Genomic DNA, 72,089 nt, shown 5'->3' with positions numbered 1-72,089 from the left:
TCTGATGGAGGGGGGTCGGGAGCCTGAGAGGGAGAGCCTGGCGCTGCTGCTCCAGCCTCGGTTTCCCCATCTGTAAAATAGAACAGCACGTGTCCAGGAGGGTCCAAGGGAGTCCTTCCCCATCGCTGGGGGACGAACCTGCCAAAACAGCAGTGATATTAAAATCCCCCAGTCCCTTTCTCCCTCCTGTTCTTTGTCAACCCATTCCCCAGGCCCGAGGCCCATCCCCATACTTAGCTACAATCATTGTCGGAGCTTGGAGAAGTGATGGAGGGGGGGATCGGGCCACTGTGCTGCCATGGAAACAGGCACGGGACTTACACCTGAATCCTGGCAGCCAGGACAAGCTATTTAGCTACCCTGTGACTCAGTTTCCTCATCTATAAAAGGAGAACATTGAATCAGATTTCCCCCAAGTTCTCGCTGCTCTAAATTTATAGGTTAAATAATACTTAACAAGAATCCTTCCTACAATTTTATCAAAAAGCAGTCATCCAGACTTCACTTAAATACCTCCAATCACAGGGAGCTCACTACCTTATAAATGGACTAGGAGAGCTCTAATTTATTTAGCATTATTAATTTAGCATTACATTTCTCTCTGCAATTTCTACCCATTGCTCTTAGTTCCATCCCCTGAGACCAAAGAGAACAAATTGAATCTTTCCGTTACGTGGAAATCTTGGCAGGTCCTGCCAGGCTGGAAGAATTGCTGTTCCGCAGTAGATAAATGGCCAAAGGAGATGAGCAAGTTTCACAAGAACTCCAAACTAATAACAACATGAAAGAAAGCAATGCAAATCACAACAAATCTGAGGTTTTGCAAACTGGCAAAGATGATAAAAGACAGTCAATGCTGGAGGGGCGGTGGGAAGATAAGATAGGGGCACTGGTGCATTGTTGGTGGACCTGGGAATTAGTACGGCCATTTTGGAAAACAATTTGGAAAGAAGCAAGTAAAGTGACTTAAATGTCCTTATTCTTTGACCCAGAGATCCCGCTCCTGAGCATACTATATTTTAACAAGGCTTTTGATAAAGACGAAAGTCCCCATATATATAAAAATATCTGTAGCAATACTTTTATGGGATAGCAAAAAACTGGAAACAAATAGATGCTTATCAGCCGGGGAATAGCTAAACAAATTGTGGCACTGGAATATTGCGTTATTGTGTCATAAAAAAACGACAAATGTGATGAATTCAGAGAAGCCTGAAAATATCTACATAAAATGGTGCAGAAAAACAAATTATACACAATAATGACAACAAGGTAAAGGCAAAGAACAGCAGTGAAGGCTGCAAAATCCCAAAGACCAAGTATAATCTCAAAGAAAAGAAACAAAAAGACTTGCTGCATTCTACTCCTTTGCAGAACCTTTTGTCTATTTTCAGACTTTTTGATTTGTTGATCAATTTTGCTATTTTTTTTTCTTTAAAAAGATATATTTTTGGGGTGCAGCTAGCTAGTGCAGTGGATAGAGCATTGGCTCTGAAGACAGGAGGACCCGAGTTCAAATCTGGTCTCAGACACTTAACACTTCCTAGCTGTGTGACCCTGGGCAAGTCACTTAACCCCAATTATCTGGGAAAAAAATTTTTTTTTGTGATATGGGATGGGAGAAGGCGAAGGATACTAGGAAAAATTCTGCTTCTGTTAAAAACAAAAGACATCAACAAAAATTAAAACTCTTTTAAAAAAAATTAAGCTGACTTAAATATAAGCTTGGGAATAGACTATCCATCTATGATCCAAGGACTAGCCTACCTAGGTTTAGAAAGATTCATGTCCAAGTTGGCCATAGGGCATACAATTTTAAGGGGCCCACAGTAGCCATTAAAGACCTTTTACAAAGTCCTAGAGAAGTTCCAGTCTGCCTCTCTGAGGGGGCAACTATCATCCATGAAGCACAGAAATGTTAAGCATTTAAGACAAAAGAATGAATGTCTAACAGTGAAATCTCAGACCCTGTGAAGGTGGCAGGGGAATAACTGAAAAAATCCTTCCCAAATTTCTACATCTCATGAGGGTGGTTGGTCACTTACTGAGCACCGACCCAGCCACCTGACACCCAGCCCTAGACATGGACATTTCCTTTCTTATGTCTTCAATCAATCAAAAAAAAAAAAAGCATTTATTAAGTGCCTTCTGCATGCCAGTGGTTCTCAAACTTTTGTTCTTAGTTATCTTTATATTATTAAAATGACTAAGAATCTGTCCAGAGTTTTGGTTTATGTGGGTCATATTTATAGATATTTACCATATTCAAAATAAAAACTAATTTTGAATTTGGAGACCTTCTGAAAGGGTCTGGGGTGGACCTCCCAGGATTCTCTGGACCACACTGCTATATAGCAAGCACTACAATAATGCTGGAGATATAGAGAAAAGCGCCCACCTCTAAAAGTTTGCATTGATACACAAGAGATACACATGTTTTCTGAGTTCAAATCTGGCCTCAGTCACTTAAAAGGTGTGTGACTCTGGGCAAATCACTTCATGCTGTCTGCCTCAGTTTCCCCATCTGTAAAATGAACCGGAGAATGAAATGGCAAATTATTTCAGTATCTTTGCCAAGAGAAACCCAAATAGGAGAGAGAGAGAGAGAGAGAGAGAGAGAGAGAGAGAGAGAGAGAGAGAGAGAGAGAGAGAGAGAGAGAGAGAGAGAGAGAGAGAGATTGAAATAGCTGAACAGCATTAATGGCTGGGGGTTGAAAGGAACTAGGAGTTTTAAGGAGGCAGGGAGAAGGTAAGTAAGCATTTCAGAACTGGGGGAGAGCCTGTAAGTGCATGAAGAGGACAGCAAATCCTTTAGGCTGGGGCAAGATGGGCCCAAGGAACCTCTCTCAAGTCCGCTCCTGGGCTCTGTGACGGTGGGGGACCCAGGCAGGATGCAGCAATTGTCTGACTCCTCCTAGTCCCCAGCAACCACTTTCCAGGGAGGTGGCGAAGGTGTGATGATCACAGCTCACCCACGTCCGGGCCATGGTATCTAGGGTGGGAGAACTGCTCCTCCAGGAGCAGCTTCTGCCAACCTCAGCAGCACCTTTCCCACAGCCCCGAGGAAATGTGGACTCCATCAGTCATTTGGGGAATCCTAGGTCTGGAGATGGTACCCCCTGCCCCACCCATCATCCCCAAGCTCATCCTGTCTTTTCCCTCCCCCAAGATTCCAAGAAGTGGGGCTTTACCATTACCTTAGGGTGTGACACCCCAAATCACTTCCCCTTAGGCCCTCAGTTTCCAACTCAGTAAAATGAGGGAGTTGTTCTAGATAACCTCAAATGTTATTTCTTTCATTGGTATCTCTGTGTTCTAAGGGCCCTCCCAGCTCTGACCTCCTGGGTTCTAAGGATCCTCCCAGCTCTGACCTCCCGGGTTCTAAGGGCCCTCCCAGCTCTGACCTCCCGGGTTCTAAGGGCCCTCCCAGCTCTGACCTCCTGGGTTCTAAGGGCCCTCCCGGCTCTGACCTCCTGGGTTCTAAGGGCCCTCCCGGCTCTGACCTCCTGGGTTCTAAGGGCCCTCCCGGCTCTGACCTCCTGGGTTCTAAGGGCCCTCCCGGCTCTGACCTCCTGGGTTCTAAGGGCCTTCCCAGCTCTGACCTCCTGTTCTTAGAAGCCTCCCAACTCTATTATTCTGTGTTCTGAGGACTTTTCTATCTCTGATATTCTAGATTCTGAGATCCTTCTCATTTCTGACACTTCACATTCGAAGTTGCCCTCCAGTTCTGACATTTCCTGGTCTAAGGAACCTTCCATCCCTGAAATTCAGTGTTCTAAATCTCCTTTTCATTCTATTATTCTAAGGCTCTTTCTAACTCTCACATTTTATAGTTCTATTATTTGATGACTACATTCAACCCAATTCAACAAGTACTTAATAAGTGTCTACTATGGGCCAAGCTTTGGAGGTAAAAAAAAAAAAGAAAATAAGTTCTTACCCTCAAGTTGATGTTCAGCCGGGAAGAGAATAATATATCGATGTTTTGTATAGATATTAGATAAATTATATGTAAAAGTAATGTAAATACATGCAGTTATTTTACATAAATGACAAGAAAAATAAATATATGTAGGGATGAGAGAGGGAGCATAGGCTTTTTGTGAAGGACAGTTTGTTAATAATAGTATAAGAGTTCCAGAGGGCGCAATCGAAGAATAGGGAACAGTCGAACAGGGACATGGGGCATGGATAGGACTGACATCAGTGGGATTGAAGTGAATTAAACGGACATGATTGTATTATTTCTTGCATCCTTCAACCAGTCAACAATCATTTATCAAGCACCGACTATTTGCCAGTCATCAAGGATACAATGACAAAATGAATTTGGCCCCTTCTTCCAAGAGCATGAATTCTCTGAGAGGGAGGTTGTTTATTGTATTATTGCATATAAAGAAGTTTATATAAAATAAATGCATTCTTGGGGGGTCACAGATGAGGGATCTAGACAGATGTGAGAAGTTGGGCCCAGAAAACTCAGGTGTCTGGTCTGAGGTCACACAGTATGTAGCTGACTCTTTGATGGTACACCCCTGGCAGTGCCCAGGATCAAAGAACTGCTAAATCAGCAGCAGAAGTTGGCATGAATCCTGAGTGAAGCTCAGCTCATGGTCGCAGTAAGGAGGAATTAGGAAAGAAAGGAGCTGGTGGATGTAGGGGGGCTAACGTATCAAAATTCATGCATTCCCTTGAGACAAGGAACCCTCGACTCTGGGGCTGTCACCCCAAGACTCAGCGACCCCATTTTGTTTTCTTGGCAGATGTGCTGAAGTGGTTTGCCATTTCCTTCTCAGCTCACTTTACAGATGAGGAAACTGAGGTAAACAGGGTGAAGTCACTTCCTGAGATCACAACTAGGAAGTTTGCCATTTCCTTCTCAACTCTTAGATGAGGAAACAGGTAAACAGGGGGAAGTGACTTACCCAGAGTCACACAGCTGGGGAGCATCTGAGACTGAATTTTAACTCAGAAAGGTGAATTTTCCTGATTCCAAGTCCAGAGCTCTATCCACAGTGCCAACTAGTTGCCCTTGACGTGAGTTCTTTTGGTCAGAACATTACAGAAGACAGACTGTAAGAACCAGAAAGGACTTTGACATTGACTGTCAGAGTCGGATGGGATTATTAGAGGAGAATGACAGAACTGGAAAGAATCATCGTCGTCATCAAAGAAATAATCATAACTAACAATTATATCACATTTTAGGGTGCACAAAGTACTTTATAAAATGTTATCTCCCAACAATCCTGGAAGGCAGGTGCTATGATTGTGATGATTTTTATTTTGCAGATGTAGAAATCTGAGATAAACAGAGCCTGATTTGCTCGGCTAGGAAGCTCCTGAGGCCGGATTTGAATTAAGGGCTTTCCTATGGCAGGCCACTGAGACACCCGGCTGCCTCCAGGACACAGAAGGCCAGGACTGAACGGGAACCTTAGTGGTCACCTGTCCAAACCCTTTAGTTTTTTAGATGAAAAAGGGGCCCAGGAAGCAGCAAAGTGGCTGTTGCAAGATCACCCGGCTGGTTCGTGCTATTGTTAGCATGGAATCCCAGGCTCCAGACTTCCACGGGAGGAGAGGGCTCTTCCACACTAGGTTAAATTGGGAAATAGCCACGGTCTGGCCTCAGTGGACAGCAGCTGTGTGGACATGGCCACGTCGCCCCCTAGTGTCCGTTCCTTCCAGAGCCCAGCTCCAAAGGGCCCCTGTTCTTGCCAGGTGACGGTCAGCTGGTGGGTAACCAAGGTCCCGCTCCATCCCCTGTGCCCCGTCTCTGGGCTAGGGGCGATTGAGCTCACTTTAGCCCTGGAATTCACACACTGGGAAGTAGAGGAAGTATACAGGGTGGGTAGTGCCCTGTAGTTTTTCCCTTTGATTGGATGGTTCCTCCAAGACCCTCCATTGAAGGGGAGTCCCTGAGTCACCTTTGTCTTCACCCCCTCCCCAGGATGGACTCCTGCCCCTGCCCACTGTGCCCCCAGCAGGGGAGCCCACGTTCCAGCTGCTTCACATACACTGTCTTCCCCTATTAAAATGTAAGCTCACTGAGGGCAGGAACTGGCTTTCTACTGTATTCAGAGTCGTATGATCTAGCCCAGAGCTCGGCACATAGTAGGTGCTCGATAAATGCTTGTTGCCCGACTGTGAAGGAGACAAAAAAAGAAGGCTCCATCCCTGTCCTAATGGATCTTACAGTGTCACTGGGGAGAGAGCAGTGGAAGGACGCAGAGCCCATTAGAGAGAGAGCCGGAACGAGAACCAAAAACCTGGGCGAATCCTGGCTCTGCCACATAATCAGTGTATGACGTTGGATAAACCACTTCCTTTCTGAATCGTATTTGTCTCTTCTCTGCAATGAGAAAGGAAAGACAAATCTCTAAGAACTCCAAGTTTCTCCCCAGCTCTGACATTCTGTGTTCCAGGGACCCTTTGGGTGGACCAAGGGCTCCAAAGGGCAAGGGTTTGTCTGGAAATGCTAGTGCAGAAGGCCAATGGAGATGGGGAGTCTCAGGGAGAAGTCCTAGGAGTTTGGGGGTTCCGACAGAGGCATAGTGAGTTGTTATATGCTCATAGGAAGGAAAGATAGAAAGGCTCTTAGAACCCGGGATGTCAGAGCTGGGAAGGCCCTTAGAACCCAGGAGGTCAGAGCTGGGAGGGCCCTTAGAACCCAGGAGGTCAGAGCTGGGAGGCCCTTAGAACCAGGAGGTCAGAGCTGGGAGGGCCCTTAGATCATGGGATGTCAGAGCTGGGAGGGCCCTTAGAACCCAGGAGGTCAGAGTTGGGAGGGCCCTTAGAACCCAGGAGGTCAGAGCTGGGAGGGCCCTTAGAACCCAGGAGGTCAGAGCTGGGAGGGCCCTTAGAACCCAGGAGGTCAGAGCTGGGAGGGCCCTTAGAACTCAGGAGGTCAGAGCTGGGAGGGCCCTTAGAACACAAAACATCAGTTCTTGGGCCCTTTGAACAAGGAATTTTAGAATATCTCAGACTTCATAATAAGACATCAAATGTATTACAAATTATATTTTGATATCCCTAGTATCCTTTGTAATTTCCTATTTCCTTTTATTTTTTTCTTTCCTACTTCCTTTATTCTATATATTTAAAAATATCATTCTGAGAAGAGGGCCATAGGTTTAGTCAAACTGTCAAAGAGGTCTACAACATAAAAAAGGGTGAAAAACTCTGATTTAATCTATTCCTTATTTTATTATAATTATGAATCAGTATGAATAATGATCAGATTAATAATAATGGTTGTATTTAATGTTTTCAAAATGCTTTCCATATTTTAACTCATTTGATTTTACAGATGGGGAAACTGAGACCTAGAGCCAGGAAGCAGCTCGCTCAAGGTCATACAGTCAATCACCGGCCAGCTAGATCCGCTTGCTGTGCATTTGACACTGTGATTTCCCCACCTTGTCAAGCTGTCCAGCCCAGACCACATAGCTTTGTCCATATTGACCATCTGGAAAGCCCAGCATTTCATCTGCCTCTTGATATGACATGATATTGGGGAGCAAGAAAGAGAGAAGAACGATGGTTTTGGTTGGACTGCAAAGAGGGGCTCCATGCATATGGGGTTGGGGAAGGGAAGATTGATTGGGGGCAGGACTTGCTCTGAGTCCCTCTCTCCAAGGCCTCCTGTGCCCCCAGTCCCTGCTGTGGTGTTGGTGGCTGTGGGGAAGTCTGGGAGGTCACTCCCTCGGTGGCTCCCATGAATGGCCTTTCTTTCACTCGGTGGGAACAACCACAGAGGCCCACCATGGAGCCCGCCTTTGCCACCACTAATTGCTCGAGTGTGCTTATGGTCAGCACCACAATTCCCCCTCGTTCTGCAGGCCGGGCGCCCCACGGATCACAGAACCAGATCCCAGAGCCGGCAGAGGTACCAGAGACGGACCAAACCTCCCACCCCCCGCGGGCCCAGAGGATCTCTCCATTTCCATGTGCAGGCGCTGTGCCGGGGACTGGAGCTCCAAACAAGGGACCCTTCCTTTCCTCAGAGAGCTTGCATTCCCGATAAATCCGAGAACTGGAAGTGGAAGGAAACTGGACAGTTGCTGAGCTAAATTCTACAGATGAGGAAAAGGGGCTAAGAATGGTCCTCCAACCTGCTGATGCTGTGTGAGCTTTCCAGGGAGGCAGCAACAATACCCAGAGACAATCAATGTCTTTCCTGAAGCCCTAAATGTCATTAGACTCAGGATTTGAACTCAAGTCTTCTGAGATCAGAATTTAATTCTCTCTGCTGCACTGCCTCTCTGGCAGGTGCTTAATTAATGCTGGTTGGAGTTATTGTCTGGGATCAGCCCTTACTCTAGGCCAGAAGCTAGTGCGTTTCCAGATGTGTGACAGGGGTCGAACCAGTGATTTCACTGATAGGAGGACACCCCAGGCTGACATCAGGGCTTCTCTGTACTCTACAATCAGAGAACTGAATGAAAGCATGGAGAGCTATATTGATTTCCTCAGAGCTACACAGCCAGTATCCGTGTCAGGGATGGGATTTGAACCCAGGCCCACCGTATCACTCTGCCCCATAAAAAATGCATGCGCTAGGGTTTGGATGTTGGCTGCGGCCCTGCCCCGACTGCCATGGAGCCTTGTACAAGGAGCTTCTCTGAGACTCAGTTTCCCTCTTTGAAAAGTGAAGGACCCTTGAGGACTATGAGAGGCAGAGCAGCCCAAGGCTCGGAAGGGAGAGAGACCCGAGTTCGAATCTTTCCTCTGATGCTTACTGGTCATTGCTCAGAATGAGTGTAAATGGCAATTGTTTCTTTTTTGGCCAGAAATGTAGGGTCTTCTCCTGAATTGATATTATTTTTTTTTATTAAGTAAAAGAAGCCATAGTTGCTTCATATTTTACCTCGTCTCGACCAACTGAATGGTTTTTGCCTCAGATAACCTGAGACCTGAGGAAAACCTTAGCTTAAAAAAGCCGAGTTCTCCCACTGCATCCAGGACCCTCTCTGATCCTCCTGATCTGTGTCTGGCCACTGGCCGCGGGTGGCTCTGAGGGGAAAGTGAGGCAGGTGACCTTGCCCATCCCTCCCTCCCTTAAATCCAGTGCATTTGCAAGCCACAACATCCCCTCCCTGACGTGATGGTCATCTTCCTTTCAAGAGCAAAGGGCAAATCACAACCCTAAAACTTAACAATTTCAGGACCTCGGGCAAGGAGTCCCCAAATCTCTGAGCCTCAGTTTCCCCATCTGTAAAATGGGAATGACAGATACTTCTAACAACTACCTCCCATGGTTGTCGTAATAGATGTAAAATTTAAATTAATTAAGTGCTTATTGCTATCCTTTCCGAGGCTCTATGGTCTTGCCCTGAGTTTATAGGAAGATGTAAATCACTTATAAGCTGTGTGACCTTGGGAGAGTGTCCTTCCCCGCTCTGGGTCTTAGCTTGGCCATCTTGCTTCTGTCCATCATAGGGAGACTGAGCTTTGTGGGGAACAGTCCTTAGTAAGATCCTTCTCATCACAGCCCCCCATTCCATCTGACGACCCCACCACCCCCAACTACCCCCCGGAGCCCCGGGCCGCACTGTGGAAAGATGCTGTAATCTGCCAGTCTGTGTGGTTCGTGGGCGTGCTCGGCGTAACGGCCTGTAAAGTGCTGCCAACAGGAGCTGCGGGTGCATTAGTGGCCCGGGTCCCCGGGGGGCCACCCCTGCCCTCGGCCCATCCATCTTGCTGACACCCATTACTGTGAGCTCATGGTGCTGCTTTACAGCCAGAGTAAATGGGAGATGTGCAGCTCCGTGGCTTGGGCTGGGGCTGGGGCTGGGCCCATCCCGCTGCTAATGATCTGCCTATTGATCTCTAATGATTCCCTTGCATTAGGCCCCGCAGTTTTAGCCTCCCAACAATTCAGGCTCCCAGTTATAGGTCCTAGGCTGGCCTGAGGTGCTCACTGGGCCAGGGAGGGAGAGACGCACTCCTGCAGGGAAAGAGCTCACAAGTGATGGCAGGATATTAGATCTGGGAGGGTCCTTAGAACCCAGGATGTCAGAGCTGGGAGGGCCCTTAGAACCCGGGATGTCAGAGCTGGGAGGGCCCTTAGAACCCAGGAGGTCAGAGCTGGGAGGGCCCTTAGAACCCGGGATGTCAGAGCTGGGAGAGCCCTTAGAATCCAGGAGGTCAGAGCTAAGGGAGGGCCCTTAGAACCCAGGAGGTCAGAGCTGGGAGGGCCCTTAGAACCCAGGAGGTCAGAGCTGGGAGGGCCCTTAGAACCCAGGAGGTCAGAGCTGGGAGGGCCCTTAGAACCCGGGAGGTCAGAGTTGGGAGAGATCTGAGAACACGGGAGGACAGAGCTGGGAGGGCCTTTATTTAGAACATGGGATGTTGAAAGGGGTCTCATCCACCAACAAGAAACCCCTCTACAACACAGCTATGCCATGGTTGTCTTGCTTCTGAAGCCTGCTGGGGATGAGTTGGTTAATTCTCACGATTCTGCTCTAGGTTAAAGAGAAGAGGTTCAGCTAAACGTCTGTGGGGTCCCCTCCAGCACACAAGAACCACATGGTGTGACACCCCCAGCTTCAGGGATTCCTCAGAGACCCCGAGTCCACCTCTGCCTTTTACAGATAAGCAAGCCACTCACCCTCAGACCCCATGAGGACTGGCGAAGCTGTATCTGAACACGAGACTCCAGAGTCCAAATACAACATTTTTTCCCTGCTTGACCTGCTTCTCTGTCCATTCTTCTTCTCAGTCTTTTATGTCACACACACAGATGGGTGTAGACGTGGACAAGCTCTAGTACAGAAATCTAACTAATGCAGTGTTTTGCCAACCTCCCCCCCCCACCATTTCTTCCTTGTCCAAGGGGGTGGGATGGGAGGGGCCCGGGCTGACTTGGGAAGTCTCTGGCTGTGGAGGCAAGAGAACTGGGCCTCCTCTGATTCTGGAGGTCTGTGGGACTCGGCGGCAGTCACTTTATCCTCTAAGTCTGTTTCCTCATCAGACAAATGGGAATAATAACATTCATACCAGCCACCTCAGGGCTGACTTGAGAGAAACCATTTGTGAACATTAAAGCACTAAAGGGAGACATTCGCTGCTGTCGTTATTGTCTTATTTTCTCTTTTTTCTTGTTTGGGGATAAGCTCTCTTTATCTGGTCCAGACTAGAAGAGTGTTGGTCACCCACAGATCCAGTCCAAGCACTGATAATCATTTTTCTTTTTTTATGATAGTGTTTTATTTTTCTAAATAAACACACAAAGATAGTTTTCAACATTCACATTTGCAAAACCTTCCGTTCCAAATTTTTCTCCCCTCTCTCCTTTTACCCTTCCCTGTCACACCAAACAACACAGGTTAAACACGTGTAATTATTCTCAACCTATTTCTACATTTGCCATTCTGTGCAAAAAAGTCAAATTAAACGTAAAACAATCCCGAGAAAGGAAAAAAAAATCTAAGAACAATTTTGAAAAGGTGAAAACAATGCTTTGATCCACATTCAGTCTCCATCGTTTTCTCTCTGGATGCAGATGGCTCTCTCCATCACAAGGCGACTGTAATTGCCTTCGATCACCTCATTCTTGAAAAGAGCCAGGTTTATCACAGTTAATCATCCCATAGTCTTGTTGCCATGTACCATGTTCTCTTGGTTCTACTCTCTTTCCTCAGCATCAGTTCCTGTAAGTCTCTCTGGGCCTCTCTGAAATCAGCCGGCTCATCCTTTCTTATAGACATGCTCCGTTTTTCTAACCTGGTTTGGATTACTTTTCCTTAGGCAGCTTCCTGGATCCCCACTGCTGGGGGGCTCACCTTACTGGTGCCAGACTGAATGCAACATCTGAAGGACTTTGGCCGACCTGCAGCTCGGAACTCTGGAGCTCAAGGGATCCACCAGCCTCCGTTAAGGGGACAGGGATGCACCAACATTTCTGTCTCCTCCTCCTCTTCTTCCTCCTCCTCCTCCTTCTCCTCCTCTTCTTTCTCCTCTTCCTCCTCCTCCTCCTCCTTCTCCTTCTCCTCCTTCTTTTCTTCCTCCTCCTCCTCCTCCTCCTTTTCTTCTTCCTCCTCCTTCTCTTCTTCCTCCTCCTCCTCCTCCTCCTCCTCTTCCTCCTCCTCCTTCTCCTCCTTCTTTTCTTCCTCCTCCTCTTCCTCCTCCTCCTCCTTCTTTTCTTCTTCCTCCTCCTTCTCTTCTTCCTCCTCCTCCTCCTCCTCCTCCTCCTCTTCCTCCTCCTCCCCCTCCTCCTCATTGTTTTTAATAATACTAATAATATTAGTGCCTACTATGTGCCAGGCATGTTAAGCATTTTACTATTATTTCCTCATTGGCTCCTCATAATGACCCAGGGAGACAGAGGCTGTCATTATACCCATTTTACCGTGGAGGAAGCCAAAGTAGACTAAGGTAAGGTGACTTGCCCAAAATAGCACAACTAGCAAACATTTGAGGCTAAATTTGAACTCTGGTTTTCCTGCTTCTGCTACTATATTACCTAACTGCCAAGAAAAGAACCCAAATGTTTAAAAATAACAGATCGTAAGAAGTCCCAAATAAGAAGCTATAGTATTGTTCAAAGCTTGGAGGAGAGTCAGGGCTGCCGGGGGAGGTGGCCCAGAGTGGCCTGCAGGGTAGGTAGCTTTGATGAGCAGACGTGTGGACAAGAGGGGGTATTCCGAGAAGAAGGTGCCGGTGCTTTAAGGGGTGACAGACGGGGCCCGGTGGCCGTAGCCAAGGGTTCAAGGGCAGAGTAGTGGGATGGGAGAAATCGCGATAAAGCAGACTAGACCGTGGGGCCTCGAATGCCGTGCTGAGTGCGGGGTTCACCTTTTAGGTGATGGGCGGCTACTGAAGATTTTTAAACAACGGAAGGGCGGGATCGCACATGCATGGGGGGCGGTGATGGAAGGGGGTTCTCTGAGAACCTCCCAGCTCCGCCGTTCTCTATTCTGATACTGTGCTCTGACAGCCCGTGTCCTAATGTTCCTCGCCCTATGGAAAGCTTCCTCCGGCTCTCACGATCTCTATCCCAGGGTCACATGCTCTGTGGCAAGGCTCCTTCTGGCTCTGAGTGTGTATTCTAGGGCCCCGCTAGCTTTGACAGGCCGTGCTTTCCTCCGGCTCCCAGCCCCCCCTCCCGGCTGGGCCGGGTCTCCCCCGTGGGGCACTCGCCGGACGCCTTCAGAATCTTGGCCGCAAGGAGAGTCCAAAGTCAGTCCTGGCCTGCCCCTCCTCCTGCCCCCCCTGAACTTGAAGCCACTCCCGACCTTGGCCTCCTGGCAGCCCCACTGATCAGAAACCGATTGATTAATTAAGCGGAGGGTTGGGGCCCCCCCCTCCTTGGAACCCTGGGCAGCACGACCCACAACCCGGCCCTCAATCAATAGGCATTAGAGGCCGGGCTCTGGGCGGCCGGGCTGTTGGGGCTTTTGTGTCTCAACCGCCAGTCAGCGGAGAGCAGCTGGTCCAGACCGCTGAGTTGGGCCTGGACAGGGAGGCCACAGAGAGGAGGGAGGCCGCGGGCCATTAAGGACCCCTCCCCCCCGTTAGAGGCCCGCGCTGTGGGCAGGACCAGCAGCTCCTGACGGGCACAGGGAAGTTCCTGCAATCGAGACAGCCCCAGGAGCCTCGACCACCTGCCCATCAACAGCTGTGGGCCGACACCTTCTTAGTCTGCAGAGACAGAGGGCCCTTGGCCGGGCACAGTGGGAATGCCTGGCACCCACGGGGGCACACGTGCAGACCGGCCCCAGAGCTACCAAGAAGTCACTTTCCCAGCCCGGGAGCCAGGAGCAAAGCCGGAGCATCTCCAGTGAATGAGCTTCCTTAGCGTCTGGTAGGAGGAATGGGCATCCGGGGGCTTCGGAGCCCAGGGGCTGGCCCCTGGTGGGATCCCATCCTCCAGTCATGGGCAGAAGGGAGATCCCTCCTCTAGTAATGAGGGAGGGGCAGGATGGTGAAAAGGAAATGGTGTGAGAGAATCAGTCACCTGGGTTCTAACAGGAGTTCTCTTCCTCTCCTAGATGCGTGATTTGGGGTGACCTAGAGCCCCTCTCTGGGCCTATCCAGGAGGAGAGAGAACTGCTTCCCATCTGAGAGTCTGTTTTTATAAGGACCCTCTCAGCTCGGACATTTTTGTGTTCTAAAGATCCTCCTACTGCCTCCGATATTCTTTTCAGTTTTAACATGATGTGTTCTAAGGGCCCTCCCGGCTCTGACCTCCCGGGTTCTAAGTGCCCTCCCAGCTCTGATCTCCTGTGTTCTAAGGCCTTCCCAGCTCTGACATCCTGGGTTCTAAGGGTCCTCCCAGCTCTGACACCCTGGGTTCTAAGGGCCCTCCCAGCTCTGACCTCCTGGGTTCTAAGGGCCCTCCCAGCTCTGACATCCTGGGTTCTAAGGGTCCTCCCAGCTCTGACACCCTGGGTTCTAAGGGCCCTCCCAGCTCTGACCTCCTGGGTTCTAAGGGCCTTCCCAGCTCTGACCTCCTGGGTTCTAAGGGCCCTCCCAGCTCTGACCTCCTGGGTTCTAAGGGCCCTCCCAGCTCTGACCTCCCGGGTTCTAAGGGCCCTCCCAGCTCTGACCTCCTGGGTTCTAAGGGCCCTCCCAGCTCTGACCTCCTGGGTTCTAAGGGCCCTCCCAGCTCTGACCTCCTGGGTTCTAAGGGCCCTCCCAGCTCTGACCTCCCGGGTTCTAAGGGCCCTCCCAGCTCTGACCTCCTGGGTTCTAAGGGCCCTCCCAGCTCTGACCTCCTGGGTTCTAAGGGCCCTCCCAGCTCTGACCTCCCGGGTTCTAAGGGCCCTCCCAGATCTGACCTCCTGGGTTCTCAGGCCTTTTCTATCTTGTTCTATGTTCTAACATTATACTTGGGATGAAAAGCAGACACTTAGAGGCAGGATTTCATAGGCTTCTAATCCCTGAGCTTTAAGGAACCCCAGAGGTCCAGACTCCTCCAGAAGAGGAAAGTGAGCTGGGGGAGCAGTTTCTCCGGGACACAGTGGTAACAAGCAATAGCTGGACCCAAGCTTTCTCATTTCACACACATCCCTCTTCCCCACAATGACCCAAAGGCATGTGCCCCACACCCCCTAGAAGCAGATTTGGATCCCAGATCTCCACCCAGGTGGGCCCTGAGCGTCACATACTCTAAAGCACAGTCTTGCAGATAAGTACAAGGGGTGCGCTAGGGAGCCAGTTGTTAAATTTTCAGCATGAGCATTTATGTCTCTGAAATCGGTTTACAAAAAGTCAAAAATATCCCAAGACAAATCAGAACTCATTTATGGTTTTGTTGATTATTTAGACTTAAGAAAGTGATGGGAAAATATTAAGAATGCATATTAAACTTAAAAGTATACCATTTGTACATTTATTTTTTTTTCTGGAGAACCAGCTGTTAAAAACACTTAGTGTGGCTAACTTACTGCCTAGCAATGATGAGGAACCTCTCCAATTACCCTTTGACAGGCAAGGGAGGAGAAGCAGAAACACGGGGAGCCTGGAAGAGGCAAATGAAGAGGCACTTAGAGGAACAACAACAATAAAACATCTGAAATAAAGTTCAGAGCTACAAACCCCTTATTTTTAGTCCAGTTCTGTCTGATTTCCGGAGAGAGGAAGTATCTTACAGGATCATAGGATGGATGGAGATTAAGGGAGAGACCTCCATGCCCATTCCACCCCAAGCCCATTTTACAGCCGGGGAGGGCAGTGCCCTCATTCTTGGATACAACACTTCCATCCTTATCATGGTGACTTACTTGCCCAAGGTCATACAGGGGAGGGGACCAGCAGCTCCCTGTCCAAACACCCAGGACCAGAGTGAGTTCTTCCCTTCTATAGGAGAAGAAACACCTATGAGTTGGCAAAGTCCCAGAGGGTCAGTGTCAAGGAGCCCGGGGAGGGCGATCCCACCCACACATGGTGGGGGTGGGTAGAGGTGGGGGTGTTTCTCTTTCCATGAGGATGGCCCCCACCAGCCTAGCACCCATGGGAAGACTGCAGACATTCCAGGGCTGGCTCAGAAGACCCTTGTGATGCAGCCCTTTGGGTCTCTGGCTTAGGGAGAAGGGACAGGATGCGGAGCTGGGAGGGCCTTGGAACCAGGATTTGGCAGGTCAGCCGAGTCATCCAAGGGTGGAAAATCAATCACGGGCCCACTTTTTGGTTTCGGATTTAGAGCTTTTTTTAGATCACATCCCATGAATCAATGGGGCTCTGAATGGGGCTCAGGTCCAGGCCCGTGAGCCGAGCCTCCTCCCAGGCCTGGTTGGGCCTTGTCCCTCTCGGTCCCTCCTCACCCACCCCTCAAGTGGCTTAGCTCTGGGCAGACTGGAGGACAGATTCTTCACCCAGAAATTAGGAGCAAACGGACTCGGAGGCCGATGGAAACCAGCCGCATGGCCGCTCTGAGTCCCCCTCCCATCTGTGGTCACTAACAGGCCTCCTTTCCCCCCATCCAGACAGGCCATCTCACCTCCCCAGGAGCTTCAGCCCGTTATTTTTAGCCTCTCTCTGTGGCTGAGCCACAGACCTTACTGCTTCATTTCCTGCCGGACTGGATGCAGAGCCCACCTGGGTCCCAGGCCTCCCAAGCCAGTCTTGGAGGCTTAGGAGAAGCAGGGGAAGGGCTTGCCAGAGGCTGGGGGAGGGGGTGCGAAGGTCTTCTCCCTGGAACACTTCTACCCCCTCTTTCCCCATCCTTTGGAGGGAGGGCAGCCAAGACCCCTGTTTAAAAACAACAGCAACAATAAAACACCAAGGACACCCTCTATTATATACTCAGAGCTTTACAAGTTATAAGCTCTACCCCCAGTCTTGCTACTCATTAGATGCCCAACCTCAGGAAGGTCCTTTCTGGCTCTCTGGATCTCAGTTTCTTAATCTGTAACCTGAAAGGCTTGGACTCCCATGACTCCTAAGCCCCCTTCCAGTTCTGAATTTATGAATTCACTGGCGTCTTTGCAAAACTGCAGTCCAGAGGGCAGATTGGAAGGAGCTACTGTCCTCAATCCTCCGAGATGGAGGCTGGGTCCTAAAGTTAAATGACCCACAACAAAGTAATTCAGTGCCTGTCCTAGAACCCAGAACGCGGAACTCAGTTCGGGGAAGTCAGAGGATCTCAGGGTGGAACATGGGGGAGAAACTTTCCCTTCAGAGACCCCACCCAGCACATGAAACCCCCAGTCCTGCTTTACTTTTTATTCAGTTCAGAAGGCAACTCGGGGCCGTAGCGTCCTCAGGAGTCTGAGGGCAAGGGACAATTCTGGCACCCAATCTTCAAATCGTCAGTCAGCATTTTTAGGGGCCTCTTAGGTTCACGGGACAGGCCCTGCTCTCCAGGAGCTCCTGTCCCCAGGACAAGTTTGGGATGGATCCTCCGACCGCCCTCTTCATCATAAGAGTCTAGAAAAATCAGCTGAGAGGGGGGGACTTGTCACTGGGATTCTTCCAGGACTGGATGCAGCTCTGGGCTGGACTCCTGTGTGCTCAGCAGGACTGCAGGTGCTTCCCTCAGAGCTTCTAAGTTCCCAATGAATAAATGAAAAATCGAAAGTGCCGAGATAATAGCTTGGCCAGGCCCAGGATCTGGAAGGCCCGAGGCGGGGGAGTTTGGCCGGGCCTCCCAGCAGCCTGGTTAATGCTCCCCCCAGCATCTGGGCAGGGGACCAACCATCCCAGAAGCCAGAGAAAGGTCTCTAACTGCTTTAGCAACAATGCCATTCTACTGGTCAAAATTTATCTCTCTCTCTCTCAGCTTTCCCGGATCCTCCCTCTGCTCTCCCCTTCCTCCGCTGGAGACCCCCTAACATCTTACAGGCTCTGGACGTCTCTCGGGCACTTGTCATGGAATACTTCCAATTTCCTATTTGGGCTTTCTCCTTTAGAATGGAAGCTCCTTGAGACTTACGTGAACTGATGCCAAGTGAAGTGAGTAGAACCAAAAGAAATCATGATACAAGCAACAACAAGAGTGTGTGACGAACAGTTCTGATGGACCTGGCTCTTTTCAAGGGAGGCAATTCAGGCCGTCCCGATGGGCTTGTGATGGAGAGAGCATCAGCATCCAGAGAGAGCCCTCTGAGCCCTGAATGTGGATAATAACATGGTATCCTCACCTTTTTTGTTGCTGTTGTTGTTTGCTAGCTTGTTTTTCTCTCTCTCTTTTTCCTTTTGGATCTGATTTTTTTCTTGTGCAGCATGATAAAAATAAATATGCTTAGAACTGCAAATGTTTAACCTATATTGGATTACTGCTATCTAGGGAAGAGATTAGGGGGATGGAGAAAAATTTGGAACACAACGTTTTGTAAAGCTGAATGTTGAAAAGAATTTTTGTTCGAATTTTGAAAAATAGAAAGCTATTATAAAAAGAAGCAGAAAAAGGAGGAGGGAAGAAGAAGAAGAAGAAGAAGAAGAAGAAGAAGAAGAAGAAGAAGAAGAAGAAGAAGAAGAAGAAGAAGAAGAAGAAGAAGAAGAAGAAGAAGAAGAAGAAGAAGAAGAAGAAGAAGAAGAAGAAGAAGAAGAAGAAGAAGAAGAAGAAGAAGAAGAAGAAGAAGAAGAAGAAGAAGAAGAAGAAGAAGAAGAGTAGGAGGAGGAGGAGGAGGAGGAGGAGGAAGAGGAGGAGGAAGAGGAGGAGGAGGAGGAGGAGGAGGAGGAGGAGGAGGAGGAGGAGGAGGAGGAGGAGGAGGAGGAGGAGGAGGAGGAGGAAGAGGAGGAGGAGGAGGAGGAGGAGGAGGAGGAGGAGGAGGAGGAGGAGGAGGAGGAAGAGGAGGAGGAGGAGGAAGAGGAGGAGGAGGAGGAAGAGGAGGAGGAGGAGGAGGAGGAGGAGGAGGAGGAGGAAGAGGAGGAGGAGGAGGAGAAGAAGAATGGAAGCTCCTTGAAAGCAGGGATTGTATTTACTTTTTGAATTTGTTATCTCCAGTGCTTAGCATATATTGTTCATTGCTTTTTTTCAGTGGTGTCCAGCTCTTCATGATCCCATTTAGGATTTTTTTTGGCAAAGATACTGTAGTAGTTTGTCATTTTCTTTCCAAGTCATATGGCTTAGTATATAGTAAGTACTCAATAAATGTATTTTATTTTCTTCATCCATTACTCAATTTATAGAATGACAGATTTAAAGCTGAGCCCATCAACTGCTTTCCCTCTCTTCCAATCCCCTTAGGGTACTTTGCCCAGTTCTCTCTCCTGATCCAATCACATTCTCTCTTATGTAATACTTAATTGTGAACAGGTTGTATCTTCAGTTTGGAGATTGAGAGCAGATAGCATGTTCTTTTTAATCTCTGTTTCTTCAGTACATTCCACAGTGCCGTACATGTAGTGGGCACCTTATAAAGATTGGTTGAATTACAGATAAGGAAATGGAGACACAAAGAGTTATGTGTCCAGGGTCACGCAGCTAGAAGTGTCAGACTGGATTTCAACCAAAGTTTTCCTGGATCCATGATAATTTCCTATTCATTCCTTATTCCACAATGTAGCTCAGTTATGCTTATACACGTGCTGAATGAATACAGGTTGGAAAATTTAAAAACAACCTAGCTGGCATTCAATAAATGCTTGTTGAATGAATGAATGGGGGTGGTGAGCACGTCTCATCCAAATCTTATAGCTTCCCTAGGTCCCAGCTTCTAAAATTGTGGTTTGGGACTCCAGATGGGGTCATTCGTAACATGTGGGAATTGAAAAATTATGATTTATTATCAGCAAATGTTTGATTTGTATAGCTATTTTATATACCTACATGCCCGGGATCAAGAAAACATTTCTTTTTTTTTTTTTTAATTAATTTTATAATTATAACATTTTTTACATCATTATCCCTTGTACTCCCTTCTGTTCCGAATTTTTCCCCTCCTTCCCTCCACCCCCTCTCCCCTACATGGCAGGCATTCCCATACATATTAAATATGTTATAGAATATCCTAGATACAATATATGTGTGCAGAACTGAATTTTGTTGTTGTTGCAAAGGAAGAATTGGATTCAGAAGGTAAAAATAACCTGGGAAGAAAAACAAAAATGCAAACAGTTCACACTCATTTCCCAGTGTTCCTTCTCTGGGTGTAGCTGATTCTGTCCATCATTGATCAATTGGAATTGGATTAGCTCCTCTCTATGTTGAAGATTTCCACTTCCATCAGAATACATCCCCATACAGTATTGTTGTTGAAGTGTACAGCGATCTTCTGGTTCTGCTCATTTCATTCAGCATCAGTTGATGTAAGTCTCTCCAAGCCTCTCTATATTTCTCCTGTTGGTCATTTCTTACAGAACAATAATATTCCATAACCTTCATATACCATAATTTACCCAACCATTCTCCAATTGATGGACATCCATTAATAAGAAAACATTTCTTAGACAAAAAAAGAATTAGGAGTGGAAAAAGTTTAAGAATCCCTCTCCTAAATCATAGCCTTGTGCTCCATACATGCTCAACAAATGCCAAGTGAATAAATGAATGGACAAAGGATGGAGGAGAGATCTATTTGGGGGATGGGGAGCATGCAGTGGGTGTGTTTTGTAGAAGACTGAAGTAAAATGACTTGTTCAGGACCGCACAGCTAGGAAGTGTCTGGGACTAGCTTTAGACTGAGGCCTTCCAGGCTTTACTCCACTGTAGCTCAGGGCTGCCTTAGAGGGTGAGACTGATTGAATGAGCTTCAGGACTGAAGGAGGTGAGGAGGGGAGTGGGGAGTGAGGGGCTGGAGGGTGAAAGGCTGGGATTTCCAATTTCTATTTCTGTTCCTCAGTCTTTCAGCTTCCAGTAAACCTTCTCATGCCCCCTAACTGGTTTGAAAAATAACAAATTCTAGAAGTGATCATGCATACTTATGCACACAAGAAGTGAAAGAGATTGATTTCAATAGGACAATATAGTAATTTGCCAAATATTCCCTGTACCTGTTTGACAAGCTTCTCATATTTCCAGGTGACATGCCCAAACCAGACTGGGAACCTCTGATTTAGAGTTTGGAGAGGGTGAAACTTGGTGTTCATCAAGTGATGGACCTTAGAGCGGGCAACTTAAGCAAATGGATCGGGAAGCCTGGTCGTGTCAGAATTCACTAATGGGATCTTTCCCTTGGTTTTTTAGGGATCTGGGCTCTGGGGAGAAGTGGTCAGCACTGGGGGGACAAGGGACAGAAGTGTGACCCAACCTTCAAATAACAACTCAAGCAGACGGGGTGGCTTGCTTGCCCAGGATCACACGGCTAGGCCAGGGCTAGATTTAGAATGGGGTCTTCCTGCTGTAAGGTTTAGTGTATTCCTACAGTACAATAATAACAATAAAATGTTTGAGATTGGATTTCAAGTCAGGTCTTGCCAAATCCAATCCATGGCTTGGATCAGGAATCTTTTCAGACAAAAAATGTTGGAAAGTCTGAGCAAGCATATGTCCACTTTGGCTAACCACCCAACCCCAGCGGTGCTCAGGAGAGGTAACCAGCAGGTCAGTTGTCTGTAGCGCTCAGGGACCAGGCCGTTCTGTCTGCCTCCTGGTGATCTTTCATTGATCCTGCTGATCTCCTATTGATCTCCTGTTCACCCCTGAGACCCCTTCTGTCCTGAACCGGCCTTCCTTGCCCTCAGGGAAGGCTGCCCTCTGCCAAGTTCAGGGTCGGGATCAGCTGACCTGGCCAGCTGGGTCTCCTGCTAATGTTGCATCGATTCTAGTCCATTCATCCTCGGCAATGACTCTAGCATCTGGTCCTTCTTCTCCATTCTTACTCTCCTCACCCTACCCAAGGTTTTCAATCCTGGTCAGCTGGGAGACTGCAAATGGTCTCCTAGTCAGCTCGCCTGATTCCACCTGCTCTCCACTTCTTCCTTCTTTACTCCATTCTTTCATTCATTCATTCATTCAAGGACAATAGGAGGGGCACTTAGAACTCAGAATATCAGAGGGGAGAGGATCCTTAAAAACACAGAATGATTAAACTGGGAGGGCCCTTAGAACCCAGGAGGTCAGAGCTGGGAGGGCCCTTAGAACCCTGGAGGTCAGAGCTGGGAGGGCCTTAGAACCCAGGAGGTCAGAGCTGAGAGGGCCCTTAGAACCCAGGAGGTCAGAGCTGGGAGGGCCTTAGAACCCAGGAGGTCAGAGCTGGGAGGGCCTTAGAACCCGGGAGGTCAGAGCTGGGAGGGCCTTAGAACCCGGGAGGTCAGAGCTGAGAGGGCCTTAGAACCCGGGAGGTCAGAGAGTCAGGAATATCAGAGCTAAGAAGGAGCTTAGAACAAAGAATACCAGTGCTAGGAAAGAACTTAAAAGTCGTCTTGTCCAGTCCCTTCATTTTGTAAGTGAAGAAACTGAGGTCCAGAAAAGAAACTTGATTGAGGGCATACAGGTAGTAAATGGCAATATTAGATTTTAAGCTCCTCTGACTCTTTCCCCTGCAGCAGTTCCATATTTTAAAAGATCTGTGAGATTAATAATGTGGGTATCTCCCTCCACCAAAGCAGATTGCAGCTGCTTCCCTCTTTAGCAATCAGTTTTATGAGTTGCTGGAGCCAAAGAAGTCCCGTCCTCACCACTCCAAGGAGGCTCCCTTGCAACATGAGACACATGGCAAGTAGTGGGACTGTGTCTGGAGCCTTCCCAACTTGGTAAATCACCTCCATGACAGGACGAAGTACCGTAAGAAGGGGCCTGTGGACAGAGAGATAGCTAGGAAATGTCCCAAAGTTACTGACTGATGTGTGAAATTCCACCATTAGAGAATTGCTGTGGAGTAAACAATACTGCCTCTAAAAATAAAGGTGATGAGATGTGGGAGAAAGTGCTTAGCATCAAACTCAGAGCTCCTGGATTAGTCATTATTCTGAGATTTATTAATTATTACCTTTTCAGGTCCAACATTCTGAATTCTAAGAGCCCTCCCGGCTCTGACCTCCCGGGTTCTAAGGGCCCTCCCAGCTCTGACCTCCTGGGTTCTAAGGGCCCTCCCAGCTCTGACATCCCGGGTTCTAAGGGCCCTCCCAGCTCTGACCTCCTGGGTTCTAAGGGCCCTCCCAGCTCTGACCTCCTGGGTTCTAAGGACCCTCCCAGCTCTGACCTCGTGGGTTCTAAGGGCCCCCCCAGCTCTGACCTCCTGGGTTCTAAGGGCCCTCCCAGCTCTGACCTCCCGGGTTCTAAGGGCCCTCCCAGCTCTGACATCTAGGGTTCTAAGGGCCCCCCCAGCTCTGACCTCCCGGGTTCTGAGGGCCCTCCCAGCTCTGACCTCCTGGGTTCTAAGGGCCCCCCCAGCTCTGACCTCCCGGGTTCTGAGGGCCCTCCCAGCTCTGACCTCCCGGGTTCTGAGGGCCCTCCCAGCTCTGACCTCCTGGGTTCTGAGGGCCCTCCCAGCTCTGACCTCCCGGGTTCTAAGGGCCCTCCCAGCTCTGACCTCCCGGGTTCTGAGGGCCCTCCCAGCTCTGACCTCCCGGGTTCTAAGGGCCCTCCCAGCTCTGACCTCCCGGGTTCTAAGGGCCCTCCCAGCTCTGACATCCCGGGTTCTAAGGGCCCTCCCAGCTCTGATTTTCCAGGTCTGAGGTTTCTCTCACTTCTGACATTCCAAGTTCTAAGACTCCTTCCAACTCTAATATTCTATAATCCAAGACATCTCCCACTTCTGATATTCTGTTTTAGGGTCTTTTCCATGCAGACAATCTGTTCTATGGCCCCTGCCACCTCTGAGCCTCAATTTCCTTAACTGTATAATAGAGTTAAGGGGAAATAAGAATGTTTAACACAGCTTACTTCACAAAGTTCTCATTAGTAAAACTCTGTGCACTTTAAAGGACTATAGAAATATGACTTGTTTTATAATTTAAAAATAATTGTTATTATTTTAAAATGCAATGCCCCTGGGGGAAAGAGGACATTAAGTGCCAGACATCTTTGAGCTGATCATAGAGTTTTCCCCCTCCTGGTTTTGTGGCCATGTCAAGGAGAATCAGGGAGGCTATTTGCAGATGGAGACTGGGCCTAAGCCCCTGAAGAGGCCCCCAGGGCCGCAGTAGGCCCCTTGGTCCCCTGAGGGTCTGAGACCTGGCTCCCTGACCTGAGCTCCCCAAGAGATGGCGGCTGCAGACAGAGTGTCTTTCATAACCCATTAGGGCTGGGCGGCCCTGCACGGCTGAGTGCCCAGGCCCTCCCGCCCCCACCAGCCTCTCAGCTTATATATTTAATGATGTTGTTTTTGTTTAAAAGCCAGTGGCTCTCCCCGGGCCAATGCTCTGTGCTTGGGGCCAGAGAGGTGCTTCTGCCTCCAAGCACCCAGGGAAGCTGGCTGAGGATGGCGAGGTTCTCTCTTCTCCCATGACCATGGGATGCCAACTGGCACCCTTTTCTTCAGCCTGAGAGAGAAGATCAGGGGGTCAGACCAGTTATTTCCCTATCTTGAGAAAGCATCATTTAGCTTATTCTGGAGAGAAACAGAACAGAGAATGTCAGAGCTGGGAGGGGTTTTAGAACACAGAATGTCAGACTTGGAAAGAACCTTAGAATACAAAATGTCAGAACTGGAAAGAACCTTAGAACCCAGAATGTCAGAGCTGGAAGGGAACAGACCTGGAGAGGTCTGAGAACATAGCATGGGAAGCCAGAGAAGACCTCAAAAGATAGAAAAGTAAAATTTGAAGGGATCATAGGACCTAGAACATCAGAATGAAAAGGAACTTCAGCTAAAGAACATTCCAGCTGGAGGGAGCCTTGTCTAGCCCTCTCATTTACAGGTAAAGAATGTTACTTCTGAGGTCACGCAGTGAGGGGGCTACACAGACATCTCTACGCTTGTGGCCTGGGATGGAGGGAGACCCTGGAGGAGAAGGGGAGAAAGGGGCCTTCGTGGAATTCCCTCCCCAAGATTCTGCCCACATAGCATGCTGCCCCCATTCTCTGCCCTATTTCCATCTCTTCTAGATTGGTCATTTTCTCAGCCTCCACAAACCCCCAGTATGAGACCTCAGCTCCTCTAGTCTCTAGCTTTTGCCCCAGATCTCCTCTCATCTCTAGCTTTGCTGTCTCTTGGGGGAGTCTGTGGGGTTGTTACCCAGATGTTGGGAAGATCAGGCCAGAAAGGCTGGGGACAAATGAGCTCTCAATCACCTCCCATCCCATACTGGAAGGGTCTCAGTCTCTCAGTTTCAGTGTCCTTACTGGCTCCCCAGAGACTGTAAATTACTCAAGCTCAGTGAAAATCTAGTTTACCTGCCACCTATGCATGGGGACAAGAAGAAGGGGACAGTATCTCTGTCCACTGGCCTAGTCCTTTACCCATGATCCCTTAGATAATTGGACCTTGGACTTGTTGCTTCCATTTCTCCTATTACTGACCACTGGGGGTTTCCATCCTTGACCACTGTGTCCGTTCCCAGGTAATATCTCCCACTTCTCTATTTCCAGCTCTGGCCCTGTGGTGTGAGAGCAGACCCATGGTGTGGGGTTCACCACAGTGGCCATAGATCCCCATTTCCTTCCTCCCCCAGCCCAGCTTCCTGTTTGTCCCTCACGGCAGGAGAGACCCAGGTTCCAGAGCCATGTCCACTCTGCTAGGTCTCTGCCTATGTTCTCCATCAATGTTCCCAGCTAGAAACTCCGGAATTCACCTTCATGAGACACCCATTTCCTAGATTTCCCACTGAACCCTGACTGAGTGATCCAACATAATTACTATCTCTTTCTTCTTCTTCTTCTTCTTCTTCTTCTTCTTCTTCTTCTTCTTCTTCTTCTTCTTCTTCTTCTTCTTCTTCTTCTTCTTCTTCTTCTTCTTCTTCTTCTTCTTCTTCTTCTTCTCCTTCTTCTTCTTCTTCTCCTTCTTCTTCTTCTTCTTCTTCTCCTTCTCCTTCTTCTTCTTCTTCTCCTTCTTCTTCTCCTTCTTCTTCTTCTTCTTCTTCTTCTTCTTCTTCTTCTTCTTCTCCTTCTTCTTCTCCTTCTTCTTCTTCTTCTTCTTCTTCTTCTTCTTCTTCTTCTTCTCTCTTCTTCTTCTTCTTCTTCTTCTTCTTCTTCTTCTTCTTCTTCTTCTCTTCTTCTTCTTCTCCTTCTTCTTCTCCTTCTTCTTCTTCTTCTTCTTCTCCTTCTCCTTCTCCTTCTCCTTCTCCTCCTTCTCCTTCTCCTTCTCCTTCTTCTCCTTCTCCTTCTCCTTCTCCTTCTCCTTCTCCTTCTCCTTCTCCTCCTTCTCCTTCTCCTTCTCCTTCTCCTTCCTTCTCCTTCTCCTTCTCCTTCTCCTTCTTCTTCTCCTTCTCCTTCTCCTTCTCCTCCTTCTCCTTCTCCTCCTCCTCTTCCTCCTCCTCATCCTCCTTCTCTTTCTCTTTCTCCTTCTCCTTCTCCTTCTCCTTCTCCACCTTCTCTTTTTCTTCTTCCTCTTTCTTCTCTTCCTCCTTCTCTTCTTCCTCCTCTTTTTCTCCTTCTTCTCTTCCTCCTGCAACTCTTCTTCCTGCTTCTCCTCCTCTTTTGAATTCAGGTCTTCCTCACCGCAGGGCTGGTGCTCTATCTACTCTGCCATTTAGCTATCCCCATGAGCCTCTGTTTTTAAACCTGTAAAGTGGCCATGATAAAAAGGGGAATAATGTCCAGAAGAGGACAGCTTTGGATTCATTGACTGTAAATCCAGATGGAAAGAATTGAGGGTGTTTGGGCTGGAAAAGAAAAGGCATAGGAGGTGTGTGTGTGTGTGTGTGTATGTGTGTGTGTGTGTGTGTGTGTGTGTGTGTGTGTGTATGTTGGAGGGAACATGAAAGCTGTTTTCATGCATTTACAAGTCTCTCTTGCAGAAAAAGGCTTATTCTTGTTCTGTTTAGTTCTGAAAGGCAGAACCAGCTTTGAGTAGAAGTAAAAAGAGAAATATTTGGGTATCATCTCCCAAAACTTTCCTAACACTGAGAGTTTTCCCAAGGTGCCACAAGCTGCCTCAGAAGATGATAAGGACCGCTCTGATGAGGATCACTTTGTGGAGTTTGCAAAGCACTTAAATACTGATTGATCTCACCTGAGCCACAGAAGAGTTCCAAGGAACAACTCTAGGTACCCACTAACAGATTAGGAAACTGAGCAGGGGAGAGATTAAGTGACTTGTCTGGAGGATACCCAATAATCACCAGGACTGACCATGACCAGCGATTTCCCTCTTGTGGCAGATGTTACAAGGAGTGAGTCTGGTGTGAAGTTGGTTTTTATCCTGGAGATTCAGGGATGCTGTGAATACTCTCAATATCTGCCTCCAAAAAACTGTGGTAGGGAAAACTCTGAGTTAACCTTAGTGTTATATAGATCTGGGCTGTTTTTATCATTCAAACAATATTGCATTCCCCCCACCCTGGCAAATCCTTAAGCCTCTTTGACCCTCAGTCTCTTCTTCCATAAATCGAGGAGGATGACCCAAATTATCCTTCCTTGTCTCTCTAAGCGGTTCTCCACACAACCACCAAAGTGATATTCTTGGCGTGCAGGTCTGAGCGTAGTTCTCCCCTACTCAAGAATCTCTAGTATTCCTTATGGCCTTTTCCATTGGGCTTTTAAAACTTCTTTTTCTTTTCGTAGAAGAGTCACCACTCCATTATAGATTGCGTTGGGCTCCTGGCCCTGGGTTTGAGCCCCTCATGTAGCTTTTTAGTGATGCTACTAGGATGAAAAGTCATCCCTGGGACGCTCACAGGTTTCACAGACTGTTTCAGGTCTGTGGAAACTGAGGTCTAGCCCTAAAATAAGTCTGGTTGCATGCTCTCCTAGCCAACCACAGAGCTGAGCTCAGACAATCTCAGGAAATATATCTAACATGGTGGAGTGGAGAGAGCTGTGGCTTTAAAGTCGGAGAACCGAGATTTGAATCATCTCGTGTGACAATGGACGGGCCCCAAAGGCTCAGTTTGTGCATCTGCTAAATGGCGTGAGGGGTGGGATTGAGATATGTATGAGGTAAAATCCCTTCCAATCCTATGGGTCTATAATGCATATGAATTTTAGCCACAAAATGATAGAATCAGAGACTTTTCTGTTTATAGATTCTTCTGGGGTCTTCCCTTTTGTCATTTGCTCTTTGGGTAGACTGACAAAACCGAAGGAATAAGATTTGTTAACTTTTTGCTTATTTATTGAGATTTTAATCCATAGTTAAAGGAAAGACTACATTTCAGTTAAAGGTTAATGAAAATAAAGATACCATTTTTTTCTCATCCAAGTTTACAGACTCCCCAAATCTATCCATGTACTCACCAGGTTAAAAACCATTGTGGAATCTTAGCATCTCAGAGCCAGACAGGTCTCTTACAGGTCACCAAACCAATCTCCCACCCCATGCCCTGGAACTGGCTTCTTTCTCCTACACTACAACCCATTCGCTTTTCAATCTCTAACCCCAAACCCCAAACCAGCCAATGGGCTCCCAATACCACCTTTTTTCATCTTCCCAGAAAACCAGATTGGCCCCGTTCTCACCCAGAAATCCACTGCAGGTTTCTCTGGCCAGCAGGCTCTGGTTCACTGGCTGCTTGTGGCCACCTGGAGTTTGAGACCCTTGAGCCCAAACTCTTGCTCTCTCCAGAGCTTGAGGTAACAGCGAAAGGAGGAAGGCCTGGGGACGCCAGCAGCATGCTGTAATGGGCTGGGCTGGGAATCCAGAAGACCTGACTTCCGATTCCATCCCACCATCCATATGTTTACACTGTGACTTTAGGTGTCATTTGGGCTTTCTGACCTCAGTTTCCTTATTTGTAAAATGAGGGGAAATGACCTTCAAGGCCTCTAAAGTCTTCTGAACAGAAGCTTATAGTTTCTTAAAACATACCCCACTTGCTCTTCTTTCTATATTAAAATGTTTGACTTTGTTGAGTTATTATGTTCATATTAAAATGTATATGTTAAATATTTTAATCTATTCAGTGTTATGGTAAGTGAAGAAATAAAAAAGCACACAGGCTAGGAAAAATTGATTTGAAGAAAAGAACAAAAGGATAAGAAAGGGAAATAAAGAGAAAAAGAAGTAAAAAGAAACAGAGAGATAGAAATAGGGAGGATAGAAAGAGGTATGGGGAGAAGATTTTCAGAGATAAAGAGAGGTTTAGAGAAAGAGATAGAAGATAAGAGAGAGCCAGGGAGAGAGGAGTTATAGAGAGAAATTCAGGAGATTGAGACAGAGAGACAGGGTTGGGACAGAAGGAGGAGAGACAAAGAGAGGGAAAGAAATAGAGACAAGGAGAGGCTCATATAGGCCTAAGAAGAAAGACAGAGAGATAGGGAGAGAGGCAGAGACTGAAAAATAGACCAGGGGAGGAATAGAGACAGTGATGGAAGAAGGAAGACAATTCAGAGATGAGGAGAGGGATAGAGGGAAGAGAAAGGGAGGAGACACAGCTAGGGAGGAGGACAGAGGCAGGAATGGGGAGGGCAATGGGACCAGGCCTATGACACACCTGAAGCCTTCTTTAGCCTTTGAGACCCTTGGAGAGGTCAAGTTTCTCTTCTAAGTTCCCCAGCCTTTACTGCCTGTATCCCTTTTTTGGCATTTATGGCTAAGCACTGGCCATATCCTATCATCTTATACTGTTAGGGATCTTCCTACACTGGGTCAGCAGATTGTGAGCTGTTTGAGGGCAGGAACCAGGATTTATTCTTCTTTGTCTCTCCCACTGGCTTATCAGCACATAGTAGGTGTTAAAGAAAAAAAGTTGATGAATAAATAAATGATTGAGAAATGAAGTAAATGAAAAGAAAGGAAGGAAGAAAGGAAGGAAGGAAGAAAGGAAGAAAGGAAGGAAGGAAGGAAGGAAGGAAGGAAGGAAGGAAGGAAGGAAGGAAGGAAGGAAGGAAGGAAGGAAGGAAGGAGAGGAAGGAAGGGGAAAAACAAAAGTTTTTCAAATTTCTACAATTTTAACATTTGTAAAGATTTTCCTCACAACGGCCCATTTGGGGTAACTATTATATGACTATTTTACAGATAACAGTAGTAACACAGCTGCTGCTGCTATTTATTATTGTGATGATGATGATGACAATGATGATGATTACAGTAGCAGCAGTAGTGAATGGGGAGCTTGTTTCAGTCAGAAAGATCTGCATTTAAGCCTGGCTTCTGACCTTGGGAGGCTGTGGGAAGTTGGGCAGGTCACTGAGGTTCTGAGTGCCTCAGCCATCTCTGTAAGACTGTAAACATTTGGAATTTGGAAGGAGTTCCCACTGCAGTTATCCCATCCATTTCCTAAAGAAATCATGGACTTGGCCCAAAATAACAATAATTATTGGAATTTCCATAGCACTAAAGTTTGCAAAACACCTGCTGGGCGTGATGCCCTTTGAGCCCCACGATTCCTCACACAGGCTGTCCTAGTGTCATTATCTCTCTTTTCTATCCAAGAAAACAGGTGTCAAGAAAGTGAAACGAATTCAGGTGTCAGAAACAGGATCTGAATACAGGTCTCTGATAAGTGCACCTAAGACAGTCAGTGCTAAGCCTGAACTCTAGAACTCCTGATTCTAAACCAGCCACTGTATCAGTGAATGATTGAGTAAATCAATGACTGAATGAATGAGGGAACGAATGAATGAACATGAGACTGCTGATGGCCTGCTTTTCCCCTTGAGTAACCACGGTGTCCCGGCCTTCCTGCTCCTCCTCCCTTCAGGCTCCTCCATCCCTGGCTATGTGGGTCCTGGAGAGTAGCCGGACAGCATTGTCACTTCTGGATAACATGAGACCAAACCCTAGGGACAAAGCAGAGGAAGGACAGGACAGGAGCTGCTCTGGACCTGGCCTGGGAGAATCCTAAGTGGCCATGCCGGCTTGGGCCTTGGTGCCCATTTCTGTGCCCCCATAGCTGCAAGCAGATGGATGAAGAGCTCTTTGTTCAGGGGCCTGGAAGGTGGATCCTGGTCATGGGGGCAGGTCTGGTCCATGGGAGAGCTGCTTTCATCTCTGGAGGATGAGGACCAAAGCTGCTGCTCTGGTGGGTCTGTCCAGGAAATCAAACTGCTCACCAGAACAAAGCTTAATGTGGTGGTTGGTTGGGCCTGATACCTGCTGACTAATGTGCTGGAGGGGGCAGGGTGGAGCACCAGGACTGGTCTCCTGTAAGCAGAATAAACCTTTATGGACTCCCAAAATTTGTGATCTGGAACTTTAGACAGTCATTCTGCCCTTTGGGTCAGAACCTATTGTCATCCTCCAAAACTGCCACCACCAAGAAAAGGCCAAGTAGTGAGGGCCAAGTTGAGGAGAGGAGTCAGGAAAAGACAGGGGCTCTGGTTCAGAGGCAAGTTTGGGACAGACCCCTGGATTTAGAGTCATTAGAGTCCCAGCTGACACTCAGGGGCTATAGGAGCTTGGATATGTCTGGCCAGTCTCCTGGGTCTCGGTTTCTTTACATGTAGAATGATAGTGTTGTACTAAATGGTCTCTGAGGCCCTTACCAGCTCTGCCATTTGATGTCTAACGTTTGATGCTCCTAGGCCCTTCCCACTCTGACGTCTTCCAGTCTCTGATCCATTATCCCCAGAAGTAGCCTAGTATCTGAGCAGCTGCTGTTCAGTGGGAAGCCCTGGGGGCTGGCTGCACAGGAGGCCAAGCCCTGACCATCTCATGTGATCTTCACAAGAACTTTGAGTGGTACAAACAAGAGCTGGGAATATTAGCCTTCCTATTTTGTAGAGAAAGGAAGGAAAGAGGGAGGGAGGAAGGAAGGAAGGGAGGAAGGGAAGAAGGAAGGAAGGAAGGAAGGAAGGAAGGAAGGAAGGAAGGAAGGAAGGAAGGAAGGAAGGAAGGAAGGAAGGAAGGAAGGGAGGAAGGAAGGGAGGAAGGAAGGAAGGAAGGAAGGAAGGAAGGTAGGAAGGAAGGAAGGAAGAAAGGAAGGAAGGAAGGAAGGAAGGAAGGAAGGAAGGAAGGAAGGAAGGAAGGAAGGAAGGAAGGAAGGAAGGGAGGAATGTAGGAAGGAAGGAAGGAAGAAAGGAAGGAAGGAAGGAAGGAAGGAAGGAAGGAAGGAAGGAAGGAAGGAAGGAAGGAAGGAAGGAAGGAAGGAAGGAAGGAAGGAAGGAAGGAAGGAAGGAAGGAAGGAAGGAGGGAGGGAGGGAGGGAGGGAGGGAGGGAGGGAGGGAGGAAGGAAGGAAGGAAGGAAGGAAGGAAGGAAGGAAGGAAAGAAGGAAAGAAGGAAAGAAGGAAGGAAGAGAGAAGGAAAGGAGGGAAGAATAAAAGAAAAGGGGAAGGGAGGGAGGAAAACATTGCTCCTTATATTTAACTTTTGCAAAAGCTTTCCCCACAACAGCCCTTTTGGCATGACTGAGGAAACTGAGGCCAGGAGAGGCAAATGGTTAGTCCTAAACAATAGGGAATTAATGGCACAGCTGAAGATCAAACTCGTTCTGTCCATCAGAGTTCTTTCCTCTAGAGCCAACAGTCTCCTAGCTTTTACTCTGGATCATTAACTTCAAACCAGAAGTCATCATCCTTGTAGTTTCAAAGGCAGCTTTCCCTTTCTTTCCATTCACAGAGCCTCTCCCCTACCTTAGATCCATGTTACCTCTGGCCTGCACTACTACCACAAACTCCTAACTCATCCCATAACTACTGATCTCTCCTTTCTTCCATCTGTCCTTCACAAAGCTGCCAGAACACTTTTCCTAAAGAGCAGGTCTGACCAAGTCACTCCCTCACTGAAGATCCTTCATTAGCTCCCTAATTTTTTTAGTCAGTCAATATGCCAAGGGCTGCTAAGTGGTGCCATAGTACATAGAGTGCCAAGTCTGGAGTCAGGAAGATTCATCTTTCTGAGTTCAAATCTGACCTCAGACATATAGCTGTGTGACCCTGAGCAAGTCATTAACTCTGTCTACCTCAGTTTCCCCATCTGTAAAATGAACTAGAGAAGGACATGTCAAGTCACTACTATCTCTGCCAAGAAAAACCCAAATGGAGTCATGGGGAGTCAGACATGGCTGAAACAATTGAACAACAAATGTGCCAAGCATTGTGCTAAGCATTTGACATACAAAACTAGGCAAAAAGCAGAGCCTGTCCTCCAGGAGCTCACATTCTAATGAGGAGATATTGTGTAAATAATTAGGTTCATGCAAGTTAAACACAGAATAGGTGGGAGATGTTCTCAGCTGGGAAGGCTGCTGTCAAGGGTAGTGGGATTAAGACAGACTATTGAAGAAGGTGAGATCTGATGTGAGTCTTGAAGAAAACAAAGATGAGAAAGGAGAGCATTCCAGACATGGAGGACTGACTTTATATTTGAAATTGGAGGTAATAGGGAGCCATTGGAACTCGTTGAACAGAGAAGTGACATGCTCAAACTTATCTTTTAGGAAAAATCATTTTGGCAGCTGAGAATGGATTGTAGTGGGAAGAGATATGAGGGAAGTTGGGCTAATGGGAAAGGTTATGAGGATGGGAACTGGTGAATGGTGGCATGAGTGGAGAGATTCTTTAGGGGCAGAAATGACAAGATTTAGAAGCCAACTCGAAAGGCGGGGTAAGTGTGAGTAGGAAAGCAAAGATGACACAAATACTGTGAACTTGATTCACTGGGATGATAGCATTGCCTTCAACAATAATAAGGATGTTTGGAAGATAGAATGGCTTGAGGATGGGGCAGCTAGGTGGTGCAGTGGATAGAGCACCAGCCCTGAATTCAGGAGGACCCGAGTTCAAATCTGACCTAGGACACTTACCACTTTCTAGCTGTGTGACCCAATGATAAGTCCAAAAAGGAGGAAGGCCCCCTCGTATTAGGCCTTTCCAAAGCATACAGGTGGACTTTACCGAGCTGCCATCAGTGGGGCGTCTCAAATACCTGTTGGTCATAGTGGACCATCTGACCTTATGGGTGGAGGCCTTTTCCCTTGCCCGAGCAACTGCCTCAGCAGTTGTAAAAGTACTCCTTGAGGTATGGGATGGTGGAGCAGGCAGATAGGGACCAACGCACCCTTTTCACAGCTAAGATCCTCCAATCTGTGACACAAGCTCTAGAAATATCATGGGACTTACATACCCCATGGCACTTAACCCCAGCCTCAGAAGAAAACAAAACAAAAAAAGAATGGTTTGAGCATAAAGAGAAACAGTTCTACTTTATACAGGCTGAGTTTGAGATAGAAAGAATACAGGCTTCTAATCTCAGCATTTTGAGCCTTTCACAATCTCCAGTCTTACTCAGTGGACATCTTTAACAGGAACTACCATTACTGTAAATTCTAATTTAACGGACCTACTTCCTCATTCATGATATTCTTTCTCCCACCTCTGTGCCTTTATAAATATTGGTCCTTACACTAGGATTCCCCTCCTTTAATTTTTCTCCTCAGACTTGTGGAAGTAGAAAATCCACGAGGTTCGGTTAAAGGGCCCTTACAATTCCTTCTCTTGTTTTGTGGGAACCACATCCTTACAAAGACTCCCTAGCTTCCTCCAAAGCTCAGCTCAAGAGCTATCTCCTATGAGAAACCCTTCTTAATGAATACTTGCTGATTGTTTGAATCCTCTAGCTGTTTCTGCTCTCTTCTTCAAATAACCAGGTATAGATTTATCTATTTAACATGCTGTATCTCCTCTCCTCTCTCCATTCCCCTCATCCTTTCCTCATAGTTAGTTTCTTAAATCAGAAAAACTTGGATTCAAGTCTCCTTTTGTCCCATAATATGTGATACTGGACATATTATTTAACATTTCAGGGTCCCAGACAACTCTCTAAGACTATAAACATTTCCAAGTAGGTGCTCATTTTGTCTTTAGAGTTTTTTGTTTATTTTATTTTTTACCAGTAGTTCTGTATACAATTCCCATGTAGAATAAACAACTCTTTAAAAGGGCTCCCAAATATCCTGTGCTTGCATTCTCAAGTTCTACCATCATCATGTCTTGCATATAGTGGGTGTCTAATAAATAAAAATGCCTGCTGAATTAGATTAGACTAGAGGTTTTTAAGCAGCTCTTCTCGGAAGGTCTCTATAAGGTATACCCTTAGGAGATGAGGACCTGCCTGCCCTAGAAATAAGGAAAAGACATGTGACAAGAGTCAGAGATAGCTGAGCAGAGAAGCCCTTCCCCCACTTGTGGTGATATGCATCCGGCTATAATCTGTATTGACAGACTGTTTGTCTGGACTAATAACTAGAACTAATTGTTCAAGGTTAATAGGGAAGCAAGAGAGGCCCCCAGCAACAACTGGGGCAGACGGATAGGCTCCCAGCAATAAGTTAAAAGGAGCTGGATACTGGCAGAAGACAGAGGAAGAGAAGAAAATCATGATGGGTCACATTGATGTGACATTGTTGATCACACAATTTAAAGCCAGAAGGAACTTGGAGCAAGACTATTCCAGGCATAGCTCAGAAGTGAAGGAAAGGGATTTGTCTAAGGTTATATAGAGGGTGTCAGAGCTGGAATTTGAACCCAGACCCTCAGGCTCTAAAATCCAATGCTCTCTGCCTTACACACAATACTTACATCTGACCCTCACCATAGTCCCAAGTGGGAGATGGGACTTGGCTTATTATTTCCCTTTGCAGACCCAGACAGATTGTAACTTGTTCAATGCCAGGAAATTGGGAAGAATTTTAGAACACAGAATGCCAGAGCTGGGAGATCTTAGAAGAGAAAATGTCAGAACTGGGAGGGCCCTTAGAACAGAGGATGTTAGAACTGGGAGGGCCCTTAGAACCCAGGAGGTCAGAACCTGGAGGGCCCTTAGAACAGAGAATGTTAGAACTGGGAGGGCCATTAGTACACAGAACGTCATACCTGGGAAGGACTTATGGATATGGAACGTCAGAACTAGAAGGGACTTACACCATCTTTCTCTGTCTGTCTCTATCTCTGTCTCTCTTTCTCTCTCTCTCATAGATGAGGAAACACAACTTGCCCAATATTTTGACCAGATGACCTTACCCTCCCTCGATCTTGCTCTTCTTCTCCCAGCCTCCTCCTTCATAGTTAGTACTGACCAACAGGGACAAACTAATAAGCTGTTTTATGAGTCCTATTTTGTGCTTAATAGTATTTTTTTCCAATTACATGTAAAGATAGTTTTCAACATTCATTCTTGTAAGATTTTGAATTCCAAATTTTTCCCCCTCCTATCCTTCCCTCCTTTCTCCTCAAGAGACCAAGTGATCCAAATTAGGTTATACATGTATAATCATGTTATAAAAGTAGAATTAGAACAAAAGGGAGAAACCATGAGAAAGAAAAGAACAAAAAAAAACAAATAAAAAATGAAAATAGTATGGTTTGATCTGTATTTGGACTCTATAGTTCTTTGTCTCGATGTGAATGGCATTTTCCATCACAAGTTTTTGAAATTATATGGTATCACTGCCTTGCTGCGAAGACCTGTCTATTGACACAATGTTGCTGTTACTGTGTACAATGTTTTTCTGCTTCTACTCGCTTTACTTTGCATAAGTTCATGTAAGTTTTTCCAAATTTTTCTGACATCTGCCTGCTCATCATTTCTTATAGCACAAAGATATTTTATTACGGACATATACCACAACTTGTTCAGCCATTTTCTAGTTGATGGACATCTCCTCAATTTCCAACTCTTCGCCACCACAAAAAGAGCTGCTATAAATATTTTTGTACATGTGGGTCCTTTCCCCTTTTTTATGATCTCTTTGGGATATAGACTCAGTAGTGGTATTGTTGGATCAAAGAGAATGCACAATTTCATAGCCCTTTGGGCACAGTTAATAAGTCCTTTCTTGAATTTCTTTGGCCAGCTTTTCCCAGGTCCCATTCACCCATTCATTCATTCATCTATTCATCCGACAAACATTTACTGAGCCTTTGTGTTGGGAAAATTCCTCTGACTTGTGCTGTTCCTACTTATGCTGGTGCGCCCAATGGTAGCCTCTGTGGTCAGCATCTCCCTGCCCTGGGGCTTCCAAAATTTCCCAGGGTGAGATGGGGGAAGGGAGGAAGAGCCAAGGGAGCTGAGATGTGGAGCTTCTTTACTACTGAGGGAGGAAACACACACACATGCCCACATTCCCTCTACATACCAACTTCTACTCACATGCTCACAAACACATAGGCTCATGGGACCTTAGAGATAGGTCCAGAAAGAATTTACTCCATTTTTTTTTTTACATTTACTGAGGCCCTGAATAATGAAGTGACATCCTCCAAGTCACATCGTTAGTAAGTGACAAAGCTGAGATTTGAACCCGTGACTTCAGCCTCCCAGTCCAGCATTCCTTTCACAGCACTGTTCCACACTCACATTCACCAGCCAGATTCATAAGACTATGGATAAGGAGATGAAGGCCCTCCAAAGCCCTCTAGTCCAGCCCCCCCCCCTTTTTTTTTTTTTTTTTTTTTTTACTACTGAGGAGGAAATGGAAACCCAAAAGGGTCAGGTGCTTTGCTCAAACAAGTAGCTGCCACGAGGCAGGATTTGAATCTAGGTCTTAGATGTCAGAGGCAGAGCTGTTTCCACTACACTATGACAATTCATTCTTATGTAGTCCTGCACACACACACACACACACACACACACACACACACACACACAGACTCTCTCTCTCTCTCTCTCTCTCTCTCTCTCTCACATACACACACACACACACACACACATATACACACACCCATAAACATATTTATGTCTACTTGTATTTGCATGCATAAATGCATTCAGGGCACACATGCACATGTACACTCCCAGCCTCGCACACTCATTGACATACTTGTGTACCCTATCTCATACAAATGTACCTGCACATACCTGTTTGTAGTCACTGATACTTGTACCCACCCACACTCACATACCTTGGTAACTACAAATACATTCATCCAATCCTGGGACCTCTTTGTCTTCCCATCTCTCCTTGCCCTCTCAGGTTAGGCTCCCAGCATGCTCTGGGCAGGCCTGTGGCCCCCATCTCCCCCTTCCCTCCCAGGCGAGGCTCCCAGCATGCTCTAGGCATGCCTGTGGCTCCCACACTCTGCAGAAGCCACAGCTATCCTGACTCCCACAACCAGCTTGAGTCAAAGAGCAATTAATATTCTGATACCTGTGGCTGATGAAGTGATAAAGAGCTGAGGATTCTTTTTCCATTTTACTCCAGCCGTGGTTTTGTTTCCCCAGCCCTTCTCTGGTCAGTGGTTTCAGGGCCACTGGAGTTCACTTTTGTGGGTAACCTGCACTGTGAGCTGTTGATTTAATTAACTCAGCTGCGCTTTCTCCTCCTTGACCAGAGCGAGAGAGCCAGGCGGGGAGTCTTCACAGGCACCAATGGGGTGGTAAATAGCCTGGGCCGACAGGATTAGTGGGGTCCCCTGTGGAAGTGCAAAGCCCACCTGCAACTATTCTAGTGTTTAGCCTTTCCCTCCCTCCTCTGCAATTTCCCATCTCTTTTATCTTGTGTCATCACCATGACATCCCTTTGGGGAAAGCAGCCAAAGCCCGTGCCAAGATGCCCATTTGACAGACCAGGAAAATGAGTTCAGAGGTTAAGTGACTATATGAAGGCCACAGAGCCAGGTAGGGGCAGACATAGGGCTAGAATCTAGGCCTTCTGTCTAGTGTTTTTTTCCATGAGCCACATTTATACTCAAAAGGTCAGTGATGACAGGGCCCTTAGAACCCAGAATATCAGAGCTGGAAGGGCCCTTAGAACCCAGAATATCAGAGCTGGGAGGGCCTTTAGAACCCAGGATGTCAGAGCTGGGAGGGCCCTTAGAACCCAGGATGTCAGAGCTGGGAGGGCCCTTAGAAACTGGGAGGTCAGAGCTGGGAGGGTCCTTAGAACTCAGGATGTTAGAGCTGGGAGGGCCCTTAGAACCCAGGAGGTCAGAGCTGGGAGGGCCCTTAGAACCCCGAAGGTCAGAGATGAGAGGGCCCTTAGAACCCAGGATGTCAGAGATTGGAGGGCTCTTGGAACCCAGAAGGTTAGAGCTGGGAGGGCCCTTAGAACCCAGGAGGTCAGACCTGGGAGAGTCCTTTGAACCTGGGAGGTCAGAGCTGGGAGGGTCCTTAGAACCCAGGATGTCAGAGCTAGGAGGGCCCTTAGAACCCAGGAGGTCAGAGATGAGAGGGCCCTTAGCACCCAGGATGTCAGAGCTGGGGGGGCCCTTAGAACCCAGGAGGTCAGAGCTGGGAGGGCCCTTAGAGCCCAGGAGGTCAGAGCTGGGAGGGTCCTTAGAACCCAGGATGTCAGAGATGGGAGGGCTCTTAGAACCCAGGAGGTCAGAGCTGGGAGGGCCCTTAGAGCCCAGGAGGTCAGAGCTGGGAGGATCCTTAGAGCCCAGGAGGTCAGAGCTGGGAGGGCTCTTAGACCCAGGAGGTCAGAGCTGGGAGGGCCCTCAAAATATAGAATGTGAGAGTTGGGAAGGCCCTTAGAACACACAATGGCAAAGTTTTAAAAGACTTAAAATATAGAACTTTAGAGCTAGAGGAGATTATAAAACATGAAAAATCAGAAGTGAGAGGACTCTCTGAATCCAGAATGTCAGATTTGAAAGAAAGAGAGAATATAGAACATTAAAACATTAATTCATGAAGAAATCTCTGAGCTTTTCAAGTCCAGCTGGACCTGTTTCTTTAGTTTTATGTTTGATGTGAAGAATTTTTTTCTCAGTCTACTCTTCCTTTTTATCTTGGCTGCATTGATTTTCTATGTGTAGAAGCTTTTCAATTTTCTGTAACTGAAATGATCTATTTTGTCTTTTATGAGCACCTCCATTTATCCCTGGTTTGTCAAGACTCTCACTTTACAGAAGAAAAGACTGAGGCAAGGAAAGTGAAATAATTTTCTTAAAGTCTCACAGTAAATTATAGTCAATTGGAACTGGAATCCAGGCTTCTTTTTCATGGATGCAGCAATTTAGGGTTTGGATACCAGGGAAGTCTGTGGATGCTGGGTAGAGGGATTTAGTCTGAGCTGAGCACAGATTTATGAATGAGCAGAGCTGAAAATGTCCCTAACTAGGGGACAATGGTGGGAGAGGAATGAAGGAAGATGTACAGCACAAGAAAGTCTCCTGACAAGTGCAATCACACTGGAAAGAAGTAGCTTGGGCTGGAGGAGAATATGAGCCCCAAGACAAAGTGTGCCATGGCCCTGAAAATTTGGATATGGGGCATTGGCATAGAACCCATGATCATTAGCCCACCCATCACACCTGCCCAACTGTCACTATCCTGAGGTAAACCCCAATTTGCCAGAGGTTAATTATATCTCTGTTCAGTGCTCCCCCTGCAAAGCCCAGATGACACTTTTGTGAAAGAAGGGGGTGAGTGATAACCAGGGAAACAAGAAGAAGGGAAAGGACAGAGTCAAATTCAAGGGTTCCAGGAAGGGAAAGTGATAGTGTTCTTGGACTGGACTCTTTTCTATACTGAATTCCCAATCCTTTGCTCAAGGTCACAGGGATGGAGGCTGAATTCAAATCCGTTTCCCCATTTCTGGGAGCTCCTGCTATCCACTTGATTTGAGGAATTCTAGCTTTGGGTTAAAGAGGCAGCAGGGCATCACAGTAAAAAGCTGGGTTTGGAAATGGAGATTGGGGGGGGGTACAACTTGGAAATAAGGATGCCCTGGGACATCAATCCTCCTTCCCTGTCCTAGATCCTCCTCCAGGAAGCCCTCCCCTATTTTTTCCAAACCACTGAGGCCCGCCTCCATCCTCCAGGCTCCTCATCCTGGCCCCCACATGGACTTGTTTTCATCCTCTAGGGGGTAAAACGTCAATTGATTTGTTATTTATCCCACTGACAACAGAGAGAGCAAAAAAGTCATAATTCTGGGCACTGGGGAAATTCAATTCCTGTAGTACAGTCAGCTACATTAACTTGCTTCCTGGATTTCAATTCAATTAGAGCAACATTCCTGAGCATTAATAAATCAATACTCCTGCCATTTTGATATATTCTGAATGTCTTTCATTATGCATTTCAGGCCGGGGGTTACTGTTGAATTGGAAGTTAATGGGACGGGACAGGGCAGGCCGGGTTATTTGGGTAAAGGCTCCAAGCTGGAGGCTCTAATTACTCTCTGTTGCAAGACTCAGCCCAGTCGGCCTTTAGGAAACCAGGGGCTTAGTTAACTCAGCTATTGCTGAGCTACAGCCCTGCGTGGCCAAGTCTGGCTTTTCCCAGACAAGCAACTGTTGGCCATGAAGTCAAATCTGTTTTATGGGACTGAACTCTCCTGAATGGATGTGGAAAGAGACCTTGGGTGGGCAATGGGGCACGGAGGGGCACCTTACTGTCACCCCTTGCACGTGGTCATCTCTTGAGTTTGTTACCAAATTTAATCCCCATTTGTAAGCTTAATAGGAATGAGGTTGGTGCAGTGGGAAAAGAAAGGTAGGAACCAGAAGACTTGAACTCCACAGACTCCATCTTGACTATTAACTGGCTGAGTGACTGTACCAAGTCCCTTTTCTGGATCTTACAATTTTTCTTCTGGAACCATTTAATTAGCAAGTATTTCTTCAATAACTACCTATACTGAGTTAGGCAATGAAGATACAAATACAAAAGTGAGACCATCTGCCAAATGTGGAGGTTGATCTAGCAGTCTCCAATGTCCCTTCCAGCTCTGAAACTCTCTATGACATTCAACTAGGATACCTCTGAGAAGGGACGGTTGTTGTTTTTCATTTCTGTTATCACCAGTACTTTGTACATAGGAATTGATTAAGAAATGTTGGTTGAATTAAGGGTTCTCTGGCCTCTAATACTCTGTATTATATCCTTCCAGCTTCGCCATTCTATATTCTCAGTTCCCTTCCAGGTCTAATGTTCTCTGTTCTAAGATCCCTCTCACTTTAAGATTCTAGGTTCTAAGGCACTTCCAACTAGAATAGCCTACATTCACTCTAACATTACATGTCCATTGGTCCTTCCTTATTCTAACATGCCTATTTTAATATTAAGTATTCTTATTCAGCTCAATAAATGTTTATTAAGTGGATACTATACGATAGGCACTGTGCTAAGTGCTGGAGATAAAAAAAAAAGAAGAAGCAAAACTTTGTCCCTACCCTCAAGGAGATCACAATCTACTGGGGGAGATAACATGCAAACAAATATACACAAAGTTCACTTACATTCCATGTTCTAGCACTTAGGTGCTCAGGTCTTTCCTTACTCAAGCATTCCATGTTATAAAAAACTCAGTTTCTAAGGTCTCCTTTAGCTCTGACATTCTATGATTTTTAGAAACTAATCCTTATATTAGGATTGTTTGATTCTGTGACAGAATCAAAAACTGATAAGATTCTTATCATCTGACATATAGGGAATCTAAAGCTCAGAGAGATGGGACACTTATGCCATTCAGTGGCCTAACCTCTGCTCTCACTCATCACACTAAGGCCACTCTGGAAGTGAACAGAGGAAAAGAGAGGACCAGAAGATGAAGGTACAGTCCAGAGAAGAGGCTCAAGCCTCAGGAATAGGGAGTAGAAACCAGCAGGTAACCAGAAGTTGGCAGAAAGACCTCCTTCACCGGGATACCAGGATTTAGCTGGTGTGTCCTGCCTTTCCCACCAAACAACCTGTCCCATGTCTGCTACCTAGAATCCCTTCGTTTGAAGGGAATGGTATCACCTTGGTCTTTCCCTGATTCTGCTACACACCTTTTGTAAGAAGGTAGTGTCAGTTGTTTTTGTAAACTGGCATTATGAAACACTAGATTTGAACAGCCAAGATGGGGAATGGGACTATTATGTATGCCTCTCTGGGCTGCTCTCAGATGTTCTCCTCCCCATCCTTGGTATCTGTCTGGACTGCTCTTAAATGTTCTCTTGTATTTCTTTGGGGCCTGTTGGGATGCTGTCCTCTATATCTTTGGTTCCTGTCTGAGCTGTTCCCAGATGCTCTCCTTCCCATAACTGGTATCTGTCTGGGCTGCTCTCAGATGTTTTTCAGCCCATCTTTGGTACCTATTTGGGATGCTCTCCTTCCCATCCTTAGTTCCTGTCTGAGCTGCTCTCAAATGTTCTGCATTTCCTTGGTGCCTGTTTGGGATGCTCTCCTTCCCATCTTTGGTTTCTCTCTAAGCTGCTCTCAGATGCCCTCTTTACCTTTCTTGGCACTGTCCCCCTGCCTTGGCTTGCTCATTACCTTGTCCCAAGTTCTATAGATAACTTGACCATAATTGTATCATTTCCTTACACTGACCTCAGTTTTTTTAAATTTGTCAAATATTTCCAGATTTGAACTCTTTTTATATGTAACCCCTCAAATTGTCACTGCAGGCTTTGGCGTGCTAGGAAAAGTTTTGTTTCTTAATCAGGAGCTTCAGATAAATCGAATGTCCATTTAAAGATAAAAGTGATTATGATAAGTATGGACACTCAGAACCCTTTGAACTGTATAAATGTTGAGGCTTAAAGCCATGGAATCTGATTCTCAAAATCACAGAAACTTAGAATCACAATCTCAGAATCATAGACTTTTAAAATTTTAAAAGATTAGAATGTTAGAATTATATGATCATAGAAACTTAGATTTAAAGGATCTTAGAGTCATGGAAACTTAGAATTCAATTTAATCCACTTCAATATAGATTTATTAAGTGAGATTTATTATTCATAAGCAAGGGAATGGTGACAGAAAGTAAATAGCTTTAATAATAATATGATAATATAATAATCATAACAATTTAAAATTTGCAAATATCTTTACAAATATCTCATTTGATCCTCACAACAACTCCCCATTTTACAGACGAGAAAACTGAGGCAAATGGAGTTTAAGTGACTTGACTGGGGTCACATAGCCAGTAAGTATCTGAGGCTGGACTTGAATTCAGGTCTTCTTGATTCCAAGGCCAGTGATCTCTCCACTGTGTCACTGGCTGCTTAGACTAAAAGAAAAAAAAAGGTGGTCCTTCTCAAGGAGCTTACATTTTATTGGAGGACGGTACCAAATATATACGGATAAGTAAACATAATACTTTACACAAAGTAAATGCAAAGGAGTTTAAAGGCAGAACATCATCCAGAGCCCCGGAGAACCTGAATTGAGATTAGAAAGAAGCTGAGGAGAGGTAATATTCTAGAGATGGGAAACAGCTTGTCTAAAGGCATGAAGAGAATGAGTGAGGAGAGTAACCTGAACATGTATTGAAAGATACAGAGCAAAAAGAGCTTTAGATGCCCAGTAAAAGACTCCTAGAGTGATGGGATCTCAGAATCTCAAAGATGCGCAGTACTTTCCTGACCCTGAGGTCATTGAGATATCAGAGCAGTAATAAGGTAGCCTAAGAATGTCAATACATTTATTAAGCATCCTTTGTTTGCCAGGCACTGTGCTAAGTGATAGGGATACAAAGAAACCAAACAAAGTCCCTGATCTCAAGCTGCTCACAATCTAAAGAAAAAGACAACATAGTAGCAGAGGTAGAGTCAGGTTTACCTGGATTCAAATTCAATACCTCACATATTACTGGTTGGATCACCCTAGGTGTGGTTATTTTATTTCTCAATGTCCCAAACAACTCTGTTTTAGTAGAGGGAGTCTCCACACTAGAGGTTCTCTTCACCAGTGAAATCATGGGTCTGAATAAAAAAAACCCAACAACAAGCCCCTCAAGCTAAATAACAACAACAAAACCATGAATTGTCACATCATGAACCCCAGAGTTGATCTGAAGATTATTTCATGTTGTTTGCTTTATGTGCCAAAATGAACTGGTTGTGGCTCTGGCCAGATGGAGATGGGTGTGTGTGTGTGTGTGTGTGTGTGTGTGTGTGTGTGTGTGTGTGTGTGTGTGAGAGAGAGAGAGACAGAGAGAGAGAGAAGAGAGAGAGAGAGAGAGAGAGAGAGAGAGAGAGAGAGACAGAGAGACAGAGAGACAGAGAGACAGAGAGACACAGAGAGAGACAGACAGACAGACAGAAAAATAGACAGAAAGACAGAGATAAGAGAATGAGGAAGAGGAGGAGGAGGAGGAGGAGGAGAAGACAGACAGACAGAAAGAAAGAAAGAAAGAAAGAAAGAAAGAAAGAAAGAAAGAAAGAAAGAAAGAAAGAAAGAAAGAAAGAAAGAAAGAAAGAAAGAAAGAAAAGGAGGAGGAGGAGAAAGGAAGGAAGCAAAAGAGGAAGGAAGGAAGGAAGCAATGAGAGAAAGAAGCCTCTAGGTAAAATGTAAGCTACTTTGTTGGTCTAATCTTGTTCTCATTTGTCTTTCCAGCCTGATCACACATACACCTTCACTCCCTTTTTATTCCAGCCAAGATGGGCCAATTGGACTCCTTTCTAGTCTTACCCTTCTATCTCCCATTTCTTCTCCTGCCTCTGCAACTCTGTATAGATCATCTACCATGGCTGATGCATTTTCTCCTCCCCCTGCCTTCACTTCCTTGAAAGTATGGCTCAGCAGGATGATTTCCAAGAAGTTTGGAGAGACTTACATGAACTGATCTAAGTGAAGTGAGCAGAGCCAAGAGAACATTGTACACAGCAACAAGGTTATATGATGATCGATTCTGATGGCCATGGCTCTTCTCAACAATGAGATGATTGAGGCCAGTTTCAATTGTTCAGTGATGAAGAGAGCTATCTACCTCTAGAGAGAGGACTGTGGGAACTGAGTGGGGATCACAATATAGAATTATCACTCTTTTTTGCTGTTGTTTGATTGCATTTTATTTTCTTTCTCATTTTTTCCCTTTTTGATCTTATTTTTCTTGTGCAGCAAGATAATTGTGGAAATATGTATAGAAGAATTGCACATGTTTAACATATATTGGATTACTTGACATCTAGAGGAGGGGAAGGAAGGGAAAAATTTGGAACACAAGGTTTTGCAAGGGTGAATGTTGAAAACTATGCATATATTTTGAAAATCAGAAGCTTAATAAAGAAAGAAAGTATGGCTCAGGTATCAACTCCTATGGGAAGTCTTCTTTGGTCTCCCCATTCTTCAGGGGTCTCCATCTCTTCCTCCATCTTCTTTTTGTATTTACTTTGTATTTTTTTCTTCTGTTCATAAGCCAAATAAATGAATGTAAGCTCCTCGAGGACAAGGATTGTCTTATTTTTGCCTCTATCCATGAAGGCCAATAGAGAACCTGGCACAAAGTAGGCACTGGGTAGAAGGGTCACTTGGTTTGGAATCAGAGGGCCTGTACTTGGATTCAAAGCCATTCTCTGTCATTAGGTACCATTTACTGGTAGGTAGTTGGGCAAACACTTCCTTTCTCCAGGATTTATTTGTAAAATGAGGAAAGGGAATAATCATTTATTAAGCACCTGCTATGTGCCAGGCACTGTGCTTAGTACTATTATATGTATGACTTGAATCTTGTAACAGCCATGGAAGGTATTATTACTCCTGTTTTATAGGTGAGATAAACAAAGGTTAAGTAATTTGATTAGAGTCATCCATCAAGTATCTCAAGCTGGATTTGAACCTTGAACTTTAGGCCCACTGCTCTACCCATTTGGACTTACCTGCCTCAGCAAAGTTGGATTTAATTACCTTCCAGCTCATAGTTTCTTGTCCTATGATGAATTAATTTTGCCCTGATTACTTAAAGCAATAGTACTTAATAAATACTTAATAGTGTTGTGTTTTACGAGTTTGACTTCATTTGACACATCAACTCCTGGGAGGTAGCTTTGGTTATTATTTCTGTTTTACAGATGAGGAAACTGAAGTACAGAGCTTAAGTGTCCTGGGTCTTACAATGACTAAGAGACTGAGGTTAAATTTGAAATCAGGTTTTTTTTGATTCTAGACACTGAACTCTATCGACTATACCACCCAGTCAGTACTGCCTGGTGTCCCATGGCCCCCAAGATCTGCCTTTATCTCTTTAGCCACCCCTGAATCCATGCTGACCTTCTTCCCTTTGACAGAGAGGGAAGCAAAAGGAACTTGGCCTTTGGCATTTCTAAGCATTTTTACTACTTACAATCCAGGGAGAATAGAAGGGAGAGCAAAAAACTGAGCCCCCTGATCCATGGGGAAGGATAAAGCCTTTCCTGATACTGCCTTTTACCCACCCACCAACCAAAGCTGATTTCTGCCTCTCATATCCAACCTAGCTCCAGACCTACGAAATACTCAATTATGCTCAAATTAATTCTAATCAATACTGTTCAATTCAGTGCAAGAAATTTATTATGTACCTATGAAGTATGAGGAACACATTTATCTATGCTTGCATCTCCTCACTTCTAAACAATATTGAGGATAGAGTCTGTGTTGTGTCCCCTCCACCTTCCAGAAGATAGAACCCGAGGGAGCCATGAGGGAGCTTTATCCTCCTCCCACTTAAGACTACATTTTCTATGTAGTCTTCTATGCCCTTAATAAATATTTGTGAAAAATTGTGAAAATTCAATATGCAAAATTGATTCAAAATGATTACAAAGGTGTATATATATATGTATATATATATATATATAATATATATAAATATATAAAGCTTATTTATGATTTCTGAGGTCCTTGTTGGATTGGGGATAGAGACAGCTAAAAGGAAAAAAACATAGAAGTAAAAGAGATTTGGTACAAAGGGCTGGGTTTGCTGTGAACCTCAGTTTCCTCTTCTATAAAAAGAAACTAGACCTCAAAGCTTCTTAACTTTTTCTACTCATGAGCCATTTTCATCTGAGAAATATATAGGTATAAAAATACGTACACAAATAAAATATTTACTGATAATAAATCATAATTTCAGGACCCTCACATTCAGTTATCAGACTCCATATGGGGTCACAATCCACAGTTTAAGAAGCTTTAGACTAAATGACTGTTAACAATACTTCCATTTTAAATATAGATTTTTCTTGCTTTCCCTGATCCATCAAGAACACTAGCTTTTCCATCTCCTCTGAATCCCCCTCCATTTGTTCTCAGGGCTGGTATTTTCCAGTTTTACAGAATGCCATTGCTGGTGGAATCCTGAAAATATAGGATAGCATCATGGGATCAGAACCCTTAGAAACCTAGCTCGACTCTAATTTTTTTTCATTAATTTCTTTGAAATTCTTGACTTTTTGTTCTTTCAGATGAGTTTTGGTATTATTTTTTCTAGCTCCGTAATTTCTTGGCAGATTTATTAGCATGGCACCGAATAAGTAGATTCATTTAAGTGAATTGTCATTTTTATTATGTTAGCTCAGCCTACCCATGAGCACTTGATATTCTTCCAGTTGTTTAGATCTAACTTTACTTGTGTGGAAAGTGTTTTGTAATTGGTTCATATATCAAACCTCTCATTTTGCTGATGGGGAAACCAGAGTCCCGAGGAAGGATTGTTTCCAGTCAGACTAGTTATCAAGCCCAGGTTCCTGATTCCCAATGCAGATCGCTTTTACTGTATTTTATGATATCTCACTCTGACATCTCTGTCTGCCCCTGTTTGATGACATTTGCTAGTATAATTTCATCTCTGTTCACCATGTGCCTGGCAATTGCTCCTGAAAGCATCCTCTAAGAGTAGGGACCTCAGAAGCCACGGGGACCCGTCCATCACTCCCAGCCATCCTGCCCGAGCATCTCGGCCGATGCACTGGCCGATGGAGTCATCTCGATGAGCGTTGATCCCGTTGGGCCCATCCATCAGGGTGCTCAGAGCTCTGTTCCTTACTGAACATTAGAGAGCGAATGTATCATCATGCTTACAGGCCCAATAAACCAGGCACCTTGCGGAATTTTGTCTTCAACTCTTAAAGGTCTTAAAAGCATTTTTCAATTATGAATGGTCTGGGGGGAGTGATTCCTGAGTCGCCGGGGGATGAATAAAGATGGAAAATAATAGCATATCAATATTGTTGCAGCTTAGCAGGATTAATCTGGAAGAGTTAAAGCTGCTGGTTCTCTCCGGCTTGTGTAGAGTGAAGGGTCCATGTTGAGAGAGAAAAAATCCAAGACTGACCAACTGAGGTGAGTGGTCACTGGAAAAAAAGGTTGCCCCAGACTCCAGCTCCTGGAACCTAGTTCATTCTCCTCATGCTCAGGAAGGATCTCACACTACGGATCATGGGATCATAGATTTAGAGCTGGGAGTCTTCACATAATACCCATTTTCTCAATGGCCCCAGGACTTAAATAAAATTTTTGTATTTTCTTGTTCTCTGAGGGTTCCAGGTATGATGTCAAGTTTCCTCAGCTAGACCCCATGAGTGAGAAGGAGCAGGATTCTTGGTATAAGGAATTTGTACGCGTTGGGGAATGGCCCATTTAATTAGGGGAATAGTGAATCAAATTTCCTTTATTAAAAGTTAAAGTCATACAATGTTAGCACTGGACCTTCAAAAAGAAGAAATTACAACACAAAATATTAAAACTACCAGGGTAACTTAGAACATAAAATATCAGTTTTGGGAGAAACATTGGAACTTAGAATGTCAGAGCTGGGAGGTTCCTTAGAACACAGAAAGACTGAGCTGGCAGTTCTTTTAGAATACAGAATTTCAGGGCTAGGAGATGCCTTAGAATACAGAAAAACAGAACAGGGAGGTCCCTTAGAGCAAAGCTTCTTAAACTGTAAGTAAGTCTCCACCCCATAAAGAGTCATGTAACTGAATATAAGGATCATGAAAAAATTGGCAATTGTAAAAGATATCAAATAATCCACCAAGATTTATTTATGTAAAAATAAATAAGAATGTCCAACTTATTTTTTTTATTTAGAATTTTTTCCCACAGTATATATGCATGAGTAATTTTTTTAATAATATTATCCCTTGTATTCATTTTTTCAAATTATCCCCCCCTCCACTCCCTCCCCCCGATGACAGGCAATCCCATACATTTTACATGTGTTACAATATAACCTAGATACAATATATGTGTGTAAATACCATTTTCTTGTTGCAGAATGTCCAACTTATTAATATGCAAATTTGCTTTCATCTTTAAAAATGGAAAATTATATGTACACCAAAAATTGTTTTAAAATTAATTTCTTTATGATTTATTTGCAGTAAATGTTTGATTCGTATACTTATTTTATATATCTACATACCCTAGGATTTTGTAAAAATTTCTCAAGTGAAAAGGGGTCTAGAGTGGAAAAAGTTTAAGAAGCCCTGCCCTAGAGCACAGAATGTCAGAGGTGGGAGAGGCCTTAGAACACATAAAGATAGAGTTGGGATGGTCTTTAGAACTCAGAATGTTAGAGGTGGGAGAGGATTTAAAGAATATCAGAACTATAAATGACATTAAAACAGAATATCAAGGCTAGAAAGGATCTTTTTAAATAAAGAATAAGCTAAAAGAAGGGAAATAGCTTATCAAAACTAATGAATATATCATTTTCAGCTTCCCATGCCCTATAGTCCCTGCTTCTACAAAGAAATAGGTCACACATTTTCTTGGGAGCCAAGGTCGTCACACTATTCACAAAACATTCAATCTGATCTCTTGCTTATTGTTTTTATCATTAGCTGTGTGATAATTGTGCACATTGCTTATTTCATGTTGCATTAGTTGCAAGGAGTCTTCTCTGTTGGAATATACTGTTAAAACAGGCTATTAGAATAGTGTTGTTTGCGTACATAATATAGTATTTAATAATTATCATTTAATAAAGTATTTATTAATAATATTTAATAATTATTTAATAAATGTGCATTGAATTAGATTGAATTGGGAGGCAACTTAGAACACTAGAATTCAAAGGAGGATAAGACCATGAACTGTTAGTATTGGGGGGAGGTGTAAAGACAGGGGTCCCTCAAGAGGCTTGGAGACCATTTATTCCAACCTTCTTTTCAATCAATTTGACCTCTAGGGAGGATTATTCAAGATCAGTTTTCTTTGGATACAAAAACTGTGACTTTTTCATATAATAATAACAGCTGCTCACATGTTCCAAAGCACAAGGGTGCTTTTTGACAGTCTCTGATTACAGATGGCCCAATAAGTCAAAAACATTTTCCCAAAGTCACCCAAAGAGTCAGTAGCAAGTCAAAGACTTAGCCCAGAGTATCTACTCCTTCTATTATGCTCTACTGACTCTCAGTAAATATGATCCCAAACTAATGTCAGTGCGTATGTAATAGCTGATACAGAGAATAGAAGTCTCCAGTCTTAGAATCAGGAAGAACCAAGTTCAAATTCAGTCTCAGACATTTATTAGCTTTGTGATCCTGGGCAAGCTTTTTAATCCCTGCCTCTTTTTTCCTCATCTGTAAAATGAGGGGGTTAAATTAGTTGATCTTTGAGGTCCTGTCCAGCTCTAAAATTATTATGCATGTGGAGAAGAAGGATCACTGAGCTGAGATTCAGGAGACCCAAGTACTGGACTTTCTTCTACTAGCTGTGTATTCTTGAGCAAGGTCCATCTCTCTCTGGGCCTTAGTTTGCTTCTTAGTTTGTTCAGAACCATTTTCAAAATATATGCGTCGATAATTTTCAACATTCTTACAAAACTTTGTGTCCTAAATTTTCCCCTCCTTCCCCCCACCTCCTCTCCTAGATGGCAAGTAGTGCAGTATATGTTAAACATGGTAGAAATATATGTTAAATCCAATAGATGTATACATATTTATACAACAATCTTGCTGCACAAGAAAAATTAGATCCAACAGGAATAAAATGAGAAAGAAAACAGAATGCAAGCGAACAACAACCAAAAGAGTGAGAATGCTATGTTGTGATTCAAAGTTAGTTCCCACAGTCCTTTCTCTGGATACAGACGGCTCTCTTCATCACAAAATCATTGGAACTGGTCTGAACCACTTCATTGTTAAAGAGAGCAACATCCACCAGAATTGATCATTATATACAGTCTTGCTGTTGCCGTGTACAATGATCTCCTGCTCATTTCACTCAGCATCAGTTCATGTAAGTCTCCAGACCTCTCTGTATTCGTCCTGCTGGTCATTTCCTACAGAACAATAATATTCCATAATATTCCACAATTTACTCAACCATTCTCCAACTGATGGGCATCCACTCATTTTCTAGTTCCTTGCCACTACAAAAGGGGCTGCCACAAATATTTTTGCCCATGTGGGTCCCTTTCCCTCCTGTAATAATCCCTAGTGCCTCTTTGAGATATAAGCCCAATAGTAACACTGTATGAGTGTCTCAGTTTTCCTGCCTCCCCTCCAACATTCGTCATTATCTTTTCCTGTCATCTTAGCCTATCTGAGAGGTATGTAGTGGTACCTCAGAGTTGCATTTTTTTGATCAGTAGTGAAAACTAATGCTTTATAAGGGCCCTTCCAGCTCTGACATCCTGGATTCTAAGGGCCCTCCCAGCTTTAATATTCTAATTGTTGTTGTTTGTCCTATAAGAGGACAAATGACAGCAGGAAGGTGATGTAAATGTATTGGACACAAGTGAGGGAGGCTGTGCAAGCTTCACTTTCCCCTCCAGAGCCATCTGGCTCCAGCAGCAGGATATTGAACAGAATGACTGAAGATGGCCTTGGATGCAATGAGAGACCTTAGTCTTTTTAAGCAAAGATCTTTCTCAGGTCTGTTTGAAGATTAGGTAAGATATAAGGCAAAAAAATTGCTTCTTAAAAAAAATCCTGTCTGGGAGGGGAGCACCCTCCAAAACAGATTACAATTTATACTCACTCTGAGCCATGAAAGCCAAAACAATGACCACATGAGGCTTGGGCCCGGACCAATCATTGACCAATCAGTGAGACCCAGGGTGATTTGGGTTTAGGGCTTGCTCAAGTGACTCCATTTGAATCCCAATGAGTTTTACCAAAGCCTGCTTTTCCAATGCTATATTTCAAGAAACCATAAATGAAGCTACATGGACAAAAGAATTAATTGTCCCAGTTTTTTTTTTATTTTAATGATCGAATAAATAAGTAGGGAAGAAAAAGGAAATCTAGCCCATAAATCCCAAGATCTCCTGCAAGATTTCAGCAACAAAATTTATTCTAATAACTTTACATATATATCATATATAATAATTACATATTATTATATTATATTATACATAACTATATTATATATAATAACTAGTCATTATTTAGTGCCTCAAGGCTTGCAAGATACTTTATAAATATTATCTCATTTGATCTGCACAACCATCCAGAAAAGGATTTTGGTTCTGTTATTCCCATTTGGGAAACCAAGGCAGCTGGAGGCAAAGTGACTTGGTCAGGCTCATACAATTATCAAGTCTCTGAAGCTAAATTTGATCTCAGATCTTCTTGAATCCAGAGTTCAGTGTTCTGTGCACTGTGTGGCCTGGCTACCTCCATTCCATATTCTGTCACCCACTTTCTGCTCTAAAAAGCCCTTTGAATTTCTAAATCTCTTGGACTTTTTTAGAGAAGAAAGATTGGAATAATTGAATCCTAAAAAAAGAGCTAGTATTTTATTTTTTCAGGTAGTGGCCCATGAGGTGCACCATTTTCAATGTGAAATCCAAATCCAGGGCTCAGGCATTCAAGGTCTTGACTGATCTTTGGCTATACTGGCAGTTATTCTTTGCTACTTCCCAAACCCTGTCGCTCATAGGTTGTATAGGCTAAGAAGTTTGTGGGCCTGAGACAAATTAGGAAAAAGGTGTTTACATATCTTACTTTCTATTAGAAACTATAACATTCTCTGGGTAAATAATGAACCACAGAACCCAAGAGGTCAGAGCTGGGAAGGCCCTTGGAGCATAGAACATCTATCTGGTTCCTAACTCTACAGACTTTTCCCATTATATCACATCAATTTCTTTACCCCATAAGTCCATTCTACTTCTATGTCCTCTTCCTCTGATTTGAACAATTCCTTCTGGAACCTCCATTTTAAGAAATGTGCCAAAGCCAGCCACTTTTAGTACTTCATTCTTATCCAAGTTTCAGTCTTGCCTCAAGATATTTTTTTCAATACGTTTCTTCTCTATTCTCCCAATCTTTCCAACTTTCTTTTACACATCTCCCACCCCCATCAGAATGTAAGCTCTTTGAAGACAAGAACTGTCTTTTACTTTGCTTCTATTTGTATACCAGTGGTTGGTATACAATAAGTGCTTAATAAATGGTTGTTGATTCTATTTAACTTGTCCACCTAATGTAAACTCTTCATTTCACAAAGCACAGTTCTTTCAATTTCCACAATTCCCTTTGGTCACAATATGAAGAAACTGAAGTATGGAGAAGGGAATATTCATAAACAAGTGGCTGCTCTGATGATGAGCCCCTCTCTGAAATCTGGGGTCTGCACGTTCTCCTTGCTTGGGGGTCTTCTGTATGTTGTGCACCCCCTTGGCTGGCTGATAAAACCCATGGTGGATCCACTCTCAGAATGCTGTTTGTTGTCTCTGTTTATGATTGAAGGCCCCCCTGACACATCTATCCACAGATTCCTGGGGAAGGTCAATGAATTTCACGTTTAGAACCCCTACTCTAGTTTTTCTGGTGTTTACTGGAGAAGAACTAAGTGTCTTCCTTTAATGTCACTGTATATATTTACCATTGTGGGGATATTGGTGGCATTGAGTTTTAAAAAAGAGAAAACATCATCAGATGATTAAGAGAAAAATCAGATTTAGCCAAAGGTGGAACCTGATAAGATGCCATGTTTCTTCAAAAACTTTTTATTGCAGATCTTTGATTTTGGAGTGATTGATTCAGTAATTGGTTCTCAACGAACCAGAAAGCAACAGGACACAGGGAAAGGGAGAATGGAGGGGAGTTTGGGGGGAGAAGAAAGTCAGAAATTAGGGTAGGGGTAAAAGCTTTGCCAGATGATCCAACTTATGTCAAACTGGTGAAATTTGTTCTCATCTTGATGACTTTGGGTAAATCACGTCCCAGAGAGCCCTCATTCTGAATTCTCAGCCTTTCCAAGAGTTGTATTGGCTACAGGTGCTTCCTCCTCCATCTTTCTGTTCCTTCTCTGCTTCCATCTTGACTTGACTCACTTAATTTACTCTAAAGTGCTAATGGCTAGAGCTGAAACTCCATTGGTGAAATTTCAGGATTCTGGACAGACAATCCTTCCAGCCCTTATGCAGAATGTCAACAAGGGAGGAAAATTTGGTCACATGCTCTAACCTGGAAGGGATCACCACGTGCCAATCCCACGAGAAGCGTGACATACTAGTTCAGCAAGATGGGTGCTAATGCAGCTTCCATTTGACCCCCTTCAGAGGCAGGGAACTGTTAGGCTTGGAATGGCCGGACCTAGATTTAAATCTCAGTTTTGTTGCCGACTAGTTGTGGGACTGGGCTTTGTAGCTGTAAAATAAAAGGTTGGTTGAGATGATGGGTAAGTTTCATCGTCATCTGACCTTGCACAGCCTCCATCCCATTGCCGGACAGCACTCACTGGCCGAAAGTCCTTCCTTCCTCTAGGCAGAAACTTGTCACTGTGATTTCAGAGGGTTATGAGAGTTATAGGTGGAAGGCACTTAATCATGCTCTAATCTAAACCCCTCCATCCCTTCTTATCTCTACCTTCTGGGAACCATCAAAATCAGCCTTAGACCTTCTTCTACCTTGATTTTAGGAGAAAAGCCACGGCTCAGAGAAGGTCACCATATCACCAAAAGCCACACAGCAAAGCCATAATATGAGCTGACAGCCCCCCAAAGCTTCGCTCCCAGGGACAGGACAACCTGGGGCCTGAAGGACAGGGAGAACAGCCAGCTCCCAAAGCCCTGGACATTGACTGATGCCCAGAGCCAAAGTGATGCTATTCTTTCCTCGAGCGCACACCCCCAGCCCTCCCAATATAGCTGCTTAATGCAGCTCTGCCTCTCCTGTCCCCGCCTCCCAGATTAGCTCTGGAACACGGCTTGAACAAGTGCCCAGATACACTCAGCTTAAAACCCCGGGAACCAAAGAAAACCAATCGACCGCATTAATGGAGCCTTTGCAGGGAGGGTCTGAGCTCCGTCCATTAGGCAGAAGGGCCCTCCAAGGGAGCTCGGCCACAGAGCAGTAAAGGGGCCGGGCTGGGCAGCGGGCGTCCTGACCGCAGCATTAAGGCCACATTAGGCAGAGGTGGGAGGGAGCTGTTGGGTCAGCCTTGGGGGAGCCCAGCCCCCTGCTCCCTTGGGGCCAGGCCCTCTCCACCCTGCTCCCTGGGGTCCAACTCTCCTGCTCCCTGGGGCCTAGCCTCTAACTTTGGAGAATCTTTGAGATGGGGGGGGCTCAGGATTTAGGATATCAGAGCTGGGAGGGCCCTTAGAACCGGGATTTCACATTTGAGGGGCCTTAGAACCCAGGATGTCAGAGTTGGGAGGTTCCTTAGAACCCAGGAGGTCAGAGCTGGGAGGGCCCTTAGAACCCGGGGATGTCACATTTGAGGGGCCTCAGAACCCAGGATGTCAGAGCTGGGAGGGTCCTTAGAACCCAGGATGTCAGAGCTGGGAGGTTCCTTAGAACCCGGGATGTCAGAGCTGGGAGGGCCCTTAGAACCCGGGATGTCACATTTGAGGGGCCTTAGAACCCAGGATGTCAGCCCTAGGAGGGTCCTTAAGGCAGAGAGCACCAAGTGAAAAAGGATGTAAGAACACAGAACAGTAGAGCTCAAAGGGACATTTGGACACAGAATTTCTGATTTGAAGGGACACTAGAACACTGAATGTTAGAAAAGAGAGGACTGTAAGACAGAATTTTAGTCTTGAAGAAGCTCAAAGCCATTTAGAACAGCTCTGCTTATTTTTACAAGTGAGGAAACATATACTGGTTGTATAACACTTGTAATAGCATATCAGGGTATTGTAAAGATCAAATAAGATACATCTAAAGTGCTTTGCAGAAGGAAAGAATCTTAGTCAAGATCATTGAGTTAGGAAGTGGAAGAGCAAATAATAAAGGAAATTATTCCATTCCAATTCTTCTCATTCCAATTTAAGAGCTTTCTCCATGATGCTATGCTTCTTTTTTGTGGTTATTCAGTCCTGTCTCATTATTCTTGATCCCTTTTTGGAGTTTTCTTGGCAAAGATACTACAGTGGTTTGACATTTTCTTCTCTAACTCATTTTACAGATGAGAAAACTGAGTCAAGCAGGATTAGGTGACTTGCCCAGGGCCACACAGTTGAGGTCATATTTGAACTACTACAGACCTGGTGCTCTATGTTTCCTTGCCCTCACAAAAAAATGGAATTAGGGCAGTAAAGTTATCTGTGGTTCCTGCCATCTAATACCAGTATGTGGCCAGCGCTGTGTCTGGCACATAGTAGGTGCTTAGTAAATGTCAGTTTACTGACAGACTGATTGATGGTCTAGGCGACTAAGACATGTTTATCTGTGACAAGCATATGTAATTATGATAATTATTATGAACTATTAGTAAGTTATCGCTCCTGAAGGCTTACAAAGTACTTTTCATATATTATCTCATTTTTAGTGGAAAGAGTACTGGACCCAGAGATGAGAGACACCTTGACTCAAAACGTGCCTCTGGCACTGACTAGCCACGGACAAGCGATTTAATAGCTCTGAGATTTATTTCCTGCACCTTTCAAATGACGATTGTATAACACATAATATCATATCATAGGCTATTGTAAAGATCAAATAAGATACATTTAAAGTGCTTTGCAATCATAAGTAAAAGGTCCAACATTCCACTTCTCCAAAAGTTAAACAGTAATAAAGATGGCGTGAATCAGGCATTTGTAATGTTTAAGTTGAAAATGTTGTAAAAATGTTTTTTCTTCAAAAATGTTTTAAAATATAATAGTAGAACTGAAAAAAAGGGCAGGATTGAGGAAGAAGTGGTTTGAACCAAAAGAAAACCCATGTTTTCATGTGAAATCAGGCCTCAAACAGTTATTAAGTGGGCAAGTCACTTAATCCTACTTTCCTCAGTTTCCTCTTCTGTAAAATGAACTGGAGAAGAAAATGGCAAACCACTTCAGAGTCTCTGCCAACAAAACTCTAAACGGGGTTACACAGAGTCAGACGGACTGAAATAAGTGAACAACACAGAATTAATGGAGCTAATTCTAACTCTGAGCTGGGGTGATAAGGAAAGGCTTTCTAGACAAGGTGATGGAGAGAGGAGAAAAATCTTGTATCCTCCTTTTGTCAGAGGAAGAAACTGAAGGAGAGAGTCACACTGAGGTTCTGCGCCCAGAGCTGGGACTTCTTTGGTTTTGCTCAAAAAGTGCTGATGTTTGAACCTGGATTCAAGTCCTGAGCAGCTTTGCCATTTAGCATTGTTCCAGTCATTTCACCTTCTTAATCTCTGCTTTTCTCTGCTGGGAAGGCTCTTAGAACCCAGGAGGTCAGAGCTGGGAGAAATTTCTCTTTAGCTCTCAAGTGTTCCTCGAGTCCCTTTGTGCATGAGGAATTCTCTCTCCCAGGTACTCTCACTATAGTTTTGGTAGAGGCAGGGACAGACCCCATGACTTGTAGGCTCAGTCCTCAGGTATAGAAAGTTGAGTTGAGAGAGGCCCATAGGAAGGACATTGCATTTCCCCTCTCCACCCTGATCCACTGAAAGGTAGAGCTTGACCAGGCCCAGTAGAAGCAGAACTTGTACTTTTTTTCCAGAAGACTGTGCGTGGCTGGGAAGGGAAATTCTCCCTCTTGTGGAAGATGAGAACATTTGTAGAAGGAGGAAGTGGGCAGCAGCCTGGCAGTCTGGTGGTCAGCACGGCCGGCCCACCTGCTGGCAAGGAGAAGGTGCGCTTGTGGTTCCAACTGCCTGACCCAATGAAGGAAACAAAGGAACAGTTGGGCCTCCTATGGAATGAGTCCTGTCCTTGGTGTCTGCAGAGCCAGTGAGAATTCTCAGCCCCAAGAGAATGTGGAACCTGGGGTGAATCAGAGCTGGGGTGGGGGGCAACATGCCGTCTAATTCAGCACCTTCATTGGAGAAGAGGAAAGGTGATTCTCTTCCTTCTCATCCTCACTTTTGTCCTCTGAAATAAAAGGGAAATAATTAACAATGATATTTGCCCGGCCTCCATCACAGACCTGTTGAGATACAGCTAAATCATGTTGCAAAAGGACAAGCCCTGGGCTGGAGGTGAAGAAACGTATTCTGGTTCTGACTTGCTTTGTGACCTAATGCCATGTCACCTTGGAGGCTTATTTTTCAGAGGCCCTGCCCAGCTCTGACCTCCTGAATTCTAAGGGCCCTCCCAGCTCTGACCTCCTGGGTTCTAAGGGCCCTCCCAGCTCTGACCTCCTGGGTTCTAAGGGCCCTCCTAGCTCTAACATCCTGGGTTCTAAGGGCCCTCCCAGCTCTGACCTCCTGGGTTCTAAGGGCCCTCCCAGCTCTGACCTCCTGGGCTCTAAGGGCCCTCCCAGCTCTGACCTCCTGGGTTCTAAGGGCCCTCCTAGCTCTGACCTCCTGGGTTCTAAGGGCCCTCCCAGCTCTGACCTCCCGGGTTCTAAGGGCCCTCCCAGCTCTGACCTCCCGGGTTCTAAGGACCCTCTCAGATCCTATAATCTCTCTTCCAGGTGTGGATCCATTCTCAAACATTATCACTTTCTTTCCTACTTTCCTTAGCATACCCGGCCTCCAAGAATCCCAGAGTCAGTTGTCCAAATACTCAGAACCAAGCCGCCCGGCCCGGGGTGTCAGGCCTCCCACAGGCCTGCTTTCCCCCTGGCTCGGAGGGTCTCCCTTAATCCTCTGTCACCAGCCTGAGCCTGACAGGAGGGGCGCTGTGCGTATTAATTCCGCTGGTGGGTCGGCTGATTTCAGACATGACCTTTGATTTCTCGGGTAGAGTGTAAATTACATGTCGCCGGCATAAAATATTAAATCCAATTTATACTTAATTATTGATGCTATTATGTATTCTGTAGTAATGGCACCAGAAGGTGCAGCCTCCGTCCTGGCCCATTAAAGGGCTTCTTTGCATTAGCAGGTCCTTGAGGTAAGAAATCTTGCTCCATCGCTCTCTGTGTGATTGATGATGATGGGGATGTTTGTAAATAGTCTTCCAGAAATATTTCTCTGGTCGCCTGCAGCTCTGCGGGCGGGTGGGGGGGCCGTGGCTAATTATTGGGCCGGAAGCGAGCCCCAGGGCCCGGCCAAGCTCCTGCTGCCACCATTTAGAGGTAGTTGGATTGAGGGCCCGGCCGGAGAGAGAAGGATGGTTTTACACAAAACCAACCTGGGCTGTTTAAGAGGCAGCGGACAGAGGCCAGCAGCGGTTTTCTTCCAGGCCTTTCACCTCCTCCTTATCGTCAAGTAGATGCTGGAGTTTGGTTTCTTTTTTTTTAATTGAAGCATGAATAATTCTCATTTCCTTTAAAATATTCATCGTTTCTGAGGCCACTTTTTGAGCCCCTTTTCCGGGGGCATTTTTAATTTCCACTGCTAGGCCACATGTGGGGCTTTATAGTCAGTGAGCTGTAGTCTGGGTTAGGAGATGGGGGTAGCTGTGCGGTTGTGGGGGTAGTGAGGGCAGACTCTTGAAAAAGACAAGCTGAAGAAACCGGAGAATTCAGGGAATATAGTCACAGCCAGGCGAATATCATAGGGGCATAGAAGCCATGGAATACTAGAGCTGAAAGGGACCTTAGGATATATACATATATATTTAACTAATTTATTTATTTTAATACACATTTCTTTATGAATCATGTTGGGAGAGAAAAATCAGAACAAAAGGAAAAATAATGAGAGAGGAAAAAAAATAAACAGTGTAAGAAGTGAACATAACATATGTTGATTTACATTCGGTCTCCATAGCTCTTTTTCTGGATGAAAGTGGCATTTTCTGTCCAAAGTTTATGGGGATTGCTTTGGATCACTGAACCACTGAGAAGAACCAAGCCTTTCATAGTTGATCACCGCACATTCTTGCTGTTACTGTGTGCAATGTATTCCTGGTTCTGCTTGTTTCCCTCATCAGCAATTTGTGTAAATCTTTCCTGGCTTGTTCATCATTTTAATAGAACAATACTATTCCATTACTTTCATATAACACATTTTCAACCATTCCCTAATTGATGGGCATCCACTCAGTTCTTTGCTACCACAAAAAAGAACTGCTACAAACATTTTCGTACATCTGGCCCTTGTTCCTCCTTTATGATTTCCTCGGGATACAGACCCAGCAATGACACTAGAATATATTTGCTATAACATGGAATGTTAGAGCTGGAAAGGAGCTTAAGAGCAGCTCCGTGGCACAGTGGATAGAGCACCTGCCTCGGAGTCAGAAGGACCTGAATTCAAGTCCTGCCTCAAGTCAGTCAACATTTAACTAGCTGTGTGACCCTTAACCACAGTTGCCTTGCCAAAATAAATAAATGATACATGTGATTACACTACAGAATGTCAGAGCTGAAAGGATGTTAGACCATATGTGGCTACAACATAAAACATCAGAGCTGGAATATCGGATATTAGAACATAGATTATTCAGAGCTGGCAGGAGTCTTAGAAAACAGAATGGAAGGGACTTGAGCCTTAAGATATTTAGAATGTCTGAAGTGGAAAAGGACTAGGAAATAGAATGTTAGCCCTGAAAGGAATATTGGGATTCTGTTGAATGTCAAAAAACTCAAAGGAAATCTTAAAAGATAGAGTTTGAATGATATAGACTACTTGAGCTGGAAAGGGTCTTTCCAACTATTCCAGCTCAACTATCATAGATGGAAAGAATATTAGAGGTCCCTGACTGCTAGAGCCGGGAGGGCCCTTAGAACCCAGGAGGTAAGAGCTGGGAGGGCCCTTAGAACCACGGAGGTCAGAGCTGGGAGGGCCCTTAGAACCCAGGAGGTCAGAGCTGGGAGGGCCCTTAGAACCACGGAGGTCAGAGCTGGGAGGGCCCTTAGAACCCAGGAGGTCAGAGCTGGGAGGGCCCTTAGAACCCAGGAGGTCAGAGCTGGGAGGGCCCTTAGAACCCGGGAGGTCAGAGCTGGGAGGGCCCTTAGAGCCCGGGAGGTCAGAACTTGGAGGGCCTTTAGAACCCAGGAGGTCAGAGCTGGGAGGGCCCTTAGAGCCCAGGAGGTCAGAGCTGGGAGGGCCCTTAGAACACAGGAGGTCAGAGCTGGGAGGGCCCTTAGAACCCAGGAGGTCAAAGCTGGGAGGGCTCTTAGAACCCAGGAGGTTAGAGCTGGGAGGGCCCTTAGAGCCCGGGAGGTCAGAACTTGGAGGGCCCTTAGAACCCAGGAGGTCAGAGCTGGGAGGGCCCTTAGAACCCAGGAGGTCAAAGCTGGTAGGGCTCTTAGAACCCAGGAGGTTAGAGCTGGGAGGGCCCTTAGAGCCCGGGAGGTCAGAACTTGGAGGGCCCTTAGAACCCAGGAGGTCAGAGCTGGGAGGGCCCTTAGAACACAGGAGGTCAGAGCTGGGAGGGCCCTTAGAACCCAGGAGGTCAAAGCTGGGAGGGCTCTTAGAACCCAGGAGGTTAGAGCTGGGAGGGCCCTTAGAGCCCGGGAGGTCAGAACTTGGAGGGCCCTTAGAACCCAGGAGGTCAGAGCTGGGAGGGCCCTTAGAACCCAGGAGGTCAAAGCTGGGAGGGCTCTTAGAACCCAGGAGGTTAGAGCTGGGAGGGCCCTTAGAGCCCGGGAGGTCAGAACTTGGAGGGCCCTTAGAACCCAGGAGGTCAGAGCTGGGAGGGCCCTTAGAACACAGGAGGTCAGAGCTGGGAGGGCCCTTAGAACCCAGGAGGTCAGAGCTGGGAGGGCCATTAGAGCCCAGGAGGTCAGAGCTGGGAGGGCTCTTAGAACATGGGATGTCAGGGCTTTGGAGGTTCTTAGAGCCCAGGAGGTCACTATTGGAGGGGGTCTCCCCAGATTATCACAAATGGAAAGGACCTTAGAACACAGACTATCAGAACTGGAAAGACTGTTGAAGGTCATCCTAGTCCAACCCCCACATTTTCCATCTTGGCTCCCGGGGACACACAGATGAGAAGACTTTCTTTGATGCTTCCCATCTATAAAATTCAAAGGGATGTTCACAGGATGTTGGGGGGGAGCTGGCAGAGCCTGGTGAGGAAGAGGCAGATCTGAGAGAGAGAGGCTGGGAATCTGGGTCGCAGCAGCCTCCGTGGCTGTTGAAGAATTACATAAACCAGAGCAAAGGGTATGTAGAGCATGTGATGTGTGTCAAATCTGCATTTCCTCCTGCTGGTGGGACTGCCTTTTCTGGGGCGAGCTTCAGGGCTTGGCGTCCCCCACGCTCCTTTTAAGAGTGACCTATATCGATTTCTTCCCTGATTCTGTGATCGCTTTGTGATCTGGCCACTCCCTCAATGTCATCATCCCCAAGCTATGCCATGAGGTGTAAAAAGCAGGGGGCCCAGGGCTAGATCCCGCCTCTGATCCTCAGGAGTTGCGAGACTCCGGGCAAGGGGCTTCATCCCTCTGAGCATCTGTTCCCTCATCTGTTCAGTGCTCATGATCAGATCGGTACCACTTCCCTCATAAGGGCCTTGTAAATCTTAACGTGATGTAGAAACATGTTATTGCTGTGATTATGGAAGTCACAGACCCATCCATTCGGATGTTCCCCAGAAATATCCCTCAATTTCAACCATCTCTTTGAAATGTTTTTTTGACAAGAGCATCAAAGCAAAGCCTTCTCATCTGTGCTGAGTCAGGAGTCAAGATGTAAAATATAAGGGCTGGACCAGGATGACCTTTACGGTCTCTCCCCGCTCTGTCCACAATGGAAGGTCTAAGATTTCTTCCAGCTCTGACATTCTGTGTTCTCAGATTCCTCCTAGCTCTTGGCATTCCATATTTAAAGGTCCTTTCATCTCTGGCATCCTCTGTTCTAAAGACCTTTCCAGCCCTCATATCCTCTGTTTTAAAGGAGTTTTCAGCTCTGACATTCTGTCTTTTAATTTCCCTTCCAAGTTCTGACGTTCTATGTTCTGAGGGATTTCCCAGTTTTGACATTCTCTCACTTCCATGTTCTAAGGGTCCTTTCAGCCCTGACATTCTCTGTTCCAAGGGCTCTTCCAGCTCTGACATTCCGTGTTTTAAGGTCCCTTCCAAGTTCTGTTTTCTATATTCTGAGGGATTTACTAGTTCTGATACTTTGCTTTCTAAGGTCCCTCCTAGCTCTCATATTCCATGTTCTAAAGCCCTCCCAGTCCTGACATTCTGTGTTCTAAAGGACTTTTCAGCTCCGACATTCTAAGATCTCTTCCAATTCTTCCCCACAGACTCCTTCCCATCTCCATGCCTTTGTTTCTCTTTCCCTTTTCCTGACACCTGTCCAGATCTGCTTTCCACAAGCCCCACCTTAGAGCCTCACATCCTCTAAACACCCGTCTCCACCCCAATCCTCACAAACACTCAGAATCATAGCATCAGAAAGGATCTAAATGTTAGAGATTTAGAGCAGGAGAGACCGTAGAGATCATCTATTTCAACTCTGTTATTTTACAGATGAGGAAACCGAGGCCCAGAAATAATGTTTTGACCAAATTTCCAAAGCTAGTAAATGGCAGAATATAAACTCTCAATCTGCTTGATTCCAACCTCAGTGCCCAATATCTTACTTATGCTCTTATAGCCAATAGGAATCCTGTCTATTACATCTGTGACAAGAGGCCATTTAGCTACTGTTCACCAGCTCCCCATAATGGGGATTTATCTACTGAAACCATGAAACCCTTTGCTCTGGGTACCATGAAGTTTTTCCTAATCTAACAATGACTCCCTTGGCTCTTATTGGTCTGTTACACTCCAACTTTCCCAGGGTTCTCTCATATCCTTAAGGACATTTCAGGGAATTTCATCTATCTGCCACTGGCTCAAGCCCCCACTAATGGTGTTCCCCAAATTGAAGAGTCCTCTAAGGCCCGGTTCCATTTAACCATTTGTCTATCAATTACTTTTTACCTGGGAATATTTACTTCAAAAGCACAATAAAAATAAATATATAACAACAAATATATTGACATCCCCCTAACAAGTGGAGACATCTCAGTCTCTGCAGAAGAAAAGGGAATTAGTTCACAGCTTAACTCGGTTCCTACAACATGATCCAAGTTCTAAATCCAAATCCCCTTTGGAGAATCCTGATTCTCTGCTGCATTGATAGCAACATCTGGCCTGAAAAGCAAACTCTGACATGGCTTGAGCTCCCAGGACCAGACTCTTCATCATCTGTACCTACAGTGGAAAAGGACAAATGAGTTAAACCCCAAACCTTCTTCTTGGGGCCACAGAACTTAAAAGAAGGAGGTGTTCCCTCCCTTCCACCCAGACAATTCATGCTGCTCAAATTGAGGTGGTAACAGGACCTTTTGATTGACACTGGAAAAATAGCCAAACCCTTCCAATCTGGTAAGTTTTACAGATGCAGCCTGTTCTGTCCATGTGGCCAATAGCAAAGGCTGTTACAGAGCACACGGTAGGAAAAATACAGAACATCTTTTCCCAAAAGCATTTTCCACTGGGGTGCCTCCAAAATAAGTGGCCTGGACATGTACAGCAAAGATCCACAAAAATAAAACTAAAATCAACCTTCCTGATTATTTATAATATAATATATAATGAGCTTATATCTATTGAAATTCCCTTTGCTGTCTGGGGTCAGGAAGATATTTCACTTTTCTTTTACAGGATGGCCCTTCATATACCCTAAGAGTTAGAGGAAATGCAGCTGAGATCTCTGAGCTTTTAGCAAAATCCCTAGGAGAAGGGAGAAGTTGAATGTAAAAAATACATACTACTCTTCTGCCGGGAACTGGAGGGGGCAAGAGCAGTTCATTCGGTGGAAGCTGAGAGAAGACGAGTTTCAGCCTCTGGAAGAAAAGTGTCTTAACATCAAAGCTTTTTATAGCTGGGATGAGCAGTCTTTGGAAATAGGAAATCTCCAAACCCAGAGGTCTTCCATCCAAGGCTCTGTGACCATCTTTACTTACTGTTGTAATTCCTGCTCATGTATTCTGTGCTCCAACTTAGAGACTTAGAGATGCTACTAAGTGACAGAGGGCAAGCAGATCGATTGCTACAATTGGAAAGAATAACAGCTCTAGATTCAGGGGACCTGGATTCAAATCCTGTTCCTAACATAGCGTAACTTTTGGCTGGTCACAACACCTGGATCACAATTTCTCCATCTGCAAAATCAGCCCATCTTCACTTGCTCCAAATAGTGAAATTATTACCAATGGGCAGAAGCAACAAGAAGGTAGATTTCAGTTTGAAACCTGGTCATCTCTGGTTCCTTCAACATCCAGATCTCTGATCCCATCTGTAATGGCCTAAGAGAGCATCCAGTCTTCGTCTGCTGGTTGCCTCTGTTAGACTGTGAGCACCTTAAAGAGAAGGATTGTCTTTTGCCTTTGTTTGAGTACTCCAAATTGGGCTTGGCTTATTGTCGTTTAATCATGTCCAACTCTACACAACTCCAATTTTGCTTTTCATGGTAAAGATACTAGTGTGGTTGGCCATTTCCTTCTCTGGTTCATTTTACAGATGAGGAAATTGAGGCAAACAGAGTAAAATGACTTGCCCAGCGTCACATAGCTAGTAAGTATCCAAGGCTAGATTTAAACTCATGAAATGAGAATTCTCGACTCCAGGTCCAGAGCTCTATGTGTTATTTTACCCTCTAACCGCCTCCTACCTGGCACACAGTAGGAGCTTTAAAAATGTTTATTGACTGACTGATAAACTACTCCCAGACTGATGGTAATTTGCCCAAGTTCATACAGTCAGTCAAGAGGCAAAGCAAATTTAGGTACTCTGACTCCACAGTCCAATGCTCTCTCTACTATGCTACAATTGTATTTGGAACATCCATGTAATCGATACTAATAATTCTTTCTGGGGAGAGATAGAACCAAACATGGACTAGGAACTTTCTAAATATCCTTTTCTCCTGATTAAGCGTCCCTAATTTCTTTTCACCTGGCCTTGTGTGGCTTAAGAGGTCCCCTCCTCTGAAATCATGTAGCACTATATGAAAGACAGTGGGTCTTGTTAGTTGTTTTCTCCTATACAAATCTACATGGGGATATGAAATATATATACAATATGTAGTTTCATATTTATCTAACATAATTATTTTAATATAGGCTTGGTTGACATAGAGCATTCTCCTAGAGCAAAGTTGGAGTTAGAAGCAGTGTGGATAAAGTCAGCATGGTTTTGGTTAAGTCCAGACCACAGAATGTGTAGACTGCTGACCAACTACTTCCTTCTTCCCAGACTGCTTCTGTCTGTCTTCAGTTCATCCTATTCAAAGTAAGCAATAGCTCTCCCTACTGTGTGTTGGAGGTGACACACACTAGAAGTATTCTTTTTTTTTCCTCTTCTTTACCAAACCTTTTTAAATTTTATTTCATTATTTATTTTTTTTAATTTTATAATTATAATTTTTTTGACAGTATATATGCCTGACTAATTTTTTATAACATTATCCCTTATATTCATTTTTCCAAATTATCCCCTCCCTCCCTGTACTCTCTCCCCTAGATGATAGGCAATCCCATACATTTTACATGTGTTACAATATAACCTAGATATAATATATGTGTGTAAATCCAATTTTCTTGTTGCACGTTAAGTATTAGATTCCAAAGGTGTAAGTAACCTGGGTAGATAGACAGTAGTGCTAACAATTTACATTCAATTCCCAGTGTTCCTTCTCTGGGTGTAGCTTTTTCTGTCCATCATTGATCAACTGGAAGTGAGTTGGATCTTCTTTATGTTGAAGATATCCACTTCCATCAGAATACATCTTCATACAGCATTGAAGTGTACAGTGATCTTCTGGTTCTGCTCATTTCACTCAGCATCAGTTGATGTAAGTCTCTCCTAGCCTCTCTGTATTCCTCCTGCTGGTCATTTCTTACAGAGCAACAATATTCCATAACCTTCATATACCATAATTTACCCAACCATTCTCCAATTGATGGACATCGATCATCTTCCAGTTTCTAGCCACTATGAAAAGAGCTGCCACAAACATTTTGGCACATACAGGTCCCTTTCCCCTCTTTAGTATTTCTTTGGGATATAAGCCCAATAGCAGCAATGCTGGATCAAAGGGTATGCACAGTTTGATAACTTTTTGAGCATAGTTCCAAATTGCTCTCCAAAATGGTTGGATTCTTTCACAACTCCACCAACAATGCATCAGTGTCCCAGTTTTCCCACACCCCCTCCAACATTCATCATTATTTGTTCCTGTCATCTTAGCCAATCTGACAGGTGTGTAGTGGTATCTCAGAGTTGTCTTAATTTGCATTTCTCTGATCAGTAGTGATTTGGAACACTCTTTCATATGAGTGGATATAATTTCAATTTCATCATCTGAGAATTGTCTGTTCATATCCTTTGACCATTTATCAATTGGAGAATGGTTTGATTTCTTATATATTAGGGTCAGTTCTTTATATATTTTGGAAATGAGATCTTTATCAGAACCTTTAACTGTAAAAATATTTTCCCAATTTGTTACTTCCCTTCTAATTTTGTTTGCATTAGTATTGTTTGTACAGAAACTTTTTAATTTGATGTAATCAAAATCTTCTATTTTGTGATCAATAATGATCTCTAGTTCTCCTCTGGTCATAAATTCCTTCCTCCTCCACAGGTCTGAGAGGTAGACTATTCTCTGTTCCTCTAATCTATTTGTGATCTCATTCTTTATGCCTAAATCATGGACCCATTTTGATCTTATCTTGGTATATGGTGTTAAGTGTGGATCCATATCTAATTTCTGCCATACTAATTTCCAGTTTTCCCAGCAGTTTTTTTCAAATAATGAATTTTTATCCCTAATGTTGATATCTTTGGGTTTGTCAAAGACTAGATTGCTATAGATGTACCCTTTTTTGTCCTTTGTACCTAATCTGTTCCATGATCAACTGGCCTATTTCTTAGCCAATACCAAATGGTTTTGGTGACTGCTGCTATATAGTATAGCTTTAGATCAGGTACACCTAGACCACCTTCATCTGACTTTTTTTCATTAGTTCCCTTGCAATTCTTGACCTTTTATTCTTCCATATGAATTTTGTTGTTATTTTTTCTAGGTCATTAAAATAGTTTCTTGAGTCTGATTGGTATAGCACTAAATAAATAGATTAGTTTGGTGAGTATTGTCATTTTAATTATATTCTCTTGGCCTATCCAAGAGCACTGAATGTCTTTCCAATTATTTAAATCTGACTTTATTTTTGTGGCAAGTGTTTCATAATTTTGCTCATATAATTCCTGACTATTCTTTGGTAGATGGATTCCCAAATATTTTATACTCTTAATATTTTTTTGGAATGGAATTTCTCTTTGTATCTCTTGCTGTTGCATTTTGTTGGTGATATATAAAAATGCTGAGGATTTATGTGGATTTATTTTGTATCCTGCAACTTTGCTAAAATTCTGAATTATTTCTAATAGCTTTTTAGCAGAGTCTTTGGAGTTCTCTAAGTATACCATCATGTCATCTTCAAAGAGTGATAGTTTGATTTCCTCATTTCCTACTCTAATTCTTTGAATCTCTTTCTCGGCTCTTATTGCCGAGGCTAGAGTTTCTAGTACTATATTGAATAATAATGGTGATAGTGGGCAACCTTGTTTCACTCCTGATCTTACTGGGAAAGGTTCCAGTTTATCTTTATTGCATATTATGCTTACTGATGGTCGTAAATATATGCTCTTGATTATTCTAAGGAGTAGTCCATTTATTCCTATACTCTCAAGCGTTTTTAGTAGGAATGGATGTTGAATTTTATCAAATGCTTTTTCTGCATCTATTGAGATGATCATATGGTTTTTATTAATTTGATTATTAAGATGGTCAATTATACTAATAGTTTTCCTAATATTAAACCAACCCTGCATTCCTGATATAAATCCTACTTGATCACAGTGTATTATCCTGGGGATGATTTTCTGAATTCTTTTTGCTAATATCTTATTTAAAATTTTAGTATCAATATTCATTAAGGAAATTGGTCTATAGTTTTCTTTCTCAGTTTTCGATCTACCTGGTTTAGGTATCAGTACCATGTCTGTGTCATAAAACGAGTTTGGTAGGACTCCTTCATCCCCTATTTTTTCAAATAGTTTATATAACATTGGGGCTAATTGTTTTTTAAATGCTTGGTAGAATTCACATGTAAATCCATCTGGTCCTGGGGATTTTTTCCTGGGGAGTTGATTAATAACTTGTTCTATTTCTTTTTCTGAAATGGGACTATTTAAACAATTTATCTCCTCCTCTGTTAATCTAGGAAGCCTATATTTTTGGAGGAAGTCATCCATTTCACTTAAGTTATCAAATTTATTGGCATAAAGTTGGGCAAAGTAACTCCTTATTATTTCTCTAATTTCCTCTTCATTGGTGGAAAGATCCCCTTTTCATTTGTAAGACTAACAATTTGATTTTCCTCTTTCCTTTTTCTGATCAGATTTACCAAAGGTTTATCTATTTTATTGGCTTTTTCATAAAACCAACTCTTGGTTTTATTTATTAATTCAATAGGTTTTTTTTTACTTTCAATATTATTGATTTCTCCTTTTAATTTTTGTATTTCAAGTTTGATTTTTGGTTGGGGGTTTTTAATTTGATCTTTTTCTACTTTTTAAGTTGCAGGCCCAATTCATTAATCTTCTCTTTCTCTATTTTGTCCAAATAAGCCTATAAAGACATAAAGTTTCCCCTTATTACCACTTTAGCTACATCCCACAGATTTTGGTATGATGTCTCATCATTGTCATTATCTTGGGTGAAATTATTATTTCTATAATTTGCTGTTTCACCCAGTCATTCTTTAAGATGAGATTATTCAGTTTCCAATTACTTTTTGGTCTATTTACCCCTAACTTCTTACTAAATGTAGCTTTTATTGCATTGTGATCTGAGAAGAAGGCATTTATTATTTCTGCCTTCCTGCATTTAATTTTGAGATCTTTATGTCCTAATATATGATCAATTTTTGTATAGGTTCCATGAACTGCTGAGAAGAAAGTATATTCCTTTCTATCGCCATTCAGTTTTCTCCAAAGTTCTATCATACCTAGTTTTTCTAATGTCCTATTTACTTTTTAAATTTATTTCTTATTTGTTTTGTGGTTTGATTTGTCTAAATCTGAGAGTGCAAGGTTGAGATCTCCCACTATTATAGTTTTACTGTCTATTTCTTCTTGCAACTCTCTTAACTTTTTCTTTAGAAAGTTAGATGCTATACCACTTGGTGCATATATGAATATTGATATGGCTTCATTGTTTATGCTACCTTTTAGCAGGATATAGTTTCCTTCCTTATCTCTTTTAATTAGATCAACTTCTGCTTTTGCTTGATCTGAGATAAGGATGGCTACCCTGCTTTTTTGGCTTTACCTGAAGCATAATAGATTCTGCTCCAACCTTTTACCTTTACTCTGTATGTATCTCCCTGCTTTAAGTGTGTTTCCTGTAAAAACATATTGTAGGGTTCTGACTTTTGATCCAGTCTGCTATCTGTCTCCATTTGATGGGAGAGTTCATCCCATTCACATTTACAATTAAAATTACTAATTCTGTATTTCCTGCCATGATATTATTCCCAGATTATGCTTTTTCCCTTGACCCCCCTGAACTCCTTCCCCAATATTTAATTTATAGACCCCACTTGTGACACGCAGCCTCCCTTTTTAGTATCCCTCCCCCTCCTTCCAAGTCCCTTCCCTTATTCCCCTTTTCCTTTTCCCTTTTCCTCTCCCCCCTTTTAATGAGGTGAGAGAGAATTCTCTGAAAAAACAAATATGTCAATTATTTACTCTTTGAGCCTATTCTGATGAGGGTAAGATTCACACAATGTTTCTCCCCCGTCTAAATTCCCTCAGATATGGTATATTTTCTATGCCCTTCCTGGGATGTAGTTTCCCTCTTTTTTATCACTCCTTCCCCTTTTTCTGATACTACCCCTTTCCCTTTGCTACTCCCCCTTTTTTATATCAGTAAAATCAAATTATCCATACGGACTTTCTATATATCCACAACAGAGATACAGTTCTCAAGAGTTCTTTTTACCTTTTTCTATTTTTCTTCAGTCTTGTGGATATAGATCAAATTTTTTGTTTAAGTCTTTTTTTTTTTCTTAGAAACAAATGGAATTCCTCTGTTTCATTAAATGACCATCTTCTTCCATGGAAGAAAATGCTAAACTTAGCTGGGTAGTTTATTCTTGGTTGCAATCCTTGATCTTTTGCCTTTCAGAATATCAGATTCCAGGCCCTTTGATCTTTTACTGTGGAGGCAGCCAGATCTTGAGTGACCCTTATTGTGGCCCCTTGATATTTGAATTGCTTTTTTCTAGCTGCTTGCAATATTTTTTCCTTTGTGTGGTAATTCTGTAGCTTAGCTACAATATTCCGTGGAGTTCT

This window comes from Sminthopsis crassicaudata, chromosome 3 (assembly GCF_048593235.1).
Source record: "Sminthopsis crassicaudata isolate SCR6 chromosome 3, ASM4859323v1, whole genome shotgun sequence".
NCBI lineage: Eukaryota > Metazoa > Chordata > Mammalia > Dasyuromorphia > Dasyuridae > Sminthopsis > Sminthopsis crassicaudata.
This window is presented reverse-complemented; position numbering follows the sequence as displayed.